The sequence below is a fragment of the Ictidomys tridecemlineatus genome, unplaced genomic scaffold, assembly GCF_052094955.1.
Source record: "Ictidomys tridecemlineatus isolate mIctTri1 unplaced genomic scaffold, mIctTri1.hap1 Scaffold_1445, whole genome shotgun sequence".
NCBI lineage: Eukaryota > Metazoa > Chordata > Mammalia > Rodentia > Sciuridae > Ictidomys > Ictidomys tridecemlineatus.
Genome location: NW_027521279.1, coordinates 4,204 through 76,292, shown reverse-complemented (window position 1 = coordinate 76,292; position 72,089 = coordinate 4,204). Strand labels below are relative to the sequence as shown.

General features: G+C 36.4%; 1 long non-coding RNA gene and 1 pseudogene across 1 annotated transcript; both read right to left on the bottom strand.

Moving 5' to 3' along the window:
• Positions 1 to 29,236: 29,236 nt before the first annotated feature.
• Positions 29,237 to 52,978, bottom strand: LOC144372673 (uncharacterized). The gene is made up of 4 exons (XR_013432605.1): positions 52,698 to 52,978; positions 36,040 to 36,126; positions 34,196 to 34,312; positions 29,237 to 29,735 (listed from the first exon to the last, which is right to left on the bottom strand). It is a non-coding gene; the product is annotated as an uncharacterized LOC144372673 (long non-coding RNA).
• A 6-nt stretch (positions 52,979 to 52,984) lies between these two features.
• On the bottom strand, positions 52,985 to 66,616 carry LOC144372674 (single-minded homolog 1-like; annotated as a pseudogene).
• Positions 66,617 to 72,089: the final 5,473 nt, after the last annotated feature.

The window sequence follows — 72,089 nt, the reverse complement described above, 5'->3', positions numbered from 1 at the left end:
ATGAGTCTTCCTTTGTGCCCCACAGTGGGACACACTTATCTTCCTCCAAACAAAAGGGATCATTGAGATAATTAAACTTGCAAGAGTAGCTTCATAATCCTTTATTTTTTAGAAAATAGCTGCAAAAAAATGTAGAAAATTTGTATTTTATGCATTTTGAAAAAGGCAAATTTGACAAATATTATACCTGGTATACACTAGGAGTATTTTAAAAATATTTTAAATATTCAAAATAAAATCATAAAGTAGAGGACATACCACAAACTATGTCCTTACTGGGTGATATATACTGTGAATAGGCCTGTACATGTGGTTGCCAATTTTAGTTTCAGACATAAATAAACTAGGCCCAGGAAATTTTGAAACTTTCCCATGACCTCATTGTGTGTTTATGACTTGGAGATTCCACTTACGTTTGTCTGAGGAAATAAATACAAACTTAATTAAAAAAGGCAAATGGCTAGATGTAAAATAAACCTAAAATAAAATGCAATCCAATCAATAGTGAGAAACAGACCATGTAATATTAAATAGCTTAATAGTGCTTTACTGAACATGTTATTTTGAATGTACTGTTTCTTACTCTTCACTTTTATTAGATATTAAATTATTATTATCAGATAAGTTGTGTTTTATTAACAAAAATATAGCAACTGAACAAAAATTTCTTCTCTACATGATTTATTGAGTCAACTCTCAGGAGATTAGTTGCAGGACTCCCTGTGGATACCAAAATCTCCAGATATATATATATATCTGTAAACTTTAAAATATCTCCAGATTACATATAATACCTAATTCAATGCAAATAACTGTAATGCTGCATTGTTTACGGTATAGTGACAAGAAAAATGTTTCTACATGTTCAGACAGACATAATTTGTTTTTCAAATATTTTCGATGTATGGTTGGTTGAATACCTGGGTGTGGAACCCATGGATATAAATATGAAGGGTGCACTGTAACCTCATTCACTTTTGTTTGGAGAAAGCATTTTTAAGTGTTAAACAAAGTATAGTTTTTCATAATTATATTATGAAATTGCTTGATCATTTTATATTAGATATCTGATAGTACTTTAAAAAGGAATAATAATTAATATATACCTGTTAAATATGTCAATGAACATATTCATATTGTAACTTGAATTTATAAAATATTCATCATCATCTCCAAATAAATGACCCATGATTGTAAGGGCAATATTGCACATGTAAGATGAAAAACACTAAGCAACTCAGTCTTTCATTTTAACAGTTATGGTAGGGCTATGTGGAAAAAGAAAAATAAGCTCTCTGGACACAATTTTATTCTCCAAAGACAATGTATGTGAAATAAGAAAAACAAAAAGCACTATCTTTTAAGAATTTCTAACTATAAACACCTTAATAACCCTTCCCAATATCAGTTTCTGGAAAAATGAAATGCTTTGTAATACAGAAATATTACAAACAAACTTTAACTAGTAAGCACTAAACACGCCAATCATTTTTAATCCCTTTTGACCTTGACCAGATGCCATGAATAAACTCCAGGTAAAGAACTCTGATTCTGAAGTGTCCTCTGGTGTACAAAAATAGAGGCAATATTAGCAGGCTTATATATGTTTTCTTAATGTGTTTAGAATGCAATGTTTTCATTAAAACATAAAGAATATCTTATAAAATTGTTGGTAAATTTAAAATCTATTTTTATTGAACTTTTCTTACTTGTTTCTTTTTCTTTTTCTTTTCTTTTTTGTAGTGTGATGGTTAATAACTCAGTGGCAAGAATCAAATTTCTTAAGTTAAAACCTGGCCACATCACTTGGATAAACATTCCATTTGAATTCTTAGTACCTCAATTTTCTGTTATTTGGGAAGCATAATAATAGAATGTGTTCCAGATGATTTATGTAATGATAAAATGAAGTAATACATGATGAACATCACAAAAGTACTTGACACACAGTAACACCTCAATATCTTTCTGAAGGCAAGAGAATCGATTTTTTCTTCTAAATAATGTCAGGGGTCATATTTTGTTTCTTTGTACACTAATTAAACAATATATTCTGCCTTCATTGGTAAGCATTGCAACTATTATTGTGGTAATTACAGTTAATCCTAACGTTTTATATGAAACTACATTATTATCTAATGAGGTATGTGGAAAAGTTCTGCTGGTATGTAAAAAGCTCTCAAGAATTTAATAAATTTTAATTCAATATTTGAGTTACATTTTGACAGAATTAGCCTATTATATTCTAATACAACATTTTGTCCTAAGAAATAATTTTACTTTTGGTAAGATTAAATTCCACCATAGCTTAAAATTCCTGATTTAAAGTATATTTTAAAGTTCATTACAAGTCACACTTGGCTAAGTAATGATAGTTTTTCCATAAAATAATCTTTCTACTTTTTCCATAATGCATACTAATATGCTTTTTTAAAAGACATTCATTTACAAAATTAGGACCCAGAACAAAACAACAGCAAGCATAACAACAGCAAATACACAGTTGCCATGAGAATAACTCCTATATACTGGAAAATATTTTTTTCCATAAGTTCTTATCTTGTCCTAATACAGAGGCAAGATGGATTAGGAAGTCTTTCTACAGATGCTCTATTACTTGAGGTTACCTGTCTCCTCAAAAATCATAAGTTAAAAATACTTTACGTAAATAAAAAGAAGTAAATCTAAATGGCATTCAATAATCTAGCCTACAATACATTGTAACTCATCAAAATATTTTACTGCAGAGTAATGGCTATTTATTATTTTGATTGTGTGGTTGGTCTGGTGCTACCCTCAGCTGCTGCTCACTGTTATCCCTCAGCACCTCCAAAGAATATGTGATAGACATCATTATCCAAAGTACATGTATGAAGACATGAATTGGTGTGAACATACTTTATATACAAACAGAGATATGAAAAATTGTGCTCTGTATGTGTAATAAGAATTGTAATGCATTCCACTGTCATGTTTTTGCAAAATAAAATCAATTAAATATTTTTAAAAAGAATATTGTGTACCACAGATCACTAGTCAAAGAAAAGATCAAAATTTAAAATTTGAAGTATGAACTGTATGGAATATTTAGTACTTTTACCGTATCACAAAGTCACTTTCAGCCAGATAATCATGCTTCCCTAAAAATACTTTTTAAAGTTACCTAATGATTAGCTTTATAATAAAAAGCACTTTGACTAATCAATCAATGTTTTTATCCCTTCTTTTCAAGTAAAGAACTATCACCCTCTGCTTAACAAAAGATTAGAGATATCACTTATTATTAGTTTCCAATACATAGTTTGTAATATGAATACAAATGACAATTAAAGACATATAATGCACACAGTTATAACATTGTTATATTTAGTACTAAATAAGAGAAATAGTAAAACAACAATAAGAATTAAAGAAAGTGGGAATAGAAAGTAAACAGATACAAGTTAAAATGCCCTTTCAACATCCCACAAGTGAAGCTTTACTGGATGTGTTCTGTTTGCATAGTCTCTTTTATCTCTGCAATCCTGAAGAAAACTGTATGTTCATTTAAAAATTTTTCACTTAATGTGTTATATTGCCACTTAAAATGATCCCCTTACAGTTAAAAGCACCCTAATTTCAGATACTTATTTTCATATCTTCCATGACATATAGATCTCAATTATTTAAAGAAGAAAATCTAAAATAGCAGGTTATATCATTCCAAGGCTTGCTATATTTCTACTCATTCAAATTATTTTATAACTCTTATGATATTAAAAAAACTGCTTAAGCCTGGTCAGTAAATTAGAACTATCATAAAATATTTTACCATCATCTCTCTCAATACAGGAGCTCTTTACCACCTAAGTTCTCTATTAATTATCTCAAATATTGGCTATGCCAATTTCCTCTCATTTATTTGTTCATTGTTTCCCCATCTTGTGCTCTGCTTTTGTGGTGCTCACTGGAGTGCAGAACCTTGCAAATTGGTATAGCATCAGATTGCTTACTGAGCTATGCCAAATTGCATTTTGATCCCAGTGGATGGATTTATTCAAACTTTTTTGTAAGTTTTTTTTTTTACATTTAGAGAAGGCTTGCTCAGAGAGGGAATTGTAGAAATGGAGAAAACTCATTGATGTTCATTCCATATTATTCATAACACAGAGGTAAAAATATTTCAAACCTGAATATGTGACCTTGTTTATCTTAGGTTAGTGACAGAGCTGAGAACAGAATTTAGCTTTCCTAGTTCCCTCTCCAATTTTCTGTGACAGTTTTTTCTTTTCCCAATGGACACAGTGTAGGAGATAGCCAGCTGATTTAAACAAAATTATTGTTAAATGAGTTGTCTTCTATAAAATTCATTTTAGGCCCCATAGGTTGCTACTCTAATAGTTGTCAAATCAAACTATTGAAAACTACTTAAATAATAAACCAACAAAACACATTGAACAACACTTATTGAAAATTATTCTAGCTACTTGTTATATGTTGTTACATTAAGAGAAATGATTAATTTTTAAAAATCCTGTCATTTTGAAGTTTATATTCCAATCAGGGTAAAAAGAAAATATACAATCAACATTGAGAGAAAAAAGAACAATGAAATAATTTGATAAAGGTATTCAAGTTTAGATACATGCTATTCCCTATAAACTCCTGTGAAAATGCAGAAATATTCAGAAGTAAGATGACTAGATTCTGACAGCTGTGACCTAATCAGTCTTACTTTGAATGGTGAACCGGATAGTAATAGTAGGTATGTTCTGTCAGACTGGAAGAGGAGGGCCTCTGGGAGTATGTCTTGGAAAGGTTCATCTTCTCTGTGGGCCCCTTCCACCTCATTCTCTCTCCTTCCTAACTGCCATGAGAAAATCAGTGCTCATCTGCTATGCCCTTCTGCCATGACACTTGCCTCATCTCAGGCCCAGAGCAATGGAATCAACAGCCCATGAACTGAACCTCCAAAACTGGGTGCCAAAATAAAAATGTCATTCTCTAGGTGGTTCTTGTCAAGTCTTTTGATCACAACAATGAAAAGCTGGATAATGCAGCTTTGGTACTGAGAAGTGGGATTGTCACTGTGATTAATCTAACTATAACTTCAGACACTTTCAAAAGTGGTTTGTGGGAGCACTTTGCAAAAGTTTGGAGATGCAGACTGGAGAAACATGAGAATATATTGTAAGTGGAGATAAATAGGTAATTCTGTGGGAACTCAGAAGAGCAGGATACTGATAGGATTACAGACATCGAAGACTGTGCTCATGAGATTATATCAGAAAATGAGAATTCTTTTGGGAATTGGACTAAAGGGCATTTGTGTTATATATTCTGGAAAAAATGTGTATATATATTTACCCACCTCTTGAGACTTTACAGGAAAACAGGTGATGGAATAATTAATCTGGAAGAGGAAATTTCAAGATAACAGCATTCAGGCTGTAGCATGGATATTGCTATTAGGGTTTTAGCCATATTTACTGTGATAATTGGGAGCATAAAACAAAGCTGAAGGATTTTAAAAATTTGCAGTTTGGCTAGAAAAGTGCATATAAAAGTATAGCCAAGGAAGGTGTGGTTGTTGAAAAGATTACATCTGCTAAAGAATTCATCTCAGGTTCAAAGATGTAACAGTAACTGTTCCTTTTAGAAGAAACCACAGGGGAATCCTTTTTATACAGCATGATCTAGAAGTTGTTTGCCCAGAATTTGGTTCACCATATGCAGTCACCCAGGCAGATCAGAGGTCACTGCAGCTCTGGTACCAGGGTAACTAGTTACTGCTTAAGCTGGCAGAAGACCCTGACATTGTGCACAAGGTGCTTGTTCTTTAGTAATGCAAGATGCTGGTAATAGAGGGTCATGGAGGCTTCCACCAAGATTTAAAGGAAGGCCTGGAGGGCTAGGTGAAGAGTAGCAAGGTCAGAATCCCTGTGGGCTTTCCCTGAATTGGTGATGTGTGAAGATGTGAAGGTGGAATCAAACCTAAAGTGTAGACTCCAGGAATTAAGAAATGCCACTAATGTGTACCATCTGCCCAGGTAATCTGCTGGCTGTGGCGAGAGGTATGCTAATAAGAAAGAGGCCATGAATAATCTCTCCAGTAGATCCAAAGAATGGGACTGCCAATCCCTTTGAAGAGAACTTCTCATTACCATGTGCCCAGATGCTGGGAGTGGAGGTACAGGAAATTTTTGCCTGGTTAGATTTATATCTTTCTTTGGTCCTATCCCTTCTTTCTTTGTTTCTATCTCTCCATTTTGAAAAGGAAAATTTTATCCTGTGCTACTACATATTGAATATATGTAGCCTGCTATTGATTTTAGTAAGGAGTCACAGTAAAGAGTTTGCTTTAATTCTCAAAGGAGATGGTGGACTTGGATTTGGGGGCAATACTGTTTTAAGACTATGGGTACTCTTGGAGTAGTCTGAATGCATTTCTCATTATGAGAAGGCAATGAGGTTTTGGGGACCAGGGATAGAATATTATAAATTGCATATGAGGTGTTCCCCCAAAGCTCCCGAGTTAAAGCTGGAGGTGAAATGATTAGAGGTATAACCTAAGAAGGTTATAATCTAATAATGTTATAAGAGATATAACCTAGAAGTCCATCCTACTTTGATGAACCAACTGGATGGTAGCTGTAGTCATGTGGGGCTGGGTTTGAGGCATATGCATTTATCTCGCAAAAACTAATGCCTCCAAAATCCTGATGGAATCCAAACCTGGAAGCCCCCAAAAGAAAAGAATTTCTCCACATCATAGAGTTTAGCAAGAAATAATATAATTCTCTCTAGTATTAGTTGTTATTTTTTTAAAATTTCACTGGTATTCTTTTGTGTTGATTTGATACATTCCCACTATTATTTGATAATGTATACTTTCATCCAATTTTATGTATTTTTTTATTTTGAATGGGTTAACAGAATTTGTATTTTCTAACCTTTTTATTCATGCCCCTTTTTATACTTTCTACACTTTTGTCTTTTTTCCCCTCTTTTCTTGTATTCCCTACCTGTGTCTTTTCCCCTTCTTTGATTTATTGGTTTATTGGTTGGTTATTTTTTAGTTGTTTCTTTCTATGTCCTATTAACTTTCAATATAAATTGACACTCTTTAATATCTTGTTTTTCAGACTATTTCAGAATATTGCTATCCTTTTCCACTTTTAGACTAGTGGATTCATGAACAATATTTTATATAAAATTTTATGGCTTGTATAGCTGTATAGTTTTATAATTTTTTCTGACGTGGTAAATTACTATCTCCTATCTAAGCAGGGTTACAGACAGATCATAGCACTGTTATTATGTTGAGCAGGTGTTATGAGGCTGAGATGCACTCCTAGCTCATGACACATAATAAAGAGAAAGTAGTTCACCAAAAAGGCATTCACTTAACTGTGGTAGAGATATCCTTCACAATAGAAGGGCAAATTTCAACACAGAAACACAATAGGAAAAGAGCAACACAATAAAATGCCTCCAAAGGTTTAAAACTCTCACAACAAATAAATTGAGTGAAGTGGAGGAAACACTGGATAAGAATTCAAAAAATCAATTGTTAAAGAAATTTTAATTTTTAAACAGAACACTTTTGTCGTATTTGGATACAGGTACTAGAGGGCATTATTTTAGTAGTAAATTCAGTTATTCAAAAAATTTTAAAACTAAAGTTTGTGATATATTGGACAAGTGAAACTTTTTCAAGTATGAATTTTATGAAATTTAAATATGTATCAAGTATCTCTTGTACAATTTAGCGTCTACATTGAGAGGGGCTGTCAAGATATTAAGGTAACACTATTTATACAAATAGGATTTGTATGAATGTTCTATGATGATTCATTAAGCAACATGTAAATTTGATTCTAAATAATGACATTCAGAAAAGAAATACATTTCTGAGTTTGTAAGACAATCACACTTAGAAGATTTTAAGTGCTAAAGATATCTCTCTAAAGTAAATCTATCAATAATTCAAACGTCCTTATTGTACAATTTTCAAATTTTTTATTTCAATCCAAAATTGTACATAGGTCTGGAGAGTAAAGGGAGTAGATAGTTAACAGATTAAAAAGGACACTATTTCTTTTAAAGATATTTCTGCTTTATGTGTAAAGGTACCATTAGCGTTAATGGGAGTTAAACACATAAATGCACAGTGCATCAATAGAAGAGTGGAAACTATAATCTATTAAATGAATGAATTAAATCATTATGAGTAATTCTTTGGCACATGACCTCCTCTAAGTTTTATCAAGTACATAGTCTGACATTTTGAAATGGTACTTAAAAAGATTTTACACCCTAATTGAACAGCCATTCACTGAGCTTATTTTTCACTTAGATATCTCCTAATAACTGTGAAGTAGGGCTTTTAAAATAGGAGATGGGATGGTAAAAGCAGTAATTTTGCATAAGGGAATATTTAATAAGTGAAAGCTATTAGCTCACTAAAGGACAAAAAATAGATTAATCTTTCAAAGATACGTCATTTTGGAGTTATAAATTGTTCATTGCTTTAGGGAAAATCTTATAGTTGTATAAAGGTAGATTTACATTTACACCATTTTCTTCATAATTTTTAAGAACATATATTTTCCATAATCATTAATTTGACTATTCAAAAATCATCACCAAATATTAAAAGATTATCAAATTTGGGTGAAGTTTACTTCTTATAAATTCTGATATATTTTCCTTTGAAGATGATGCTAAGAATTTAACTTTATTACTATCATATCACTTTATTTTATTTATATGCATGCTATTATATAAAAGAAAATATAATTCCATGTCCTTTGATATAATGATTTAAAAAAACCAAAAACAAATAGTAATCTTACTGACAGATCAATGGTTTCTAATTAAAAATGTCGTAGCCCACAAAAATTATTAGATATTAACAGCTTTCACAACAATCATACACAAGTTCAATTCTATTGCTTTTATTTTCAGTTAAATTATGATACTCTAAGTGCAATTCACACTGAGCTTTAAAATTTCTGTTATTTGTTTTGGCAAAATTAATCACGCTTCCTTCTTATAATACATAACACCATTATTCAAAGATCTCAAAATCTCATGAGTCCATGATTTTAGATTTACCACAAAAAATAAACTCAGAACTATCTATATGGTAATTCATGGAAAATATTCTGATGGATCCTTGAGGTCATAGTTATTAAGACAAAAGAATGGAGCACAGATTTTACAATATTGAAGAATAAAGATTGGGGGCACTACTGGTAGGTAATTTATTATTAGAGTTTTCTATCCTTTTATCATATATAAAATTAATTTTAAAAGAAATTTTTTGACCCAAAATCACATGCCTATAACTACATTTTATAAGAACTTGTCCTGATACAAATATCTTTTCTGAATTTTTCACTTTCCAATTTTATTTCTCTTATTTCTTACCTCCATCCCTTACTTTCCTCCTTCTTTTCTCATTCTGATATAATATTTTATTTTTTTAAAATTATAATAATACATAATGAATAACTTTCATCACCAAAAGCTTTTAAAAAGTATTTTGTAAGTGTTAATTATATAAGATTTCTTTTAGGGAGTTTATGCTACTGACTCTATAATACATTTTAAGTGCCTTAAATATATTTTTAAGTAAAAACTTTATGAGGATGATACTAATATTTTCTCTATTTTACACTCATTACTGAGACACAGAGATCTTAAGTAACTTGTTTAGCCGAAGGGTGAAGATTAGACCCCAATATACTATGGCTCTAATCCAAGTAATCATCATGCTATGATGCTATCACAAATTGTAGCAGGCATCCAAAAACAAAAAAGTTTTTCTCCTGAAAACTGAAAATGAAAAAACTATGAAAGTGTTAATTAGTAAGTAAGATTTTTATATTAAGTCAGGTGCATGCTCATTCCATCTAGGAATCTGAGAACAATCTAATACAATCTGTTTTTAAAACCATATCTCATGCTGTGATTTATAAACCTATTTAAAACTTTATGAATTAAATTATATTTTCTTTATAAACCACACCTTGGGACTATTTATCTTGGGCATTTAGTATCAATTAGAGGGAACAGTATACTTCCTGTATTTTCCCCTTAACTTTGCTTCATTTTATAGGTCAAAATAGAGTGAGAAAAAAATAAAGATTTTTTTTTTTTTGGTGGCATAGAAGTAATGTTTATTTGAAAACTGACTCTATTAAAATAGTAAAGTAAACTTTGCTTCTTTTAGAGAGAGAGAGAGAGAGAGAGAGAGAGAGAGAGAGAATTTGTTTTCAATATTTATTTTTTAATTCTCGGCAGACACAACATCTTTGTTTGTATGTGGTGCTGAGGATTGAACCTGGGCCACATGCATGCCAGGCGAGTACGCTACCGCTTGAGCCACATCCCCAGCCCTTTGCTTTTTCTTATGGTAAGGTGTTTAGAAGATAAGAAATAAAACTAATTTTTGCATTCAATGATATTTTAAGGAAAGGTCCTAGACAACCTAGAGGAATTGAATTTAATATTTCCATGAGAACAATTTGATTTGAAGTATAGCCATGCTACACATTTTGGAAGTTGTGTTGAATGAATCCAAGAGAATTTCACACTGATTTTCTCTAGTTTGTTCACATTTCACATTCAAGCTTTTAGGCTTATGTTGAAAAATCAATGATTTTAGATCACATAATCACCACATTTCTAAATAAATGATATTGTTTAGTAGGGAGAGGAGGGAAAAGAGTACCAGGTGATGAAATAATATAGGATGCATAATTTAAAAGATAGTTAATATGTTACTATTTAATATTTTGTGAGCATTTATGTCTGTAAAATACTTTTAGAAAAAATGCTTATTGCAAAAATGGAAATACAATAATTTTGAGAAGTTTAAAGGAAAAACACTGGAATGTGAAGGTATGAGAATACTGTTATCAACAAGTATGAAACTGTTAAATTTGGGAGAAAATACAGATAAAAAAAAATTTCTGGGAAGAAATAGCAACCCGCAGCTGAGGTTACAGCAGCTGTCATCAGGTTCAGGAGAACCACATCAACTGATTCCTGGCTTTTAGAGAGGAGGATTTTGTGAGAAGTATCATTGATATCTATTTCCTTAGTATAGCTCCTATCTGTAGATAAAACATACAGAGTGAAAATTGTAAATAGCTATGACAATTAAATATTTTAATTCAGGATTTATTTTTTAGTTCTTTCATTAAAAAATTATTACCAAAGGAAACATTTTATGTTTAATAGAAAGCTTAAAACAGCAAAAAGAGAAAACACCTCATATTTAACTCATGCTTGCACAAAAATTTCATGTTGATTATTGTTATTTAATGTATTGTTTTTTATAATTACATGATGTATATTCTGCAAAAGTATGTGAGATTTTTAACAAAAAAATTACGTTTTTATCAGAAACAAATTTTTTGATGCACAAAAAAAATACATTGTCCTAAATTGTAGGTAAGTCACAAATAAATAATACAATGATTCCACATATGTAGTCAAGGGAATAAGGATTAAAACTAAAATACTGAACTCTAAATCTAGAGTAGCAAATCTCTTTTTCTTCCTCTTCCATTATTCTCCCCCCCCCCAGGGAATATTCAAGTTTTGCCCACAGTAATTTAGAAGCACTGGTCCTGAAATAGAGGGGAAAGACATCACCGACCATAATTGAACCATTCACTCAGCTTTCCTTTGAGAGCATGTTTGATTGACATAATATCAAAATAGAATACACATCTAGAAATAGACTTAAAACTGCTTTTGGAATTAGGACTAAATGGTTCATGAGATTGATGAGACAAAGTTACTATTACTCCAAATCACTGGCTTGAGTCCAGCTTACATGAAAGTGACTAATTCATTACCAGCAAACAATCTTCAGAAAATTATATGGTATTCTAAGTTAATATCTGTCTCCAAATGAAGAGATCTTTCAACAAATGCTGGTTACAAAAAAATAAGTCCAGCTAACCAAAGAAACTAAAAAAAAAAAAAAGACACCACTTACTTGAAGTATGTATCCTGTATCTTATAGGTGTTGGACAAACATTTTAAATACCTGTAATTATAAAATGAGATTATTGAACAAATGGTTCCTGAACCATTATATCAGGATGTGTGTACAAGAGATTATAAATATGATGAAGAGATCATTCAGTTCATTAGAAACTTTTGAGGAATATCATTTTTAATGTGTTTTTTGACTAAATGTTCCACTGGAATTATATTGTATTTCCTTAGATTTCTGAATTCTTACTTTTCTTTCCCTGTTAAAATTTAGCCTCCAGGTCTAACCCAACATATGGAACACTCCAAATGACATGGACAGTTTCTATACCTTATAAAGTTCCAGGATTGTGTTCTGGAGGATACCATTTTTGTGGTCCTCTCCTAGTTCCTCCAACTTCAGTAGTGTGCATTTCCTGAGCCTTGAGGGGAGACAGGATAAATAGATGAAAGTTGGGATTAGTGGACAGGTTAATAAATATTAACCTATTTTTAGTTTAGAGAGGTAGTCAGTGTATAAGTAGACTTATTTCAGTCAATGTATAAGTAGATATTTTACTAAGATTTCACTAGTTAAACTGAAATTAAAAACAATATTATAATTGAGTCAGGAACAGTGGCACGAGCCTGTAATCCCTTTTTGGGAAGCTGAGGCAGGAAGATAGGGAGTTCAAAGCCAGCCTCAGCAACAGTGGGGCACAAAGCAATTAAGTGAGAAACTGTTTCTAAATAAAATTCAAAATAGGAAAGGGATGTGGCTCAGTGGTTAAGTGCCCCAGGTTCAAACCACAACACACACACACACACACTCACACACACATACACTCAATATATATCCATAAAAATAATTCTTTAAAATCTAATTAAAAATTTATCTATAAAAGCAAATAAAATATCTTTTTTTCTTGAGCTTCAGTGATTTACTTTGAGAATAAACCAATCTGAATTAACTCTCCCACTTCCAATTCCACTCCTCAGAAAAAGAAGAAAAAGGAAAGAAAAATTAAAAATAAAAAAAAGAATATACATAATCCTCAAGAAAAAATTTAGTGGTAAACATGACTAAATAAATAGTCCCTGACGATGAAAATTACATTGCCTTATGCTCAGAGATGGCCCACGTGTACCTTATTTACTTCTAACTTTAATGAAAATTATAGTAACTAAAATTTTTTGAGAAAGAAATCATGTAAATAAGTACTTCAAAAATAAAAGGCAATGGAGAATAATGCAGTCTACAAGGCAGAAGATGGTTTGCCTAGATAAAAAATAATCTATTGATACAAACACCTAAAAGTGATAGAAAATTCAAAAGGAGATTGATTGACATATTTGCACAAGGAAAACAAAAGAAAGATTCTCTGGTGATTGGGTAGTAATGTTGCTTCTGTAGAGGTAACAATAGCTTCCTAAAATAAATTAAAATGACCCCTCCTGCTGCAAAATGTCACACTATTCCCATTTCTCTGAGAAAAATCATTCAGGGACTCCTTCTCTTTACATGTTCTTCATGAAAGCAGAGACTTATGAATGTATTCTAGAAACTTCCAAGAAGACATGAAATAAAAGTTTCTATCAAAGCTAGCATAATAAAACTGAAGTAGGATTCTAATAATTCACATTAAAAATCAAAGTCAATGCTTGGAAAGTGTGACTTTAGAACACATCTCTCTCAGAACATTAACAAATACATACACATTAACACATTAAATTAGATATACATTAATTCTAAATAGTTTCAGTTAACACCAATAAAACTTCCCACTTTCCTAAAAGCTGTGGCATTTTAAAAAATTATTTATTACAGTGGGCTGGGGTTGTGACTCAGTTGTAGAGTGCTTGCCTAGCATGCATGAGGCATGGGTTTGATCCCTGGCACCACATAAAAATAAAACAAAATAAAGGTATTGTGTTCATCTACAACTAAAAAAATTATTTTAAAAAAATTACTACAGTAAAATTCAGGTATACACTGCTCTTAGGAGAAAATTCAACCACATAAATGCCATCAGAGAAAAAATTTAAGAATATATGTAACCTCGCATTCTAATTAAAAGATGTAAACAGCATCTAAAAAAATGGTTCTTGAGCTTTCTTACATACTAATTATATCAAATGATAAATACTTCATCTTAAATATGCAAATAGTACTAATGAAAACTTATGAGAAAGAAATAATATTTTCCTATAGCACTGCAATATCTCAAGGAAATGAGAGAAAACATGACACAGAAAAGACAAGTATTTGATGTCATAGGATGAATGACATATTATGCAAAAATATATCACTAGGTCAAACTAATTAAGGAAATTTCCAGAGTATTTGCTTACTTACCTTAAAAACAGTATCAATAGCTTTAATAATCAATAACCAATATAGGCAATTCAGCTTAACTGGGTTGTGATAAAAACCTAGCTGTAACATTAAACTTTTTGAGAGGTTGGTTTTCTGAAGGCACTGCAACAACTTTATGATGAACTATTGCAGCAAAATTCTAGTGGTAGGATTGTGTAAATTATAGGCCTGTTACCTTGAAGATAAATAATAGAAAGTAGCTACTTTTATACTAGAGAACAATATTCTGCAATTTAATGTAGGGTGAATAAGTGACTTTAGGGATCCCATGAAGCTTCTTAGGAGACACTCTGTTCAATTAATAAAAAAGATGATATGAAAAAGTGAATTAAAACAAATCAACAAATACATCATATTTATATTCACCATTTTCCTTTTTAAACATTTAGTAGTAATGCTATTGTTGTTTACTCAGGGCCAATAATAAAACTGATGGGTGAAAACAATTTAGAAAAAATAAATGTAGTTATGACTGAGGTCTAACATAAGTTTAAGTGAGTATAATAAATAATCGTGTTGTTCTAGAACTTTTTCAATTATTTTCAATCTTTGAGTTTGGTATTCTAACTGAATACCCAGAGAAAATATCTGTGATCCACTTCTATGTTCTCTAATTTTATTAACTTGACTGTTTAATTAGAGTTACTAAATCTTATTTTAAACAAAGGCTAGAATTAAAATAATAGAAGAGAAATATTGCAATTAAAACATACCAATAATGCTACAGGAGCATAAAGGAATTTGAACTCCTGTGCCACTATTAAAGACATGACAAGAGGATTAAAGTTATCTGGACTTGGGACAGACAATGAGATTCAACCAGGGTAATATTGAGGTAGTAGAAGGGAGAGCAAACAACAGGGGAAGAAAAGAAAAATGAGGAGAATATTTTTGCTGAGAAGACAGACAATCAAAAGAACATTCATTCTACTGCCTGGTGGAGATATGTGGGTAGTACCTGTTGACATCATTAGTGTGTGTTTTGGTGCAGAGGACATGTAGGATTACTGTACACAGCAGATTAGGATGACAGGTAGTGTCATGTTATAAAGTCAAATATCATTCAACACTGATGGGATGTCCAAATATGATTGCCTATCAATTCATTTTCTGAAAATTTTAAAAGTACATAGTCCATGGTTCTATCCTCACTACCTGTGGTTCTGACGCACTATAATTTCTAATGGTTAGTCAGATTGGGAAGGAACTTCTGCAACTCATCAGCAATAGAAAGCCAAGATGTTTTTGACATGGTCTTTTCTTGATAACTGTACCATCTGTGTTTCAGGAGCTGTGACATTTCCAGTTTCGATAAGTATGATCAAGACCACATTTTCAGAGTTTACTACACAGACTACCAGATGCAAAGTACTCTGACAATTACCCTGTCTCTTAAGTTGTTCACCCCCCCTTCATTGTTGCATTTTCCCTGCTTAGTTGCTCAATTACTTATTGTCTAGTCCCACTCCCACCCTCATCCACGTATGCATACTTCCAAAGAATCTCAAAGAGAGTAAAATGTGGCTGACCTTTCAATGCTTATTTTCCTACCCCCAGAACACTGCATGGTACTGGAATGGGTACTGAAAAAGTGTTGTTATAGTTTACATAAAAGGATGATATGTAAATTATGGGGGGATGTTTATGTGTGTGTGTGTGTGTGTGTGTGTGTGTGTGTGTGTGTGTGTGTGTGTAAATCTAGGCCAAAGTTCTGGGTCCCATTCTATAGAACACACAACTAAAGTTGATTTCTCTGCAAAAAATTCCTCTATGAAGATGGCCAGAAGTTATTATACATATCTGCTCTATGAAGGGATGAACAGCTTCAAAATCAACTTTTAGGGTTGGGAATGTTGCTCATTGGTAAAGCATTTGCCTGGTATATGTGAGGCACTGGATTCAATTCTCAGCACTGAATATATATAAATTATTAAAAGGGTCTCTCAACAACTAATATTAGTGTGTGATTTTATATATACAAAATTAGTTTTTAAGTCAATCAGCATTTAGTAATTTTGGATTCTGCAGGGACTTGAAAAGAAACAGTCTTGTATAAGTCTTCAAAATCTTTGAAATAATCTTTGAGAGAGCAAAGAAAAAAATGTTAATTATGAGCTTAGTACAGTTTATAATCTCATTTATAAATCAAAGTTTATAGTATGAAAGTGCATTTAAGATATTCTATTTAATATATTTATTTTAAAATGAGAAATATAGGCACCAGAAAGAAAAATGATTACAAAAGAGAGAAACAATTAATAGGACTTAGACCTTGATTATCAAGATCTAATTAAAGTAATTTTAAGTTGAAAATAAAATATTAACTAACTAAATTTTAAAATGAAACAGAATAACTCATTGTAGGCTAGAATTATAGTATTTTCTGAAATTTTAACATGGAGTCAACTTGATTGTTTTCAATAGATCTTTATCAAATAAATTTAAAATATATAAATTAGTCACTAATCATACAAAGAAAATATCAGAGAAAGTTACTTGAAATTAGAACTTGCATTGTCCTATTTATTCTTATGATAAATAAAAGTTTACTAATTCATAAAGCAATGAAAAATTTAGCATTGTGTATAAAAAAGGAATTTGGTAACCTGTGTTGTGGGATGATATTTAATTTTAAAGCTTGTTTTCTGTAGTGATAAGGATAATTTCCAAATCTTCTTTGTAATGTGCTCCATATGTCTTGTGATAAAATACTGTGCACAGAAGAGAACACTGCTGAAAATGCATTTGGTTAGTAATGTGCAACATGGGAGGCACACTGGCAACAAGAAAATGTTCTGTACACAGCCTGTTAAACTTTTAAAAGACAATCTTTTTTTAAAAATACTTTTTTAGATATTGATGGACCTTTATTTTATTAATTTATTTATATGTTGTGCTGAGAATCAAACCCAGTGCCTCACACATGCTATGTAAGTGCTCTAACACTGAGCCATAACTGCAGCCCCAAAAGATCATCTTAATTAAATAAGCGGAACTTGTATTCCATCTTGCTAGGAAAGCAGCAATCTGTTATTCAATCATCCAGCAGAGAGAAATGATACAGCTGTTTCAATGTGGTCTAGTAAAAGCAACAAGTAATTGAATATATCACAGTCATTGTCTAAATATTCCATAAAATTATTATTTCTCCAAAGTTTTTGAAATGGAAAGAAAGGCATTCTCAAAAAAAAAACAGATATTTTTCTCTTTATTAAAAAAAGAGGGCATGATATTAAGAAAAAAGGGCATGATCACCAACTGAAATAAATAAGTCTCTTTAGCCCCTACAAATTATAGTTTAGGATAAAACATCTAAAAGCCTACTTTGTTATTTTGTATACATAAGTTTCTATTTTGTCTTCATTAAGCATAAGAAATCCTATCAAGGAAAAGCTTACATAACCTCAGAGGGGAAAATAGAACCCTGGAACATTATTGACCAAAATTGTAAACAAGAAAGTCTATGTAAAAGTCATGTAATTCACACATTTGAAAAAAGTTTTTTTTTTCCAATATTGATCATTAAAAACATTTTAGAAATATAATTCTTATTTGTATGAAATAAGTACTCTTTAGAACATGAGTGACAACAGCAATATTAGTCCTAGTGCATTTCACACTGGAAACAGAATACATAAAATTTCATACAAATTTGCTTTCTAGAGCAAGGTTAAAAAAGACAAGAAACTCTCTGAAAAATTCCTTGGGGAAAAGAAGCAACTGTACCAAAAACAATTGAACAGATTATGTCTACTATCCAAAGGAATCAGTTTTCCTTCAATATCTTCTCAGTTCTCTACACAGCATGAGATGTAGAAAAAGAGCAATATCTTGAAGAATGAAGCATGGAATCTACTGGGGAGGGGACCTAAAACATACTAAATATATTTGTGGCAGAATTAATTCCAACACCCAGGAGGAAGCTGATAATGTTAGAGTGAGCTGTCAAGTGAAACGGGAAATTTTTTTCCATGCATTTTCTAATGAGTTTTACTACACCCCCAGTATTTATTTTAAGACATTCTGCTTGTCAAGGTGGAACTCCTGTACTCATTTTCAGATTAGTGACTATTTTAAAAAAAAATCTTTACTCCATTATAAAATATTAATAAAATAGTCCACTTCAGTATAATTCCCTTTATCCTGAAGGCACCTCATTGATTTCTTTAAAAAGCCAACTAAAATAAAAGAGCCCACTGAAGGGTTCCACTGTTATTCATTCTTTGCTTTTGTCCTAACTTATGACTTACATGTATAAATTTATCTTGTTCTATGATCTAAATTCTTGGATGTTTCAAGTTATACAAGTTTGATGGTAAGTCTTATGGCATCTAATATGTGACTTTGACTATGACATTTAGTACATAATATTAGCTATTTCTAAAATCTGCTCTGTTTTCTATCACACTTAAGACTTTTTAAAAACCATTTTTTTCTTGCTTTAAATCATTGGAGATTAAATTCAGAAAGCATGTATCCCAATTTAGAGTAAATTAGTTTAAATCAAGGCAACTAAAATAATTTTTTAGATAAAAAGATTTAATATAATTAAATTTCCATCAAAAGCTTATTGAAGTTTGATAGGAATATTATATGTATTCTCCATTATCCAGAGTTAAATTAGCTTTACTTTGGAAGGTAAAAAACAAACATTTTAAAGTTTCTTTTCTTCAATTAACGTTGCAGATATATAAGAAATTTGGAAGGCCTTATTTAATAGTACAAGATTAAAGTAAACCATAGTATGTACTTCTAAATACATATGAAATTTAAATCAGACAATAAAAGAATACTAAATATTTTGTTAGTAGTAAGTTCTCAAATATTCTGTACAACTTTTTCTTACTTTTCAGAAAATTTAAAATGTTAAATATTTATACTGTTCAATTCCTAAGTGATGCCTCAATTTAAATGAATAGGCCATATCTCATAATCAATTTATAGCAACTAAAAATGAATATTAAACTTAAATACTACCTGTGCATTTCTCATGTTGTTCATCCGTTTGAGATTTAATTTTAAATAATTTCATAATCAAGTTATTTATAGAATTATATAACTCATTAGGAGATTTTAAATAATTAGATTTTTAATAAACCCAATTATTTAAAAGGCTGTGTCTTTAAAGTATTTCCAGTTTGTCTTAAATGGAATATTTCCACCTTAATTGAAAATTAGAATAAAATATGCAAAATGATTTTAGGAATCACATATGTGTATGCTTAGTTATTGGTGCTATTAATAATGGCAAAAAAAGAATGATGGAAAATGTTAGACTGTTTTTCATTTAGTTTTCTTTCTTTTTCAAGTCTATCATACTCTAGCAAAAAAAGCATTTATGAGTGAACTTTTTCCCCAAAAATGTGAAGTCAGGATGCTGCAGTCTGACTGGGCACAAATCACTAAGCTGCCACAAAGCACTTGTATATCAAACAGAAAGCTTTATTGCCCAAACTCCACCAGCACTCCAGGCACACTCCTCGCTTACTCTTCCAGCACTCCACAGGGCTCCCGCCCCAACTCTCTGGGAACCCCATGACAACTCAACTCCAAAGTAGTGGGTGCTCGAGGCAGCAAGAGCTGCCCTATTGCCGGAAAGGTCTAATATACAACTGAATACACAGCTTAACTAACCATCATCATCTCAATGGCTTGCTGATGGCACCTTTCAACCATTCCCTCTGGCAAAATGCCAGGTGTCATTCTGACTAGGCTGTGGCCCTCAACATCAGGATATTAAATGATGATCTTAATTGTCCAAGATTTATTTTGGTTTAAAAAATTAGAAATTATTTACCATTGCAATAGACTAGAAATATGGAAACAAGTTTTGCAATGGGAACAGCTATCCAGATACATAGTGTGTGTGTTTGTGTGTGTGTGTGTGTGTGTGTGTGTGTGTGTGTGTGTGTGAGAGAGAGAGAGAGAGAGAGAGAGAGAGAGAGAGAGAGAGAGATCCACCTGTCTGATATCCTGTTTCTTTTTTTTAACCTTTAAATTGTGTTCTAAAAACTCCAAATGTCCTACAAGAAGATTTTTATTTCTGTCATTTGTACTGTATGATTCTGAAGGGACAAAAGTTTACACTTAAGCAAATCAACAAAGAAGCAATATAAATACAACAAAAAGTCTTATTAAATTTCAATACCACATGCAAATAAACTGCAGTTTTTCAGTTTTACATTAGGCTGTATTACTCACAACTTCATCAATCCACCAAAATATGGAAGGTAATACTTACATTTAAATTGGATAAATAAAGTAGTGAATAAAAGCCTTCATAGTTACATTCAGATAGACCATGACTGTCAACTGTGACTTATTCAGAAGCTATATATTACCTCTATTCAAATGCATCCTCAGAAAGATCCAAAAGAAACTGGCCAGTTAGGAATGCTCTAAAGGTGGTACGATATCTTTCCTGCTTGGCCTTCAATGTCAAAGTTATCATTTTTGACCAAATGTTGTACTGATCAAATATTCACTATGTATTGAATGCCTAGCTCCTATTTAAATTAAGTAAATATTGGTGACACATCTGATATAATGAGTTAATATTGATACTAGTTTTCTCTCTTTGGTTGAAATACATACAGGATTGTGATATGCACACATACATATATAGACACAAACAGGTCATTTGTTTGCATACCTAACATACATAGATTGTGCTGTAATCACTCCTTATAAATAAACCTTGGGATGGTCCAAGACTAACAAGGAACATTGCAATTTTTATTGTCAGGGTTCTTTTTTTAATTGGGAGAAATATTTTAATAGCAACTATGCTGGAAAAGAATATTTTAATACAGAAACATCATCACATATTTCACCTAAATCAAAGGGAAAATATGATTTAATTTTAAAATTTGCATTTTAAAGCAATATTTTTGGAACAATTATCCATCACTTTTTTGGCAGTTAGTCTATGTTGTTATTACAGATAAATAATAGTTTTCCAGTACTATTCTTGGTTTAATAACTGTTTTTTTGTGCATTTCTCATTAGATGTGTTTGGGGTTTTAAAATTTTTTTTAGTTGTAGTTGAACACAATACCTTTATTTATTTATTTTTATGTGGTGCTGAGGATTGGACGCAGTGCCTCACACATGCTAGGTGAGAACTCTACTGCTGAGCCACAACCCCAGCCGCTAGAAGTGTTTTAATATTGTTATTTTAGGCGAGATAATTTTTCTATTATTTTTAGCTGGCTATTGTTGGTATGAAGTAAGAATATTTATGAGTATATTGAGCTTGAATCTATGTACTTTGATAAATTCTTCTATTAATTTTGATCCTTTGTTCATTGACTTTCTTGGAATTTTGAGGTCATCATATCACTTGCAAATAATTAATATTTTTCCTCTCTTTCCCAATAGTTAACTCTCATGTTTTCTGCTGTATTATACATTAGCTAAAGTCACTCCAAATAGTTGAATTATAGCTTGCATGCATGTTTTATTGTTTGGGATATAATAGAATTTCCATTGCGTCTCACATGTATTTAACTTTTTTATATTATCATAAACAGGGTTTATCATGATAAATATTTTTCTACATAAGAGATATTGTAGTAAATATTTACCAAATATGTACAATAGTCTTTTGATTAGCCTATAATTTTTTAAATTTATTTTTTAGATGTTGATGAAACTTTATTTATTTATTTATATGTGGTACAATGCCCTACTACTGAGCCACAAATCCAGTCCCTGATTAGCCTATAATTTTAAAATTAATACTTGTAAAAATATTTTAATATCATAAAACAAAATTTCCAATAGGAAGTAACAATGAGCGTTTTTTACTATCATGAAAATTGAAAAAAATGAGACTTATGTCTGTGGCTTGAAGTTTCAGGAAAATAGGAACTACAGAAATGATAATTTTTAATTAATGATTTGAATAAAACATGAGTTTTAAAATAAATGTTTATAAATACACACTTGCATTTATTAAAATAACTTCAAAGTAAATGTGTGCTTGATTTTTATGAGTAGGACATATTTCAGGATGTTTTAAGCAGGAACAAAACCAATATTTATTTTTGGCACCAAAATGAATTGGGATCTTTGGGATTATGACACAAGAGATTCAAAAGACTGAAGTACAGAATTATTAAAATTGAAGTAGTACATGAGATATGAAGGCAAAGAACTGACTTTATCCCTGGTTATGTTTTTAACTATCTATATGTTTGTGGATTCATAATTTATTTTTCATGAACTATAATCAGTCTATATGAAATAAGAGGTAAATGACATGTTTCTAGTTTTTCATCAAGAATGTTTCTGTTTTATTTACTTTGTCCATACCCCCATGGCTATTGTCAATATTCTATCATTGAATTAAAGTATTAATAGGGGAAAAACAATAATTGTTCTCTGATATCCTTGACTAATTTGTTTTCTGGAGTGTCTACATAAGCCTTTATAGAAATGAACAGTTGGTTTATTTATATCAAATTGTGATGATTAACTGGACTATTGATTATGTAAAATATATTGGTTAAAATATAAGCAAAAATAATGGAATAAATTTCTAATACAGATCTACACATAATCAGATCAAAATGATGCTCGCTCTTAAAAATAATTTTTCAAAACATTACAAATCTCTTGACATATCATATTTCATACATTAGATTCAAGTGGGTTATGAACTCCCATTTTTACCCCAAATACAGATTGCAGAATTACATTGGTTATGCATCCACATTTTTACATAATGCCATATTAGTAACTGTTGTATAATTTTAACAAAAGAAGTCAATAAATTTATATACGTCAAGAATATCTCTAATCTGGTTGAGTATTTGAAGTTATAAGTAGATTCACACAGAAATTTCTATACACAAATTTACATACTAAAATTTCTATACATACATATATCTACATGGATACACAATATTCATGCCTGATCCTTTACTTAAAAATATCTTAGACTAGGAAGATTATCTTTCAAGTTACTAGTTTTTTTTGTTATCTTTATTCATAATAAATTTTAGTTTGGTTACTTAAGCTAATTTTTCCCTTAATAAAATTTACATCCAAGTACACACATGGACACTGGTACACTAACATATACAGGAAACAGAGAAAAAAATAATAGGATAATCCCAAGGAATCTCTAATAAATTTTTGCTATACCAATTTCAGACCCACCAATACACCTAAATTTTGAGAAATATTTTGGTAATTTTTCTAATATCTACTTTTCTGGTTGTAATTGTGCAGTTTTCTAAGGAATTGCCATACTGCTTTCCATATTGGCTGCACCAATTTGCAGTCTCACCAGCAATGTATGAATGTGCCTTTCCCCACACATCCTCTCCAATACTTATTTGTTGTTTGTATTTTTAATAGCTGCCATTCTTACTGGAGTAAGATGAAATATTAGAGTAATTTTGATATGTATTTCTCTAATTGCTAGAGATATTGAATATTTTTTCATATATTTGTTGATTGACTGTATATCATCTTTGGAGATCTGTAAAACTAAGAGAACCATAATAGCTAAAGCCATCCTTTACAAGAAGAGTGAAGCAGGTGGCATCACCATACCAGACCTTAAACTATACTACAGAGAAATAGTAACAAAAATGACATGGTATTGGAACCAAAATAGATTTGTAGACCAGTGGTACAGAATATAGGACACAGAGACAAACCTACATAATTACAGTTATCTTATGTTAGACAAAGGCACCAAAAATATTGAATAAAAGTTAGCCACTTCAACAAATGGTGCTGGGAAAACTGGAAATTCATATGCAACAAAATAAAATCAAGCCCCTATCTCTCACCATGCACAAAACTAAGCTCAAAGTACATCAAGGACCTAGAAATTAAATCAGAGACCCTGCACCTAACAGAAGGAAAAGTAGGCCCAAATATCCATCATGTTGGATTAGGCCCCAACTTTCTTAGTAAGACTCCTATAGACCAAAATTAAAATCAAGAATTAATAAATGGGATGGATTCAAACAAAAAAGCTTCTTCTCAGCAAAAGAAATAATCAGGGAAGTGAATATAGAGCCTATAGAATGGGAGATTTTTACCACTTGTGCATCAGATAGAGCACTAATCTCTAGGATATATAAAAAAGTAAAAAATCTTAACAATAATATAATGAAATAACACAATCAATAAATGGGCCAAGGAGCTGAACAAACACTTCTCAGTGTAGTTTTAATTTGCATTTTTAAACTTCTAGAGATGTTGAACTTTTTAAAACATATTTGTTTACTGATCATATTTCTTTTGTGAAATACCTGTTCAGTTCCTTAGCCCATTTATTGATTGGGTTATTTAAGTTATATTTTGTTTTCTTTTGGTACAGATGGAAAAAATTTTTCTCCCATTCTGTAGGCTCTCTGTTCATGTTCTTGACTGTCTCCTTTGCTATGAAGAATCTTTTTACTTTAATACTATCTCATTTGTTGATTCTTCATTTTGCTTCTTGTGCTTTAGGAGTCCTGTTGAGGAATTTGGTTCATACACAGATAGGATGGAGATTTGGGCCTAATTTTTCTTCTAGTAGGTGTAGGGTCTCTGGTCTAATGCCTTCATTATTGATGTACTTTGAGTTGTTCAGCTCCTAATATTATCACCTTGTTGGCTAGATTTCAACCTATGAATATTGAAAGGAGATTAATATTTGGATAATGTTAGACTCAGTTATTTCCTCCATATAGGTATACAGATGGCCAACAAGCACACTAATAGATGTTCAACATCACTAGTCATTCAGTAAATACAAAACAATACTATAGTGAGATATTTTTATAGCAATCAGGATGCTAATATAAGAAAAATTTATATCAAACTTCGCAAGTATCGAAATAGGGAACATTTTGTGCACTACTGTTAGGAAACTGCAATGTTACAGCTACTGTGAGAAAAGTATGCCATTTCCTTCCTAAAAAAGTAGGATTCTTATGAATTATGTTCTGAGTATATATAACCAAAATATTTGAAAGCAATTCTCAAGTCAATAGTAGTACATCTATGTTCATAGCAGCATTATTCACAGCAGCTAAAATATACAGATAAGCTAAATATCAATTGATGAATTTTAATAAAAATATGATATATAGTATATATACATACATATCTAAAATATGTTGCATTATATATATATATATATATATACACACACAAATTCATATGTACAAAGGATAATAATCAATCTCAAAATAAGGCAGTTCTCACATATGACACAATATATGTAAATCTTGACATTATGCCAAGAGAAATGAGTCACAAAAAAGACATTTACTGTATGATTTCACTTATAAAAGTAGACAAAATAATAGACACAGAAAGCAAAATGTTTGATGCTAGGTCTGAAGTCGGGGGAAAAAGAAAAGTATTGCATAATTGAGAAAAATTTTAGTTTTTAAAATTGAAAGCAGTATAGAGGTGGATGACACTAATCGTTATATTACATTATGATTGTGTCTAATAATATTAAACTGTATACTTAGAATTGTTTAAATTGGTAGATTCTTTCATGTATTTTACAACATCAAAAAATGGGAAAAAATGTATTGCCACTCTTTTTATTAATAAATTTGACAACAATGATACACAAGTTGAGAATAGGACTACTATTGCCTACACCTACTTTAAAAAAGTATTGTTATATGCCAATTTAAAAATAACTTTTTTTTTTGGTCAGAAGAGATGGCTATCATTTGTGTGGAGCAAGTCAAGTACTAAATAACTTTGGAATGCTTTATGCCAAAAATGTGTTTAAAGATTAGAGGTGGTGAAATAAACAGATTGCCAATCATCAAATTAAAGACTATTGGAATGTTAATAGTGATTATTGGGTTACTTGATTTCAAACACTGGATAAATAAAAATCCAAGAAGCCAAATTGCTACTAAAGAACAATTTGGAATTATATTTGTCACTGGTATATAATACATATCAACTAGTTAATCTAAAACTTGATTCAATTTTCTGGTCCAATGGGGACTTAATGATTTCAATAGCATTTAGCAATATGGAAGTAATATTCCAGGTATGCCCATTCACATGATATATATATATATATATACAGTACTAATGCAGCTCTGCAAATGACTGGTTATATAATGGCCCTAGGGAAAAAAATTAAGAATGCTCTAATATAGAACTTTGGATAAAAATATATAGTTTTCCCTCAATACCTGCTGGGGACTGGTGCTTGGAACCTCAGTAGATACTGAATTCCATGAATCTTCAACTCTCTTATATAAATTGATAGTATTTGTGTATAACCTAAACAAATCCTCATTTATACTTTAAATAATCTCTAACTTACCTGTAACATCTAATATAATGGAAATGCTACATATTTACTTGTTATGCTGTATTTTTCAGGGAATATTGACAAGCAAAATTTTTACATCTTAATTACAGACACACCATTTTCTCTAACTCTTTTCAATTCTGGAGTTATGTAGGATCAACTGTATAAGTACATGCTATTCAAAATTGCTCTTTACATTGTGTTATCAGGCAAGATAGTATTTAAGAAACATGAGACATGTAGAAATGATTGGTGCAACAGCCTTAAAGAGCATTTTTCCCTATTTAGTTGAATATTTATTTACGCTACAGGAATATTATAAATGTTATTTGCTTACCTTGTTTTGCTTTGTGTTAGAAAAGGCAGGCAAGGAGTTTTTTGTTTAGATATGGGGTCTCTCTCAAAAGCTCATGTGAGATAGATAATCCAATAAAGTTCAGAGGTGATTAGATGATGAGAGTTGTAACTAAAAAACTGGCTTTACCCACTGATATAGATTAACTGGGAGGAAAGTGTTGGCAGGTAGGATGTGACTGCAGAAAGAGGTCCCAGAAGGTGTTTGTTTTGAGGTATATATTTTATCTCTGGTGAGCTGAATGCTTGTGCTTGCACTCTCTCTCTCTCTCTCTCTCTCTCTCTCTCTCTCTCTCTCTCTCTCTCTCTCCCTCTCTCTCTCCTGTTTCCATGTTCTGAGTTACTTTGTTACTTTCATCTGTTTTGTCCTTCTGCTGCCTCACTTGGGTCCAGAGCAATGGAATTGGCTCTCTATGAATTGAGACCTCTGAAACGTTTTTGTTCTACATTTCCTTTATCAGGTCTTTTGGTCACAGCACCAAAAATGCTAACTAAAACACAAGTTAGGGGAAAAAAGAACATAAAATTACTTGAAATGTGTTAATGAAGAAAATATATGCTATTTGTATACAAGATTGAGTACTGTTATTAGAGAAAAAGGTATAAAGATCCTTTTCATCATTTTATGTTTGTTAAATTACAACTGATGAAGAAAAGTCTATTTTTATAGAGGAATCCCAAATAATAAATGAGGAGAAGAGATAAAATTAACATATAAATTGTTTGTAACTTTAAGCAAGTACATATTCTGAAAAAAGTCACCAATAACCACTAAATATTAGATATGCTATGGTGATAAACAGTGTATTCCCATAGTGTGATATTATTACATAATAGATAAATTGCAAATTGCATATGTAATCAAGCTTGGGATCAATAATTGTAAGTCTTCTGATGTGATTCAAAATGAATTGCTTAACATTATTTACTGGTATTGAAATATTACTTTAGCTAAATTTAATTCTTTTGGTATAGGTTCTGATCTGTATGAAATTTATGAAATGAAATATTTTATAAGATATATATATATATATATATATATATATATATATATATATATATATATATATATAATCAAAAAGTTAATGGGTAAAAAGTGTCATACTTCTAAATTTAAAAAAAATTAAAAAGTATATAATATCAAGTAACAAGACACATAACTGGATATTTGATTAAAATATATAACATTTTGAGAAATGTTTAGAGGGTTTAAGAAACATTAAATATTAAGAAACATAGATTTATTACTTTAAGTTTAATAAAAATGAATTCTTGTAGGAGAAATCCCATGTGCTTATGAAATGCATAGTAATGTATTTAGGAATGAAAAGTAATTTTGTGAGAAGCATTTCTCCACAAATACTTTAAACAGCTTCACACTCACACACACACACACACACACACACACACACACACATACACACACACACACACAAACCCAGAAACACACAAATACATGATAATACAAATGTGTTATGATTACTTTGGAATATCAACTTTATTTAATTAAGAGATGTCTAGAATTAAGAGATTCCTGGTTATGTCAATGAGGGCATTTCCAGAGATAATTGTTTTTTGGGACATCAAAATAAAGAGGGAGATCAGTGCTGGTATGGGCAACAGTGTCCAATAAACTGGGATACAAGATGGAGCAAAGGGTCAAAAAAGGAAGGAGCCCAGACAGAGGCAAGCATGATTCTTGAATAGGTGCATAGATTGCTGCAGCCATCATCAAAGGACAGCAGACTTAAACTCCAACTCCTTCACTTTTCTAACATGAACTCTGACCAGTTATTCTCCAGGTAGTTTCTAGGCTTCAGTCACATACTTGGACCACATTGTTGGTTCAAGGCTCCATCTCCTTAGACCGAGCAGCTGCTGGTTCCCCTAGCTCTCCAGTGTGCAGATTGCCATTATGTTTTACCTTCCGAACATGTAAACAAATCTACGAAATCCCCTTTTATAATCTTACATGGAGATATCCTATTGGGACTAGAAGTGGTTCTAGAGAAATAAAATTGTACGTTGATATTTTCTTAGTTGATTTTGTGGTTTCTGGAGTTAATTGTCTACATTGAATAGACCTAATGTCCCTAAAGCTGGTAGTTCATGTCATGAACGCTTTAAAGCCATATACATAGTGAATGAATTTGACACTCATTATATGCCACTTGTGAGAGTCAAAATATTTAGTGACTCTATAAACGATATTTTTAACAGTTTTGGAAAACTAAGGAATATAATAATGTTCCCTGGATACTTCTTCACTGAACAACTAAGAAATATAATAATGTTCCCTGGATACTTCAAAACTGAACAAAAAAAGGAAGTAGCTCAGGAACTCATTTTTTAATTTTTCATCCCTAGGTGTGCGTATGCAATCTAAAGTCTTCTTAGTGTGTACTGAAGGATAAACTTCTCTCTTTCAGTCAATGAAAATTGACCATAAACCTCCAACCTCTCATAGATCGAATTACAATGCAATTTTAGCTCTTATCCATAAACAGTGTCTGCAATGAAAGTAAAGTTACTGCTAGGAAAAAAAGGACATTCTGTAATTTTGAGAACAGTTGAGAGGACACTGAATAGGCTGGGGAAATTCCTACATTCTGTTGGGTTTTAGAGGAAGCGACTTTCCAATCCTTAGTGCCAGTGACATCTCCACCCCCAAGTACATACTCTGGTTTTGATCTCTTTATCTCTCTGAAAGAATGGATTCTTCATTGCCTGTGGAAAAAAAGGATCCTTCTTGATGATATTGCCCAGCCAGACAATGCTGGTACTCCTCAGGGCCCACATTCACCACCTACTTCTACTTCTAGACCTATAACTAGACCCAAATCTAAGTAGCCTCATGAAGGAGAGTTACAAAGTGTGAACCATGAGGAAGTGCATTACACCAAAGGAACTTCCTGAGTTTTACAATGTATACAGAGGTCTGAGGAACATGTGTGTGAATGGATTTTAAGCATGTGGGATAATGGTAGAAGAAACATAAAATTAGACTAGGCTGAACCTATTAATATTGGCTGGTTAAGCAGATATTCTGAATTTAATGTAGCAGTTTAAATTGCTAAAAAATTTACTAATAATTTATTCAGTGGGTTGTCTGAATAAGGATCAAATTGTAATTGTGAATGAGCTGAAAATGCCTTATATTCCTTGGTTTACTGTTGATTATGGGACTCAAATTTTCAGAGAAACTGGAATGCTGGATTTTGCAAATAAGACCTTCTTCTCCACAATATAAAGGTCTAGAAGATGTGCATTCATTACTACTTTAAGAAAGATTTATGAGAGGAGAATCAGTATCCTTGATGAGCTCTTTCATTGCTCTTCTTTATATGTCATTTTTTACTATGAGAGCTGAAATTACCCAATTAGAAAACTGAAATGCAATGAGTATTATTGGATTTTAAAGTATCAGAGACCAAGTGACAGCACTCAACAACTACAGGCAACTTGGTTCATACCATAATGCATAGCAAAGTAGAAGCAATAACTAGAATCTTCTGACTTATGTACATCTAAGACCTTGGATAATCAGTCATGGTATTTTCAGAAGTCATTATGATGGAAAATTAAAGTGCATACTCCATTTATATAAGCATAAAAATTTCAGAGCAAATGTGCAATAACAGAAAATCATAGTTTCTCAGCCAATGCCAAGACTTCAGTCAGTTTAAGTCTCAAGGGAATAAGTTAAGGGAAGGCAAGTTACTTTTGAAGAAGGACGTTGTTACAGTACCAAAAAGTTAAAATGTTAATCTTTCTCCCATTCTTCCCCTAAGGGGCCTATGGACTTTAACCAGGGTAAATGTAAATTAGGGAAAAGGCTATGATCTAGTCTTTGGGGGACTATTCAATACCATCTCTGAATTGACATTGATCCTGGGAGATTCAAAATGTCACTGTTACCCTCTGTTCAAAATAGGGACTTAGAGAGGTCAGTGATTTATGGAACATTAGCCAAGACTTGAATAGGAGTGTTTACTGGGTCCCGTAATGCATCTTGTGGTTGTTTCCCCACTCCCAGCATGCACATTCAGGATAGAAATACTTAGAATACTGGTTTTCTAACATGTGGATTGATGGTTATAAAGGTGCCAGAAAGGCTAAATCAAAGCTGGTAGAACTTCCTTTGCTTAGGAGAATAGTAAATCAAACACAATATTGCATCACTGGTGGGATTACATAGATTAGTGTGACCACCAACAACGTGAAGGATGCAGGTGTGGTAGTTCCTACTACAGTCCCATTTAACTCCCCTATTTGACCTGTGCCAAAGGTAGATGGATCTTGGAGAATAACAGTTAATTTTCACTAGCATAATAAGGTAATGACTCCAATAACAGCTGTTGTAGCAGATGTAGTTTATTTTCTTGAGCAGATTAATACATCTCCTACTACCTGGTAAGTAGCTATTGATCTGGCAAATGCCTATATTTCCACACCTATTCACAGGGCTTATTAGTAGTAATTTCCTTTCATCTGTCAAAGCCAGTAATACAATTTTAATGTCTTTTTCAGAGGCATCAATTCTCCAACCTTGTTTTATAACTTAATTCACAGAAATTTTTTACAAAGTGTCACACTGCTCCATTGCATTGATGACATTAAGTGACCTGTCTTTGAGTCTCCTAATATTTTCTTCCATATCATCTAATCATTTTAACTCCTCTATGAGATTTTTAATTTCAGTTATAAGATTCTTCAGCTCGATTATGTGATACATCTGGTACTTTGTATCTTTTCACTTAAATTCTCATCATTTTTCTTGCATTGTTTTCCGGACCTCAGTGAGTATCTTTGTGTTTCTTCTAATTCTTCATGAATCAAATATCTCTGCTTAGTTCCTAGGATTTATTTTAATACTTTACTTGGTATATATTCCCCCATATTTTCATTTTATTTCACTCTCTCTGTTGTATTCTATGCATTAGATCAGAAAACTACTTCTCAATCTTGTCAGAATGGCCTCATATACATGTATTTCACTAATTTATCCACCCAAAGATTTTAAGCTATCTATCATATCTATATTCTTTTCCAGAGTGCTGTCTCTTTTGTGGTTGCCCACTGGAGCTTCAGATATACCACATCCTGTTAATTTCCTAAGACTGAAAAAGTAGAAATGAGACATTCTAGATGTAACTAGAGAGGTTGGAGTGTTGGATATGCATTGTGGTTTCTTCTTTTTTCACAATGAAACTAAGCAGAGGCATTTGTTTCTCACTATCTCTGCAGCAAGTCACAAAAGGATCCATAGGTAATTCTGAGGTAACATTCAGGCTGAGTTTGTTAGTCCTGGGAAGGTAGATACTTAAAGTTAGCTCTTTGCTTCTCATGCTCCTTGTTTTCTGTGGTCTATTATTACTAAAGAGTACAAAGTATCATTAATTCCTAGTTTTATTCTTTAAGAGAACTCTTTGAATGAGAGGTATGGAAATTGTGACATCCATTGAAGAACCAAATGTATAACAGAAAAATTGATAGACTCAGCTTTGTCACTGGGGTGAGCTGAGAGAAAATACAAAGAAGTCATGCCAAGGTCTGACCCAATTTTCCAGAGGGCAACTATTAGTTATTTCTGTTTGCTTCCAAATACATGCTTGTTAAAAGTTAGTAGCCACTGGAAATATGTTCTATAAGTTCCCTTTAAAGATTAAATAGGAACTCTACATTTTTGCCCCCTTTCTCTGGTACTCCAATAGGTTATAGCCCAGGGAAGTGTTCACATACCTGATTAAAAACATGTCTTTTTTCTGTGATCTAGGGATATTAAATCATACACCTTTCCCTTTATGATGCCAAGCTAAGTGGTTCATGATGAAGTACTTGGAAAGGTGGTTATAAAAGGTGGAGCACTCAAGTCATGAAATAAGCCAATTTCAGGCAAAAATGGGGAGCTAAATATTTTAAAACCCTTCTGGAGCTATGAAACCACTGGAAGTGCACACAAGCCCATAAAAACTTTTTTTGGGATTTGGATACAGTTATGTATAATCAGTTTCTTGTGCTTCCAGCATTAGGAAGTTTAGAATACAATCCTGTTAAAAACTGTAAGATTGGAGTGATCAGTGCCTTGACAAACTCCTTCAGGGGATATTAATAGACCTGTAGTTATCACTGGGGTGAGCTGAGGCAGAAAGTTTGGAAGTGCATGTCATCCTACCCCAAGCTGGGCACAGGATACTAGTTGTCTACCTCTTTAATTGCTAGATACAAGTTAGTCAGAACCATACCACCAAGTAAAGACTGAGAGATGATGACTGTCTTCCAGAAAGAAACAAGGGGCTGCATTTTAAAATTGCATCTCTAAAGTACTCCTGGGAGATGAACTGCCTCAGTGTGCTCTGATTCTTGCATAACATTGCCACATTTATCTGTGGTCTAGTGTGTTTCTAATCTCTTTCCAGCCTAGAGTTAACAACGTAAGATTTAAATTGTGGGACACTTTAGCATTAGGTACATAATTGAGGTCAAACTTTTCTCTCCATGTGGTGAAGTTGAACGTTGGGTATTCTCATCATGGCACAGTGACAAGAATACAGTCTGAGTCCAAGGATGCCTTAGCTTTTATTATTTACTTGACAAGGATTTTCTCAATTGATTGGTGGTTCAGAGTTTCTCAGCTGGCCTCTGACAATCTCTGAGTGACTTGATCTATGGTTAGATGTATACTTGGTATGTCTCTTGGAGGTAGTCTACCATGTGTCTTGTGTCCCCTCTGCTGATTCCATCTATATTTATCCATATAACTCAAAAACCCATGTGATTTCCTTTTCAGACCTTTTACTTTTTCTTTATTAGGCAAGAATAATGTTTATTTAATTTACAATCTTACAACATCTTTCTTTTGTATTTATATATAATCATTCTTCAGTATGCATAGGGGCTTATTTCCATGACTACCCCCTCCCAGATAGCAAAGTCTATGGAATCAAAGTTCTTAATATGAAAAAATACATGGTATCAGCATACAACTTACACACATTTTTTTCATATACTTGGAATTATGTCTAGTTTACTTATATTAATAAAATCTTAATATTATGAAAATATGGATATTCTGTATCATTTAGTGCATAATGACATAATATACATATTCAGAATAAATGCAGTTTCCTTAAAATGATTTTGATCTATGCTTAGTCAATGCAGAACTTACAGCTTCACATACTGACCTATATTTATGTTTTGTTGCTCCATTGCTCCATTTGCTTACTATGCAGTGTGATCAACAAAAAAAAGCATTGTTATCACAATAGATATGAAGATTTTTGTGCCTCAGCTCAGGACCTCTGAAAAAGAATTTGCATTTCACATTATTTTTAAATGGCTCTGGTAATTTTTAAGAAGTGCTAGTTTAAAGGAAAATTACCAATTGAGATAAATTTCACTACTTACTCCTGACAAAGACCTAGGAATACATTACAGAAAAATAAAAGGTTAGTTTACTTTTTGTGTCTATAGAACAGATTCCATTCTGCAATATTTGCACATAATTTTTATTGATTGTTACAATCTTTGGCATAAAAACAATCATGCCCACATTGAAATACAGTTTCTTTTCTTGTTTCTAGTTTTTAACATTATAGCGAATACTTACAAAGATGTTTTATTTTGGTTTTGTGTTTATTTTTCTTACCAGATACTTATCTTCTTTTCTTAGCAGTCAAAAGGATTTTAATTTTCTGGGTTTTGCTAGAATTATTGTGAACATTATCAATCTATATGTTTAGATATTTTAAAATGATATAAATATATATATTTTCTATTGGCTACAGTCTATGTTTGTTATAAATATGTCATGTAGGAACTAAAATAATTTTTGTTCTCTTATGTATCTTGTAATTTAAATTATACAACAATTGCAGCAGGTGCAAATACTTTATAAAATTTTTGGAAGCTAATCAAATAATCAAATCTCTCAATGGATATGTAGATTATCTAAAGAAGTGTATCTTACAGCAAATTTGTCTTTGGGAGAAAACCATATTATATGATGATGTAGAATGCTTTGCTTTTTCCAACTATATATGAGTATAGAGATTCTAGATTGCAGCAGACATGATATAACTCTATGTGAAAGTATGAAATAAAAAACTGCCCTGAAGTGACAAACTGCAGTAAGTTACAGTGCTGTTACGATGTAGTGGAACTTGAACTTCCTTCATTTATTCATGCCTTTATTTCTCAAATATTTATTTAACATCTGATATAGACTGGACACTGTCAAATCTGTTGTAGATAAAGCATTGAACAAAATACTAAATGATATCTATAGTCACAAACTTACTTTTAGTGACAGGAAATGCAAGCTAAACAATTAAGGAACCAACATATATACTAAAAAGGGGAGGGTAAGTGATATGAAGAAAAAATATTCCTCAAAGAGTAATAAAGGGAACTATTATAAGTAAAAGTGACCAAAGAAGTCATCACTGTTAGAAAATGACATTTAGATGATTAGCAAAATGCAAGGGAGTGAGAAACTCAGATATGGAGAGCGAAAAAAAGGAGAAGGTTCCATGCACAAAGGATTTCAAGGCAAAGATATTAAAGGATGATAATCTTACCATTGTAGAAATAATAAGTAATAAATATCTGGGTGTGGAATAAAAATGCCAAATGACAGTGTATATACCAGTTTAAAGATATTAGTTTTGACTATAATAGGCAGACATTGGAATTTTTGGAGCAAAATAACATGATGTTACATTTGAGAAATATTTAATTTTGTTTGACTTGTTGAGAATAGAGCATAGATGAACAAGGATAGTAACACAGAGGCTATTTGGGGGTCTACTGTGAAAGTAGTATTCTGTGAAAGGGGTGATCATGTTTTGAACAGAGTAATGATGCAGGATATACTAATTCTGGAGACTTCTGTTAATCTCTATCTATATACATGTTTTTATATATACATAGACACATTTTTAAGAAGTTATAGTAGACAGAATAATAATCTCCTAAATATGCTTATGTCCTATCCTAAACACAAGAACTCATGAATATACAACTTTACCTGAGACAGGGATTTTGAATTTAAGGAACTTGAGACAGGGGTATCACACTGGATTATCTGCACATGCCCAATGCAATCATCATGGTCCTGAAAAGTTGGAAAGGGAGACAAAACTAGAGAGTTAGAAGGATATACAGAGATAAGCAGCATTATTTTTCTGTGAAGATGTTGAAAGAGAACCAATTAATTTGGAAGAGGCTAGGAAAATTGCCTCTTTACACTCCTGAAAGGGATAAAGCTCTACTAATAACTTGATTTCAGATTAGTGAGACCTGCCTAAGATGTCTGACCTATGGAACTTCATGATGATACACTTGTGCTATTTTAAGCCATTGTTTTTGGTCACTTACATGCCATTAGTACACAGATTTTGTCACCTGAATGTGAAGTATTTTGATAACAAACACCTTAAAAAGTGGGTATAGCATTGGAATTGGGTGGTAGACAGAGACAAGGCAGTATTGAAAAGCAAGATAGAAAAGACTCAGATTGTTTCAAAAGACCATGAATAGAGACAAGGATGTTAGCAATTCTGCTAGAGACTCTTCAGTAGGAAATGAGGATCATGGTTCAGAACATACTTCACTAAACACAATACTCAAATCATCTGCTGATAGGAATATGTTTGTTAAAGACACTGCTGATGAGGACTGAATAGGAAATGAGGAATTCCTTATCGGAAATAGTAGGAAATAGAATCCTAATTATATAGTGATGGACAGTTTAGCAGATTGTGCCCTGCAGTTAAGTGAAAATCAGAACCTAAAAACATTTTATAAGACATTTAGCTGATGAGATTTTTAAAGCAAAAATGTTGAAAGTGTGCACTGATGTTTTCCTGATGTGAAGAATAAAAATGTAATAGTCTCATACTCAATAAGTGGATTTGAGGTTGCCCCCCCCAAAAAAAAATCTTTGCTTTTACATAAATAGTGTCTATGCCTTTCTCCATTTTGAAGTTTCCTCCAACACACTCTGCAGTGGATGGCACCAAAAGGTAAGGAATGCCTTAGACACAAGGTTTAGTACCACACTGTGATTTCGAGAAGGAATGACATGACTGTAATTAATTGGCAAACAATAACAACCAAAAATTAAAGGGAAAATCAGTAATATGTTGACAAGACATGGCCAAGCTCTCTATGCTCATAAGGGGAATCAAGTTATTCCTTCCTACTAGTTTATGAAACAAGCTGGGATGCAGCTATATACAGAGCTGCCACCAAACTGCCCCTGAATTTGTGTCCCTACCCTTCCAGTGATTTCTCCCTGCTCCTTCTTCTGAGTTCCTCCACCACTCCCTGTCTCTACTACTCATTTGGTTCAACATTCCATCTTACAGTGTGGTCAAAGTTGTACCCTGCCAAACTCCTCTTGAATTCCTTCTTGTGTAACATCCTTTATTTACTGCCCAACACAATATCTCATATAGAACAGATGCTCACTTTGCGAGTGATTAACAAAATGATTCTAATTTCAATAAACTTTGACTCATCTCAAACCAAAAACTCAAAAAACTTTCAAACCTTTCCATACAAATGACAGATGTCTACTAGGTAAGCAAGTTCATGTGAGTTTTTTCAAATTTTCAGATTATGATTCATAATCATCCTGAAATTCTGTAAGAACCTAAATCAAAGAAGCCAATCCTATCTTACTATTTCAGTGTTATGCACATTGATTAAATGCATATATTTTGGCAAATTGCAATTCAGGCACAGCATATGTGATACTTGGGCATAATAAAATACTAAATTAATTTCATCCTAAACCATTTGGAACTATTGCAATTATACCGAAGGAATTAGAAGGAATAGTGTTGTTTGTTTGTTTGCTTGTTTGTTTAGTACTAAGGATTTAACCCAGGAGAACTCTACCACTGAACCACTTCCCCAGCCCCTGTAATTTTTTTTTTAAATTTTGGGACAGGGTCTTGATAAATTGCTTAGGGCCTTGCTAAGTTGCTGAAGCTAGCTTTGAACTTGAGATCCTCCCACCTCAGCCCCCTAGCAGCTTGGATTACAGGCATGCACTGCGATGCCCCACTAGGAACAGTGCTTTAACCCCCAGAGAAATAACTTTTAGAAATCAATAATGAATATAATATCTCCACTTACAAAAAATTAAAAAGAATGTGAACAATGAACAAATTGCTGAGAAATGTTTTTAAAAGCATTAGCCTCATGTATGATAACCTATAGGAATTAAAGCAGCTAACAGAAGCAATTTTCCTTTTAAAATTGGCAAAGTTTTCTGAGTGACAATAAATCTCAATGAAAGAAGTTTAAATAAATGAGCATTTGTCTATGCTACTGGTAAGAGAGGATTGTTTACAAAGCAGCTTAAAACAGGCATACTTTAAATCCAGGAATATCAACTAGGAGGATTAAAACATTCCTAGAAAATAATCAAATATAAGCATCAAAAATATATATGACAGTGCTTATCAGATAATTTCTATTTTTAATTGGAAACAATGAAATAAGAACTAAAAATAAAGGAATTACTAAGTTACAATGTATCCATGTGAGGAAATGTTATATACTCATTAAATATTTCAATTACAGTGATAGAAAAAAAAACATAATGAAGTGACATTGTTTTCTATTTAAATTAGCATGTATTACATATGGACAGTGACAGGCAATGAACAAAAGTGTTATATGCAGACATATCTGGCAAATAGTTGAAGACATGTTTCATCTTTTTATGTGTCTCTATTATCTTAATTCTTTATAATAGGCATGTATGTATAATCAGAAATAATGTTTCTTTAGAAAAACACTAATTGAGGCAAATTTCAGGCATCCCCACCTCATATTGAAATGGTTCCCCCAATTTTTTTTTATTTTTAGGGTTTTATCTTTGCACATACTAAATACAAAAGAGAAAACACTACAAAATCTTCTTTCCCACAGGCTACCTCCTGAGGCATAATAATTACAACTTAAATATCCAAATGTTCAAATGCTCTCTCAGTACCTGTATGTTTCCCCTAGTTTCTGATTTATTTTTCATCTTTAAAAGTTTACAGAATTATCTGTCTCTGAAGACTTACATATGAACTGTATGCTTTTTATGTCTCCTTCTTTGGAGAATAGAACTTAAATTATTACTACAACTGAGGGGAAAAAGACTCGTTTTATGTGGTTTCCTAAAGTAATTTAGATTTGTGTGAATTAAAAATGGCATATTTATCATTGTTCAAATGAAGTCCCAATTTGGGGGGGTGGGCATAGCTTTTGCTTTAAGGAACTTAATTTTTATGATCAGAAAACCACTCTTTAGCTACTAAAGTTTTCAACATATTGCAAATCTTTCAGATCTAAGTTCCAAATGAAGTTGCTCTTATAGTTTTTCTATTTCTTATATTTGGGAGAGGTAAGGAGGATTTGGGTCTTTAAAAGTCAGATCAAAATAAAGCACAAAATGTCTTAATAATATCAATCAAAAGAAAAAGTAATACAATGTCAATCAGGTTTGTCTTTTTAAAAATTCTCAAACAAAAAGTAAACAAAATGCACACCTTATTCTGCCCCCTCTTTGCTATCTTCTTCCACTCCTTCCAACCTACCCAACCCTCTGTGTGCATTTCCCACACCCCACATGCACTTCACTCTCACTTATTAACCGAATGTTTTTCAAGTTCCCTTTAGAACTCTTCTAGTCCCTAGGAAAGAAAAGTAATGGGGATCTCATCACCTAACACCTTATATTTGTTTGAGGCTCAACCTCACAGGAACAGCTTTCTCACCTAGTTATTCTGATCCTGAGCAAAGCTAATTTCTAAACTCTAAAAATACCTTCCACTCTGGCAGGAACTCCACACAGTCTCAGGAACAGAAAAAAAACTCTAGGTAACATTAAATCATCAAAAACTGAGAAATTTGGACCCCCAATTCAAGGGCACAGTGTCTCTGAATTCCCCCACAGGGCCTCGGGTCTCAGGTAAGGAGATCCCACAAAGTAAACCCTCAGGACATGATTAGAAGCTCTGCCTTGCTCTGCATAATACCAATGCACTGGAATTTCTGTGAATCACAGCAGAGTAGAATCTCAGACTTTGAACTCCACAGGAAAACACACAGCAAAAATAATAGCATAATGCAATGTTTTCAAATGCATAAATCTTCATTTGTTTACTTTAAATATTTTAAAATATGTCCTATTACATTTATTCTTGATTAAACCTCTTCTAGATAGTAATTCATTAATGGTTTCTTTACAGTTGCTGTGCAAACAGTTCATTCATATCTATGACATATCAAATCTCAGAGACATGTTCTTTAATTGCATTTATTTATTTCTAATCTTCTTAAGCTCTTACTACTGTAATGCCTGACTAAATATACACTAAGCTCTATTATTTAAAAGGTAAAATATATTTAAGATATATTTTATCAATAAAATTCACAACTCAACAATGTTCTATTATAATAATAATAATAATAATTATTATTATTATTATTATTATTATTATTATTATTATTATTATTATTATTATTTTTAGCCTCAGACATTATTTAAAACTTCCTGGTAGAATAGTTGTGGTTAAACAAAATAAGTTCTGAATGGTTGCTTGAGATTTTGGATTGCCCACTAAAATGCCAAAATTTTCATTGTGACTGTAGTTGGGATCAGAGAACTTTTATAATACGATTTAGAAGAGATATCAGAAGAACCCATCTAAAAAACAGGATATATATCTTCCTATTGTTATGATTTTTAGGCCTTGAGCAGCTTCCATGGCCACCATGAAGATGTCTCAATAGTTGTCTACTACTGGCTGAGACATAAAAATGTACTCATTTCTTTGGCTTCAGAAAGTTGGGCCAGAAAGAAATAAGAGTGTATTTTCATCTGTTATTTTTTCTTTTTCTTAAGAGTGAGTGAGAGAGAGAATTTTTAGTATTCATTTTTTAGTTTTCCACGGACACAACACCTTTTTTTGTATGTGGTGCAGACACAACACCTTTTTTTTGTATGTGGTGCTGAGGATCAAACCCGGGACCGCACGCATGCCAGGCAAGCGCGCTATTGCCTGAGCCACATCCCCAGCCCCTGTAATTTTTTCTTGATTCAGTTTTTCTGCTTCTCTTAAAGCTGTGATTCCCTAATTTCAGCATCATCATAAGCTTGTTAAAAGACAACTCGCTGGAATTGTGGCTGGGTAGAACACTTGCTTGGCATATGTGAGTCACTGGGTTCAATTCTCAGCACCACTAAAAATTAAAAAATAAAAAGGTGCATTGACAACTTAAAAAAAACAAACAAACAAACAACAACAACAAAAAAAAACCCCACTCGTTGCTTCCGCCCCTCAGAGCACCTCATTGGCAGGTTTAGGGTGGAGCCCAACAATTTGCATTTTTAACAAGGTTCCCAGTAGTGCTGAGGCTGCCAGTCAGGACACCATACTTTGAGAATTACAACAGTTGATATCTGGGATGAGAAAAACCAATGGTCTCAGGTGAAGGGGACTGCAATAGTCTCAGGTGAAAGGGATCACAGAGAAGATTAAAAAAAAACACACACTGAAAAGAGAGGGAACATTCCAAAGACAAAATCCAACCTTCACACTTTCTTCAGAACTTAACCTGACTGCAGAGACCACTGAAACACTTCTTGCCCACTCCTGGACCCTGCAACTGCCTGGAATGTCTGCTCCCTCCCAACCTTCTATTCCTGCAGATCCCAAACATTGGAAAGCTGCAAGACATGGTCTTCAGGCTGCTTCTCTTCTATTACTCCGTTTACTCCATTAGCTTTACATTCCATACACTGATGACTCCCAATCACTATCCCAGACCTTCCCACCCTAAAAACATCCAAGTGCCACTGACTATGTGACATTTACCAGCTGATGGATGAAGAGCATCTTAAAGTAGATACAACCACACAACCTTGATTGCAGTCACTGCCTGCAAAACTGCTTTTTCCCACTATTCATACAGGTCCCTCTGGCTCTCTTTTACTGACCACGCATATCCAATCCTTTCCCTGAATCTGACCCTTCCCCTCCCTCCCTTGCAAACCGTCATCTTCTCTCACCTAGTTAATTATAATAATGACCTAACTGCTCTCCCTACCTCCACTGTCTACCCTCCACAAAGCCTGATCCACACTGGCCAGAGGATATTTCATATCAAACATTAGATTATGCCATGCCTTTGTTCAAAGTGTTCATTGGCTTCCCAAATTTTTCCAGACCCAACATGATCTGACTCTGCCCATTCTTGTTGCATCACCTCCTTCCACTCTCCTCCTCCCTTACCCTGTGGCAGCCACAGTGACCATTCTTCAGCATGCCCAGATGGTATCCACCTCAGGACCTTTACATGTGTTTTTGGAATGTTCTCCCTGTGGGTGTGACCATGGCTGGGTCCCATTCAAGAGTTTCTAAGGAAGCATTCCCAGAACACTCCCATCTCTTTGACCTACTTAATTTATTTTTCTATCACTTCTTGATATTTTATGACAGTTTATTTGTTTGTAAGTACCATATTTCCCACTAAAGTGGATGCTCCATGAGGCCAGGGACTTCTGTCTCCCTTGGGCACACTGTAGCCCTATCACAAAGTCCAGCACACAGAAGGCACGGGGGAAATAATTGCTGAATGAATGAACAAATCTTCCCCCAATCGCCATAGAGAGGACTCCACTCTAAAACATTTCTTACCATCTCTTTAATTATAGCAACAGAAATTAAGCTGATTCTAATGATAAAAATTTGTTTATAAAGTAAGTCCTATTGAGTGGACAGAAAAGACAGAAATTATATTGTAAAATATGTAATGTCTCTAAATAGTTCCTCTTGGTGTTCCAACACCCTTCACAAAAAAGTGCTACCCTGCACTTTGCTATGATCTTTAATTGTTCTAACTGGAGGGATGAAGTTGACACCCACCCTGCCCTGCCCTTTGTGGGCTGCATTCCTCTAGCATTTCTGAGCTGTAACACTGAAGGGATTCACTACCCAATAACAGCACAACAAATGCTTCACCTTGCCAGGATGGTAGCATTGACAGAAAGTATAAATGCTGTGAGTTCTAACCTAATAGTCTCTTAATGACTTGTAAAAATAAAATGAAGAACCTTGTGTTGAATTTTGTTAGATCTGGAAAAAAAGCAGCTCTTTCCCAGCCACCTATTTGGACAATATCAATTAATGCAAGTGTTGAAGGAAGTGAATCTCATGGGTTCTTCCCTCCAGTCACCAGAACTTACTATAGTTATCATAACCTCTGAGAATAGAATTAATGTCTGGAGAGCAGCAAAAATGCACAGACCCCCAAAATGCTCAAAACCCAGGATTCTACTTTTGTGATGGTTACAGTTGGAAGAGACAGCACACTCAAAGGTTGCATTACCAGAAAATGTTGCTATTCTCAGCGAGATGCAAAAAGTGGCAAGGGACTTGAGTTTAAAAGTACAAACACAAGAGAATCCCACCTTAATGGGTACTATTATGACATCCAGTTCAATATAATGAGGCTATTTCCAAGATCTGGCCAGCAGCCCAAATTAGCACAGCTTTACTGATGTGGATACAGCAAATTCTGTTTGAACAAGAAATCTCTGGGAAAAAAGATCCTTTCACAGGCTCTATTCATTTAGCAATAAATCAAAGGGAAAATATCCTTCTGGTAAAGACAGTAGCTCCCATCCTAGTAAAATATTAGATGTTCTAAATAAAATAATACTCTATGGGACATACTTATTGATGGCTACTTTGTGAAAACATCATTACTGTTGATATTAAATTGGTAAAGAGGAAATGGAATTGGGCCTAGGAGTGAGGATATTATTGCATGCAGTTGAGTAGGTACCAAGTCCACCCAAAGAGTGAAGAAAATGAGTCACTTTGTGGAGACCCCATAGAAAACAAAAGAGTCAACTCTCCATGGACTTTTGCAACACATCTTCAAGGAGTTAAAAATTACTTCATAAATATTAAGAATCATATGAAATTGTCAATATTGGCAATTTCAAAATATTCTGTTTTAATACACAGAAATGGCAATTTCACATAGTTCACCCTAAAACAATATCACCATGGTAAAGACAGCATATCAAAGAGGACATTGGTGAGCACTGGAGTCCAGGCTCTGGGTTCATATGCCTGCTGGACCACTCACTAGCTGTGTTATATCAGCTAAGTCACTCAACCCCACTGACTGAGCCTCTTGCACAAAGTAGCAGGACCTCAGATGTGAATCCTTACTCCTTAAGTTTCCTAAGCAAGAAAATTAATAAAGCAACTTGCCACCCTCCTTCAGCTTAGAGCTACTGATCATCTTCCAGCTTCTCACAGACAGAGCAGCAATGCCTGCAAATTATCCCGTACAAAGAAAAATAAATAAATAAAAATTTTGCAAAACCTAAAACAATTAACAACAATTTTTAAATGTAATACATCTGCAAAGACTATTTTGAATCTATAATGATTAAAATTCACCAGGACTCATAATAGTATTCAGTCCCCCAAATATTGAAAATTCCTTTTCAAAGCAAAACAAAAAATGAGCCCAACATCACTCTAACAGAACAAAAATCAACTCAAATACAGCTACTCTTTCTTCTTGAGGTAATGAGATCACAGAGACTGCCTTGGTCCACATCCTTGTGAGAGTTACTGTTGGGCTCCTTAGCTTGCAGCCAGATACTTTGCTGCCAATTATGAACTCTCTTACTACACACACACACACACACAAAAAAAAACCCCACCCCACCCAATGAGCCCAACTCTTCCTACAGCTTTCAGTACCCACTCCCATATCTAGTCAGCAGTCTCATAGCTCATATACCTGTGAGTTTCACACCTGTGAGCTCATTCCCCCAGGGTGTCCTGTGTTGTGCCTTGGCACTTTGGGCTCTCCTTATTTTTTTTTAACTGTGGATGGCAGCACTTCCCTCAATGAAAGCATCTCAGTCATCTGCAAGCCTATGAGCAATCAAGTAGGACACCATTTGTACTTATGCTTGTTTCCTTTTTCTGCAGGCACTGTCATTCATTTGGATAGTCCTCAAACTTGTCTCAGCACCTATCATATATAGTGCTCAATAAATCTTTTATGAATGCTTAAAGACACACTCATACTAAAAAAGTGAAGGAGGGGGATGGGGTTGTGGCTCAAAGGTAGAGTGCTCACCTAGCATGGGCAAGGCTCTGGGTTCAATCCTCAGCACCACATAAAAATAAAATAAAATAAAATAAAGGTATTGTGTCCAACTACAACTAAAAAATAAATATTTTTTAAAAAAAAGTGAAGGAGGATCTACCAGTCCCTTCCAGACACATCAGAATGACTTCTTTTTTTTTTATTCTTGGATAAATACCTCTCTCCCTAAGGCTCATGCTTTCCTTCCTTCAGCCCAATACCAACACATATCTATCGTGTGCTTACTGCAGACTAAAAATTATTTGATTTAATGTCACTAAAATAACCAATAACAATCAACATTTACTCAATGCTACTTTGTGGGAATCACAGTGCCATTATCTCATTTAAAGTTCACAATGACTCTCTGAAGTAGACTCTATTCTACCTGAATTTGCAGATTAAAAAAGAATAAGGAAATTAAGCCAATTACCCACAGGCATAGAGCTAGTGAGCGGTAGTACTGGGAGTAGTCAGCAGAGTCTAATATGCTATGTTACATAATAAAAATATGCACTAATATATTATTTCATAACACATTTTTAAAATATCTTCTAATACAACCCTATGTGTTTTAGGACTTGAAACACCCAACTTAGAAGCCTAGGGGGTAGATGGGCATCATGGAGCACACCTGTAATCCCCACTAGTCTGAAGCCTAAAGCAGGAGGACTGCAAGATGAAGGCCAGCCTAGAACTCAAGTTTTTGAGACCCTGTCTCAAAACACTTTTTAAAAAGAGGTGGGTATTCAGGGGGTAGGGTGATTACCTAGCATGTCGGAGACCCTGGATACAATCCTCAGGATCTCTACCACCCCCCCCAAAAAAAAATAAATTAAAAGAAACCTAGAAGTTAGACTGCATCATGTTCTAACAGCAGCAGAATTATAATGTCAAAGAAGGCCCTTTGGCCCTGCAAATCTTAAACAAATCATAGAGAGACTTTGCACCTCCCTGGCCTCCAATCTGCTATTTGATGACCTACTCTGTATCTTACACTTTCTTTCTAAAGATAATTTTTAAAATACAAGAATCCTACATGTAGAAGTACTGTTCAATGTGTTTAATATTCAATTTAGAATACTGGTATCCATAAAATCTTTAAAAACTGTGTTTTATGCATAGGTGCTAAAAATATTTTATTACTAAAGCCAGGTCAACATGTTGAAGATATATCAGTAATAATTTGAGAAAGACAAAGGTTTGGGGGAAAGCAGTTTCCAGTTATGATGAAACATGCTCAGTTCCAACAAAACAGTTCAGAGTAAAGAAGGTAATGAAGGAAAGAAAACCTCAGTTAGACAAGAATAGCAAGACAATCGCTATTTGCATGTGATTTTCAGAGTGACACTGTTACAAGAGTGACTACTGGGAAAAGAATATGTGACAATGATCACAGGTAACTTGCTTATGTCAAAAATCCAATCCTCAAAATCCCATCCTTTTCCTGACAGCTCCACTCTCACTTTTAGCTCCTTTGAATTATGTGCCTTCAGCAAATAGTGTAAACTAACCATATCATTTCTGACTTGTTTCTTTTCCCCTGTATTCTTAGGTATTTCAAGGACTCTCTTCTATTTTGCCCACTAAAGTGTAACTGGTCTTGAGTTGTCCAGATTTCTGCTTCACATATCTATGCAATTAATCATTGCAACCTGCCACATTCTGCCAAATAGTGGTGATACAGCCATGTGCTGGCAATGCAGAACAATGAGGAACACACAAAAGGCCTCAGCATACACCATAAGAAAGGCCAGTGTTTCATGTTTTATGCACTTTGCATTATACTTAGTAACATTAACAAGATCAACAAAACACTGGTTCCAACTAAATTAGAGATTTGGTAGAAGCTGTTTCTTAGAAACTTCTTTTTCCCTAGGAAAGTAGCCTGTGTAAAGCAGTTTCAACATCCCTGGAACAAAGAAGGCACTTGGGAAATTCTGGTTGACCCTCCCTCCAAGCAGAAATCTCTGCTTCCTTTAGAGCACATGATGATAAGAGCAAAGCACAGGGTGAGCCCATCCAACTGCAGAAGTCACCACACACACAGAGCACAATGCTCAGAGGGCTGGGAGTCAAGAGACTGCAGAAAAGAGAGGAAATAAAACCTACATTTTTTGGATGTGAGGATTTAAAATTCACATTCATGAGGGAACTACTCTTTTTTTTCCAAAAGCATTTTAATTGACATCACAAAATTCAAAAAAGCTAATAATAGCTCTTGGAGCCAAATACTTTTCTAGCTACTCCTCTATTATCTCTTGTAGTCCTCTGTAAATCTCTAAAAGGTGGGAACAAGTGTCTACTTTCACAAAAGGAAAAACAAGGGTTAAAGGGGTAGCATGACCTACTTAAGATCTCACAGTTATTATGGAACAGTTTTGATTCCCATCCAGACCCACCTGATGCCAAGACCCATGGCTACCCTGCCTGGTTGCTTAGAATGATATAGGGACTTTACAACCAACAAAATCACAAGCTCACTGCAATATCATCTCCTTGAGCAAAATTCATAGATGGCAAACAGATGGGCTAGGCTCAGAAAGACGCAAAAACATGAATCCTCTACAAATAGGAAGTCACCACACATCCTTCTCAGCTCTGTCATCACCATGGACAATCACTCTCCATGGCCTGAGATAGGAGAAAGGGAACTGAGGTTGGGGCAGTCTCTCCTTAAAGCAAGGTGCAACATTAATGCTCCATTGATAGGGATTCAGGTATTCCAATTTGTCTAAACTCCAGACAATCTTTATTTGTATGGCACTTATGCATAGATACGAGCACTTTAACTCAGAGAATTTTTAATCACCATTTAATCATCTGGAAAGACATCACAAACCAATTAGAACAGAGAGGTAAGCACCAGATAAAGGGAAAGCAATAGCAGTAAATATAATTTACTAAAATTATAAAGATAGACATATCCTCCCCCATTAAACACGCACATACCGTGAACCAAACATAACAGCATTCCTCAAATGAGTAGACTAAGTAGGAAACAAAGACATGCTTTTGGGGGTTCAAGTAAAGCCTTCCTTGAATTTCTCCACCTATATACAATACTTGCATGAGTCCCTGCCTTCAAATAAGGCAATGATCCATGTCTTCCCATGATGTGACTCAAAGAAGACAACACTTTTCTCCCAAAAGCTAGACTCCAAGAAAACCAGAAGAGGGTGGGAAGGCAGGTCATTGAGCACATACCAAGCAGCCAACACCTAGGAACTAACAGGATGGTTCTGTGAGTCACTAGGTTAAGGCAACAACAAAGGAAAGACTGGAGGTCAGAATGGCCTGGGGAAAAGGAAGCAGCCAGGAAGTGGCCATGCCAAGGGGCCAGAGGATGGCACAGCAGCCCAGAGAATGCTGGAGAGTTCTCCATTCCAGTTCTTCAATAGAACCCCTAGAGGAGAATGGCAGCTATCATCAAATCTTCCCCATTTCCCCCAAAGGCAGAAAAGAGTCAACACACACACACACACACACACACACACACACACCATCTAGGAAATACCCCACTGCCACAACAGGTAAATCATGTCAAATCTGACAAAAAAGGATGACTTCTCTTACTAATCCACGTGTGTGTGTATGTGTGTGTGTGTGTGTGTGTGTGTGTGTGTGTGTGTGTGTTTGGCTTCTGGGGATTTAACTAAAAGGAGCTTTACAACTGATATAAAACTAGAGAGTTCTTTTTTATTTATAATTTTAAGACAGGGTCTTGCTAAGTTGCTGAAAGTCTAACAAATTTCTAAGGCTGACCTTGAACATGTAATCCTCCTGCCTCACCTCCTGAGTCACTGAAATTATCAGCTTATACCATGCCACTCAACTGAAAATGATATATTCTTAATTGAATATAATGGAGAAGACATCACTGCTACATCTTAGCTAGTGAAATGTATACACTAAGCAGCAACACAGAGGTAGCTTTTCAAATCTTGAATTCAGGTCAAAGCTTATCTTGAAGCTGGATAAGCTGAACACTACAGGCTTTATTCATTTAAATCCATTCCTCTCTCCCTGACTTGTTCCTCTCCGAAACCACAAACCTCTCATTCTCATACACAGAGAAGGACAGGATGCCACAGTTGACACAAAATCCTTTAATTCTGGCTTTAGGAGGATGAGAGATTTGAAGGTAGGTGAGTCAATGGGCATAAAGCGATAATTAGGGAAAAGAAATGAGTTCAATGTTCTATTACACAGTAGGGTAGAATAATGTAACCTATTTCAAAACAGGATTTTGGGGCTGGGGTTGTGATTTAGTGGTAGAGTGCTTGCCTAGCATGTGTGAAGCACTGGGTTTGAGCCTCAGCACCACATAAAAAATAAATGAAATGAAAATATTGTGTCCATGTATAACTAAAAATATTTTAAAACAAAAAAATAAAAGAATTCAAGTGGTCTTAGCAAAAAGAAATCATGACTGAGGTAAAAAATATGCTAATTACCCCAATTCAATTATTTCATAACATGTACTAAAGCAACACACTATAGCCATAAATACAACAGTACAATTATATGCTAATAAACATTTTTATAATGTTCTGGTTTCATCACTTACTCATCATCTCTGAGCCTCAGTTTCCTCACCTAGAAAATAAGAAGTGTGATTTCTCTAAACCAAACATCACGCAGAGTGTTCAAGAAACAAATTAGGCAATAGTACTTTGAAAGAAATACGCAGTCAGCGAATGCTTTTTAAAATATTCAAAGTTTATAAGCTTATAAAAGATGAATTCTAAACCAAATAAATATACATTATTTTGCTAATAAATTATAATAAAGACTATATGAAGGATAAGATTAAATTGAGTAATGGTAGTGTGAATATCAAAAGGGATTAAATATCCCAACTCTTCAGTTTAATAAAATGTTTGGTATTTAAAAAATTACTATTAATACCAATGTGTCTCCAATTTGTTTTGGTAATCATAAAGGTACATAAAAGACCATCTGAAAATGACAACTAGAACTTGGCTATTCAATATTATCATAGTAAAGATTAAACACAATTGTGAATCAAATCTAATTTGTTGGTATACATTAGGGTACAATATTTTTGTAGTTCTAGAAATTAATGTTATTTTGAATTGCCAAAAAGATTATTAAACTTATGCAATGAGTTCTCCTTGGATCTGAGGAATGAAAGTAAATTATTTTATATTTGCTGTAACTTGGGAAGTCAAAATGTGCTTCATCTGATATCACTTATAATATAAAAGAGTGGTTTTGCTAACAGCAAAATAAAATCTATTTTGATAATTATATATAATTATTAACCAAGTCTTAAGAAGCATGTCCTAAAATTTACTACTAATGACAATATCATTGCCCTTTAAATAAATTCTAACAAATTTGAATTTGAGCACCTCAATGAATTTAACACCAGTTATGTATTTAAAGAACAAACCAGTACGAGCATATTTTATGTTTGCTTCTTTAAAGAGGTTTATAAAGTTTTATAACCACAGAATATGCTAACATTTAAAAATTCTAATTGTGAAAAACACGTTTTTCATAATGGTTAACTGTGAGAACATGTAATAGTATTAAAACAAGAATAAAAAAATATGGGGCCATTATCATGTGGGCCCTTTCTCCCTTTGATATAAGGAAGGATGTTTCTCTGGCATTTGCCCTAACTGTTTGAGAGAGAGAATTTTTTAAATATTTATTTTTTAGTTTTTGGCATACACAACATCTTTGTTTGTATGTGGTGCGAGGATTGAACTCGGGGTGCACACATACCAGGCAAGTGCGCTACTGCTTGAGCCACATCCCCAGCCCTGTTCTACAAATTTAAAGGAGGTATTTAGAAAACAACAAGCATGGTATATAACACTAATAAGTATTTTTTTCTATCTGTTCTACTTTTAGTAGCACAGTAATAGAAATTTTAACATGGAAAACTTTTTTTTTCCTCCTACATGCTCTGTAAATCACTTTAAATGTAAAACATCATGTGAGATTTTCCACTAAAGCAGTGTTTCATCTAAACAGATTAAATAAGCAGAAAAGCTCTCCTTACCAACAAAAAGTGGTTTAAAATATTTAATCTGTCTGATTACACAATTACAAATTACTCACTAAATCTACTTTCTTACTTTCCAAGTACAATATCAAAATAGTACTTACTTATAATTCTCATTAGAATTCTAGTTTAAAATATATTAATATTTAGGACTACCTTCTACAGAAGTCCCCTCACAGAATATCATATATCAATCAAACTTATTGAGGTCATACACCAATGAGTACTTGATGGATATTAGTGGCAGATTGTTTTTAATGTCATCAGTAAACTAGCTCTCATCTGTATTTTTTGCAAGCTTCTACACACAGTAATTTTGAATGCTATAAATATGTCATCATAAATGATACAGTGACTAGACAGGAGAATGCTATGTAAGTAGAAAGTACCATGATGTCTCTGGCTTACTTTAGAATTATTTAGCAGGGAAAAATAAACATAAAATAGATATACATATAGGTAGAGACAAAATAAATACAGCCAACATTAACATTTGTTGAAACTAGATGATATGTACATGGATATTCATTGTACTAGACTAACCACAGGCACCCACCAGAGGACTGAGTGTGTGTGTAATGCTTGTGATGTCTCAGACATACAAAGCACTTTGTTAAAGAATGTCCATTTCCTTTCCATGGTAAGTAGACATAATTTTTCACCCTCTAATACTTCTATTGCTCAGAGTGGCTTATGTTATGAGTTATGCATTGCCATTTTCTCTTGTTTATTTTAATAATATGAAAAATTACATTCATAAAATAAATGGTTTTGTTTCATGATACCCCAAATAGTGGTAAATTTTTCACTCTATATTGAAGTACAGTTTTCTTGCTATTGCAAAAATCTAATAACATTTAACACTATTTACTAAAATGAGAGTCTTCTTAATAACAAGCTATTATTCTTGAATACTGAAACATCACCTACACCAAATTCATTTTGTAAGTCTATTGAATTGACTTTTCTTATTAAACTGGGCACCGAGCAAATAGTTTTAATGCAAGCATAATATTTCCAACTACTACATTTTTAATTTGGCAATCTAAAACAATGTGGAATGAATCCAATTCTCATTGATTGGATTCCAAAAAGCACCCTTAACCCACCACAAAGACAAAACAGCATTTTTACTATCTGGTGTCAACGCTCTCAAGTAGAGAAATTCTGAGGTCCCCTAAAAATCACAAGAATTTCAATGTCTAAAAAACCAAACTGCATACACAAAAGGCTCTTTATAAAGGCTTCAACCCTAAGCAATTCCACTTTCACAAACATTATACAGAACATAACATACTTTCCTCAGGAAGTGCACACCCCACCATGTGATCAGACTGAAGGGCCACACCAGCAACCAGAAAGAATTATGGTTTCTAATAAGAATAGATTGAAAAGATGCTGCTGCAGCTTCCCAATGGGTTGCACCCACAGATGGCACCCAGAGCTTAGCTCCTCACCTGTGAAGTTGTCAGGACCAGGAGGGGTGCCCCACTAAGAGTTACAGCTTATGATTGGCTCTCTTGTCAGTCTCGGTTTTTGTTCACAACTTCAGTGATGTTTGCAGGTGGTGAAGCATAACAATGGAAGATATTTCGACTAGAAGCGCCCCTTTCACCAGTGCTAGGATGGGTGTAAGGTAGAGAAACAAGATGAGGCCCAGTGTGCCAGCTGGCCATCCCTGGGGCTCACACACCACCAGGGCCATTACCAGGATGAGGGTTTCCGTCAGTCGGTTTGCATGTGCTTAGGTTCCCACTCCCCACCACCCTGGGGAGCCACCAAGGTTGTTTGGGTGCAGAGCACAGTGTTCCTTACACAGGTGGTAAGCGCAGCGCAGATGGAAAGTTTCGCAGCCATGCACCTGGTGGCACAAGGTCTTCTCCATCAGGTCCTGAGATTCATACCCCATAAGCTCCGCCACCCTGTGGAGAGGATTTCGGGTGGGCTGGGTGCCCCAGTGCCCTCAACTCCCGACCAAACACAGTTCCAGACCTGGGTGCCCGCCCTCAGTTGCAGAACCTGGTTTGTTGCCTCATCTGCAGAATGGGTCATTCAGATCAAGGGGAATCTGTCCCTGACTAAGAAGGGTTGCATTACACTAGAAACAGCCATTTTTGGTCCTGCCCACCCACCCGGAGTCCAGAAAGATGAGCTTCATGTCCAGGCTGGCTCAAAACATGAACATGTTACTGTGCAGCTTGATCTCCGTGACAGCGCTAGGAGGCAGCGAGTGACCCACAGCCACCAGGCCCACATTCTGGTAACAGCCGTCAAAGGGGGACATGTCCAAGCTGTATTGGCCGATCTTCAGGGAGCCACTGCAGTGACTGACCTGTGGCAGAGTGGGAGGGCGAAGGACTCAGCCCCACTCAGGAAGAGCCCCAGAAAGATGAGGAGGGGTTTGAAACATGTGGAAACTACTCAGCCAGAAATATTGTCTGGGCCATGCCCTTCTGGGAAGGGGCCCAAAGTGAGAGGACTCTAAAGTATCTCAAGAGAGTGACTGCAGGTACAACTGAACTCACTTGGGAGCTTGTAAAAATGAAGATGCCTAGACCTCCACCAACCCTAACGGTCTTAGGATGTTCAATCGCATTCAACCTGAGAACCACAGCTTTGAGCTGAAGCTTTGATTCTTAACTTCTTTGGAGGTCCAAATCTGGCGCTCGGCTTAAACTCCTAGGAATCCACCAAGGGTTCCTCACCACTTCAGAGGTTTTCAGGATTCTTCAGACCCATCTCTGAGAGGCCCATGGCTGTGGAGTACTAGGCCAGTCAGACCCAGTCTTTAAGCTTCATTTCCAGTAGTTCATACAGTTCGGGGACCGATAGAGCATCTGGACCCGCTGCTCTTTGAAACAAAGGTACTACATATGGCTCACACAGGACTGTCCCTGATGTGAAAATGACCCTCAGACGCTGCAGATGCCTTGGGTCCCCGCCCCGTCCAAAACACCCAACCACTGCTGGGTGTCAATCTTTCACCTCAGCCACTTACCTTGTAGTCCCGCAGGTGAGGCCAGCCTTCCGCTTGGCTAAGACACACTTCATCCTCAGGAAGAAGGAGCGCTCGATCTCGTGCTCTGAGAGAGAGAGAGAGAGAGGAGCAGAGGGAAGATCAGGACATGAGACGTGCGACTGAGCGGCTCCAGCCACGATAAACTTGGGGAAAACCACAAACTGAGCGCCATGTGCTTAAGCATCGCAGACAAGTGTCTGCCTTACACTGTACAAAGTGACGGTGGTAGGGTGGGTGGGCGGTGGGCACTGCGGTCATCTTGTCGTGGTCAGAAGGGTGGATGTATTCAAAAATGCTGTTTCTGGTCAGCTCTATTTGTAAAGACAAGAGTATCATCACCTGTGCAGTAATAGAATGTCCCATGGAGAAGCTGAAAACTTGGTGTGTGGGGGGGTCTGTTGGGCCATGAAAACAGGAGCCAGCAATTGGCCCTGAGTTCTGATTTCATTTCTCCCCTTGCTACCTATTGCATCCTATGTACACCTCAGCTCCCTTATCTGTGAGATAATAACTAGTAGTCCTTATAGTAGTAGTAGTAGTAGTAGTAGCAGCAGCTCTGGTAAAGAGTATCTTACCAGAAAAAAATAAGTATCTGGCTTATTGTAAAGCCTCAAAAAAGTAGCAATTGCCTGGGCTTTGGGTGGAAGCTAATGGATAAGGGAAGTCTAGGAATGAGAAGATCCAGATCTGTTTAATGAATCCCTCCATCAGCTGAGAAGTCTCTAGCCCAGAAATGCAGACATCAAAGGATTGGGGAAGCCCCACCCTCCTGCTTCCAACTCTGGCTGTAAACACTGCAGGATGGAAGTGTAGACCATTCACTACCTGAGAAAGACCCAGGTGAACTGAGGCTGTCTCTGATATGTACATGATCTTCCCATCTGGGGCCCCCACAAAGATGAAGCCGTCCAGGGTCTGGGAGGCAGAAATAGAGTGAATGGAGAGGCTTCTGGGCCATCTGTTGAAATGCAGGGGTGGGGAAAGGCAAAAGTTAGAAACATTCAGACACAAATGCAGAGAGATAGAAAAGAGAGAGACTGTTGGGAAACAGGACATAGAACCAGTCACAAGAGGCCCTCCTTTTTTTTTCATTCATTCCAATTTTGTAAGCATCTGAAGCATTTAACACACTAGAAGATATCCAGAGGAAGTTGTGGACAATGCTCATGTTGCATAGGCTCAGGATTTACCAAAGGGGACAAAGAAAACATGTTTGTAATAGACATGAGCACAAATTCTGGAGATAAATCACAGAAGTAGATTAGGTTCTACTGAAAGAACCAGAGGTTTTCTGTGTCAGGCTTGAAGGGCTCTGTAGGGATGTTGTTAGATCATGAAAAGAATAATAGCAGTGTTTGGGAAAGATCCGATCCCTACTGCACTGGTCAACATGGACGAACCTAGAGTCTGAAATCTATAGAGACAATTAAGCTGGTCAATGGCACTAGAAAGTGTACAGGAAAGGGGGATTTAGGAGATGAGAGAAGGGGAGTCAAAGATGCCTTACAGGAGCTGATGTTTGAGCAGAACTTTGGAAAGGGAGGTTGGGCTAGAGAAGGGAAGAAGAGCATCCTAGGCAGAAGGGATAATGTGGCAAAGGCAGGGACTTTGCGGGAGGATGAATCTGATGTATTCTGAAGTGATGTGCTTGGTGTACTACAGGTGGAGCTGAAAAAGTACACCCACAATGAATTTTTGAAATGTGGAATGTCAATTTGAGGAATCTGAAGTTGTTCTTATAGATATATAGGATTCCAACAGAGGTTTTCTAAGCAGGAAAATAACATACTTAGATATATTATTTTAATCTTGGAAATGACCTACAGAAGGAAGGAAGGAATGGGGGTGAAGAGGTCGGAACAGATAGCTGCAGCGGAGATGGGTCAAGTCTGAAACTGAGTGATCAAAAAAGAGATGAAGAAAGATGAGAATCTTTGCCTCTGAGCTGTAGCCCCAGCCCTGAGCCCCCTATTTTGTAGGATGAACAAGTTGAGGGAGGATAAAAAAATGGGCATCTAATTCTTAATGTCAAAATGTGGTGGGGCCTTTGTAGAGCCTAATGGGTAGAAGAGCTGACAGACTGCAGGGATGTTGGAGCAAATGGGGAAGGGAGTGAGCCACTGAAATAAGGAATGGAAGTCAATCCTACCAGAAGTTTGGGGTAAAAAAAGAAGAGATATTGGGTAAGAGCTAGGAGGGGTGAGGGATTGTCTAGGGGTTTCATTTTCTTGTTTATATTGCCAGAAGAGATTGGCTGGGATTATGGTAAAATGGGGGGACAGCTGAGAGACATCTGATGAAAGGTGTTGAAATGAAGGGAATTACAGCACCTTTTCTAGATAAATTCAAAAGTATGGAAGCCAGGCCAGCAAAAAAAAGCTCATACCCTTTTTTCTTTGTTCAGTGCAACTAAAATCTCTTGTTTCTTGAGGGAAAAGAGTATGGGTACTAGTAGAACATGAAGGCTGTGGGACCCTGCGGAGAGATTATGTTCATTCGGGTCCTGGAGGAAGAATTGAGGGCTTCCCTTAAACTTCTTAGGTTCCAAGCTACCACTTCCAGTGGACTTGAATAATAATAAAGAGGGTGTGTGGTAGGGGACAAGTGTCAAACCTAAAAATGCCATCGGGAGTTTTATTATTTAAAATATTTGTTCTGTGACTTAGGCCGGCAACAGACAATTTTAAACCGTGTGCACTGCAAACAACAATGTAATCAGCACCTCACATGGGTTCAACTCATTACCTGGGGGTGTGTATGTGTGGAATCCAGAGCCTGGCCTGGCCTGGGGCCAGGGGGAGTCTGGGAACTATGAGGAAGAGATGAAATGAGTTGCAGACCCAGCTGGAACCCCAAAATGTAGGTTAAAGCACAGATGGGCACTTCTACCAGATTCCTGTTATTTCCTTGGGAAATCCTTTATTTCAGATGGTTCTGCGGCTCTATCTTGGCAGCTTGGCCCTGGGCTTCCAGTGCCAGTGGACGGAGAGATGACAAAAGATGCCCCCTGCCTTGGTCTCAGCACCCTGATGGAGCCTTGCTGGGCTGTTTTCCACACCCCAAGCCTTGGTTGCCACTTGCCTCCCTCTCAGCCTGGAGAGTCGCCCTCCGCCCATCCTCGCCTAGGTAAAAGCTTTAGTTCTAATTTTGAGATGCTGTTAGGCTGAGAGAGCCATGTCCAGAATAGATCTTTACATTTTACTTTTTAGTTAGTTAGTTTTTAAGAAAGCAGAGGCCCATCCAGGAAACCAGGACCTGGAAGGATGTGAGCCACTGGGAGACGTGTGTCCTACCTGGAGGATATGGGAGCCCAGTTCGTGGCCAACGTGGTCCAGGGGGCTGGTCCGACTTGAGTTGCCCCCTGCCTCACCAAGCCCTGGGAAGAAATAGAAACAAACTTTAGTATCAGAATCCCAGCCCGAGTGTCAGTTGGGGACCAATTTGCATTTTTTGTGATTTGTTACCCATTAATGCAAGAAGCCCCTGATAATATTTCCCATACCCTCCACCCAACCTGCACAGTGGGAAAAGGTTATTCCAGAGAATAAATTTTGTCCCCTCCCTGGGTTCCGAACAGAGGCCAACCTCTGGCTCTGAGGGAACCAGGTGTCTCAGCTAGGAAGGCTCTCCTGGAGTGCTTTCCTGGCTGTACCTCAAGGGGCCTCTGCGCTAGAGAAGCCCCCAACATTACACAACAGCGATCACTTTTGCGTAGGTTCACTAGGTTGTTTAAGGAAAGGAGAGACACTCATTTATTGCCCAAAGTTTTCATCATCTTCCTTACCAAGAGGCAGAGGATGTCCCCCCACATAGTGAACCTCTGCCCGCAAAGTGGCCCCAAAAAACTGGCCAGGTTCATCTGGTCCCTGGCGTCCTCTGTGATTGGCTGCGTGACTTTCTAGACATTCTCCTCTCCTGGATCTGACTTTAATCACCTTCGAAAAAATCCTTGAGCTTGCGGTTGACTTTCAGTCTGACGCTTACCAGCATCCCTTCCTAATCCTTCATCTTCCTTTTCCTTGTGAGCCCCAGCATTTCACACCCTAGTCCTGTCCCCTCCACCTCCAAAAAGGGGCAGGGGGACTTTCCTGAAGTCGGTTACCCTGAGGTGCTAACAATTTCTTAGCAATATTTTCATTGCATTCTTGACATAGAAAGTAATTCCATTCTCTACTTGTCAGGTACCATCTCCTATTAACAAGGACAGTCCATTTATCTCCTCTGTTACCAGGTTAAGATCTTTTGAGGCTTTGCCAGTTTTTATGGTGATGCCTAAAACAGCAAACCTTCAAGACTCTCATGGTTGATTTTTTAAAAATTAATAGTCTACTCTATTACCTGTGTACATAAAGAAATAAAAAGGCAGAAGAAACTTGGACAGAGCTATGTTGAATTTGTTATAGATAATATCTCTAACGGGGCTTGTGGAATGATATCATCTAGAGAGTGAAGTCCTTCCATTCTTACATCATTGTACAAGGTTTAACATGACATCTTTTTATTTTTTTAGATGACCTTCTTCATTAGGGGAACATTCTTAAAATGTACGATGACAAAAACACTCTAAATGTGGCGCTGGGAAGAACCTTTCACAATAAAGCAAGGAGTTAGGTTTTTTTCAAGGTGTTGGCCAGGAGCTGCTTCCTAAGCAAGCAATCAAAATCCTGGCAAAGAGTAACACTGAATGCCCCTTAAGCTCAAATAGGGTCTTTCTGGGCGTTTGAACATCTAACTAAATCTAAAGATTTCCCCACCGCTTGGTAAACACTGAGGTCCCTGCCTGCAAAGGGACTCCTGACAATCCCCCGTGCAGACTGACCCCTCCTGTCTTTTTAGCCCACCCCAACTTCCCTCCCCAGAGTGACTCCACTGCCCTGGTTTCTTTCCTTCTCTGGACCATTCCAGGAGGTCCTTGTCACAGTCACCTGTAAACACCCCTTTCGTGTTGTCTCCTTCCACTTTGCTCCTCATGATTAAACCAATCTATTCTCCTTGATATCTGGCACCACATTTTCTTTTCTTTTAAGTCTCTGTTCAGACATTGCTACCCAGAAGAAGAGTCAGAAAGAGCTGACTGTGGAGGCTAACAGGGTAAAGGAAAAGGACCCTGCAGAGAGTGCCGAACTACATGGTTTGCCAACATATTATCAACCACCATAAACTACTGGAAGGGTCATCTGGCATCCCAGGTATTTCCCTGTTTCATGCTGATTGGTGGCTGCTAGGGTTGCTATGGATCCCCACCTAGCCTGACTGAGTCAGGGACACCTGGCACAGCAGATCTCTCCGGTTATTTGTAGATAAACAACTTAGCAGGGTGGGAATGTGCCTAGGAGAGCTCTGTGGATTTTTCCAAGGACAAAGATGATGTCCCTTCCTTGGACAGGTTTTTCACTAAGTCTTCCTTGTGTGGGGAGACCGACTGAAGCCCCCAGAAGTGTTGGAAACCTGTGCATGGCCAACAAACGTCTTCAATGTGAAATTCTGTTGGTCTCCAGGAGCGCCTACCCTACCAAATGATCTGAAGATCTCCCGGGCTGGGCTGTTAGGGGTGGGGGTGGGACACTGGTCTAGGACTTGCAGCCACCCTCCACTGTTTCTGGTATCGGGTAACGGCCTTATTATTATGTCCTGTGAGGGAAAATAAGACCTTTTAAAGGTCAATAAACAGCCCATCAGGGACGGGTTAACAGAGACCTCCCTCCCCCTCACTTATCCACTCTCCACCCACCCCCACCACCTTTTTAAGGAACCTTTTTGCTTTCACAAAGCATTGCCTTCTCTTTTGGTTTCCCTTGGAAATCTCCGTCACTCGGTTGAGTCTGGCTTAAGGTTTTATAAGGAACAGGCTACCCTCACCTGTCCGTCTTCCCTGACATAATACCAGGATGAACTCGCCCTTTGGGGTGCAGAGGACACTCCCCCAAGCCTGCATCAAGGGTCCTCCTTTCCAAAAGTCTCCAAGTGGGCCAGAGACCCCTCTCCATGTACCCCCTCCCTCTTGCGTTCAGTGTCGTGCTCTGGCACCCAATTTCAGTTGCGAGGGGGGAAGCTGAGATTTCCTTTCTGCACTTGACCTACTGCAGAAAATTTGCAAATCCTTTTGATTGTATGTTTAAAATGAGGAGGAAACCAGCTCCCTTGGCGGTGGGATTACAGTGGGAACAAGATCTAAAGATTCTCTTGTAATTCGGTGAGGCCGAGGGAACAGGGTTTTGCAAAGGAGAAAAGGAGCTCTGTGAGGGAGGTGATCACTAAATCGTTTTTTTAGACAAAAAGATTTTCCCCAGCTAAAGTGGCTGAAGACAAAAAAAAAAATTATCTATTTTGGAAGATTTCCAAGATATGCCACATTAACCTTAGAAGACAAATTTTGCTTCTCCCAGGCCCCCCTCTTTCCTTCAAGTCTGGTTTATCATATTTACATAAGTAGCATTAGAAGGGATGTATCTATTATGGATCTAAAGGGCTAGCTCACATTTCACGTGAAAACCCCTGTAAGTTTCAAGGTTGCTTTACCCTTGGTTCAAGGTGCCATTTCCATTTAAATACCCCCTGACCCAAGGATTACCTCGATGGACTGACTGCATGGGTTTTGTAATTTTCTGAAAATGAGATTTTGATTTATAAAACAAGAAACCAATTAGTAACCAAATGAGGCTAAGTAGGTCCACTAAAATTGACCTAATCCCACAGGCACCATTTAGGCCCATTCTTGCCGAATGAATAATCTGCCTCAGTCTAGCTGTGCCCAAAGCATCATCCAGCTGTGTTATTGCAAGCAGCAAAAATAAATGGATTGAAGTTTTCCTTCCAAATGAATTTCATACCCTTGACAAAATACAGATTACAGACCCTGCATCATTGCTGCGTTCACTCTGACAGGAAGAGGTGGAAGGAAAGAGCGTGTTCTTTCTTGTATTCTGTACACCCTCTACTGCCTCAGAAATGCATGCTCCCTGTAGTTGTTCCTGGGACCACTATCTACTCGATGGATCAAGGTATGCCTTTCAGGCAAGAAGGGGATAAATGCATAAACTACAGAAGCTGTCCCTCCTTTGGACGACCACCTAGAGACTGGGGCTGGGAAGACCCTGGAAGGCACAACTCCTAATGTTTAGTCCGAAGTCATTTGTCCAAGCTACCTGGGGTCAACTGCGACCAAGGGTGAGGGGGAGAAGGCTGGACCAGGAAGGAAATCCCAAAGCCTATGTACCCTGCAGAGCCTGGGCATCATCACTGAACACAAATGCTAGAATTCCTCCGCCACCTTGATACCACGCCACCTTGGTGTTGGGGTTTCCTGCGCCTCTGCAGCTGGACTCTCTGGGGAAGAGAGATGGAGATGGACACTTCCCATTGAGATAGACTCCTGGATCAGTCCTTGGGCAAAAGGTCGACTGGGGAATGGACATGCACCCTCTCCCTCCTCTAGTGCAGGGGCACTTCTAAGCCACCCGGCCTGTGTGACAGTGCTCCCTAGGGCATCCATGACCCTGCCCTGCCAGGCCTTGTCCTGCACCAGCTCCTCGGGGCCCCACAATGTATGACTCTCCTCTGTCTGCAATGCGTGTGCCCTGCCTTCCTTTGCCTGCCGCTCAGGGGCCAGAGACGCTCTGTGGCTGTGCCTGAGAAGCCACTAATGTTACTGCAAATGTGGGAATGGGGTGACTGGGCCACTGCAGAGAGAATGGGACTCACTGTGCCAACTTAATTGGCCTTGGACCTTCAGACCTTGATACAGGTGAAATGAACTTGAGACTGTGATATGGTAGCTGTCCCTAGCCTAGGCTGAGCCACAAAGGCACAGTAGTCGCCCACTGTGTGGGGAGACCTGAGGAGGAAAATTTGTTTCATTGTGGACATTCTTTTAGCATCCTCAGAATAGCAGGACCATTCCTAAATAATTGGGATTCCTCTTCCTAGCATAAAATTTAAATTTTTGTGGATCAAAGACTGGGAATGAATAACCCACTAAAATCATTAATATTATAAGAGTCTGAAACTTTTTTAAAAAACAAAAATTCCTGGATCTATAGAGAAATGCAGCATCAATCCGTGGCTTTGTATTCTGTGTCACCATTTGTCAGGAAAAGTTTCAAGCTACTGGGATTCCCTAGAACTGAAAAACAACTCTTGTAGAAATCAGGTTTTTTACTCTGTAAGCTTAGTATTGTTTTAGCTTCAAGTACATGATCATACCTTATTTGAAATCATCACCATAGCTTTTTATACCTGTTTTTTTAATATTTTTTCAGGTTATTATTTTTTGGTAGTTATCTGTCTCCTTAAGAAAAAAAGTGTTCCTCCCACCCCAGTGGCTAGACCTACAATTTCTAGCAAATAAATCTGCCTTGCAAATAATCTGCACAAAATTTAGTTCTTCACTCCACATTTTAAATCAACATCAAAACTAGAATCAAACGGAGAAAATCAGTGTAGAGCATAAACTGTGCTTAAAGGCTTTTAAATGAGAAAAACTTCTGTAAGAAAATAAACATGGAAACTTAATGGTCAATCATTTCCTTGAGCAGAAAGAAAAACAGTCTTGAATCACCGATGCACGTGGGAAATGGGCGCCGCTTTCTTTTCTTAAGTTCTCTGCTTCAAAAAATATAATACAATTAGGGATTTCAATCTAGAGATGAATATTATAGAAAGGGTCTGTGGAGGTTTGCTTATTCATACTCTCTTTCCTGAACACTCACTCATTTCAATTGTGATTATTTTTATTTTCTAAAGAGGTTTTGACAATGAAATGGCAGATATTACCAAGACGGAACAGCTATAGACTTGAAAACATATTTGATTCCTTCAAAGTTCATTCCACATGCCACTATGCCCAGTAAAATTGTATTATAGATGGATAATTAATATGTATTTCTTTTTAGTTGAATTTGTCCTATTTAGCACACAAACAAGGTCAAGACATCTCTTTTTTATCCTGTCTTTCCAGCTTTGATAGCACGTAAGATTTATATATTTCTACATGCCTCAATCTTTCCTTTTCTAGACTATTTAGAAAAGACTATTATCAGTCAGAAGATATGTGCTTTTAATGATGTCACAATAATGTTATCAGAATTTCTTTTTTACTTTACTTTTTTTACTATTAAATCTCAAATTCAACATAGAAATCTAATGTTTTATTCTTAATTATTTGGAATATCCATATCCCATCCTCTTTTCTCTATCATCCCCCCTTTATTAGTTTATTATTCTCTACTCAGGTAAAATAAGTTTAAAAGCTGAAACAGGCCACCAAATAAAAGCTAATAGACTCTTGAGTGAAAAACCACACTTAGCAAGGAAGATTGGAAAGGAAATGATCTATATTTTAATTACTTTTCTCCTTTAAAAATAAGTATGGGGAATTTTATTTGTTCATTTAATTTATAGCTTTTTGCATTGTACGGTTATATAGTTGAATTTGATATGAACAAAAAAAAACAAATTTTACAATCTCATTATGCCTATAGCTATGTCACCAGATTTATAATTATTTGAGAGTGTCTTACAAGAATCTTTGTTTAATGGAATATTTACCATAATAATCCCCGACGTTTGCTCTTCAGTCCTATTGCATCTGAGATGACTCTGAGTCCCTTTATGCAAAACATGAATCCCAGGTAACTCTTTCCGACCACCCACTGTGAAGACAACAGCATCAGAGCCTAAGAGATCTGTGGCTCCGCCATCACACCCTTGCCCCGACTCCGAGAAACTGCTGTGAAGGGGCCTCGGCGCCCTCGGCTTTCCTAGCAAGGATCAGTCATTTTTGTTTGTTTTTTAAGATACAAAGAAAGGAGCAGCGGGACTGAGCACCCTGCAAATAACGCTCGCCTTCCCTCACCCATGTCAGCCACGTTCTCCAGCCTACTGGGAACCTGCCCAAAAAACAAAATACATATTTTGGAAGACCCTCAGAAGATCTTCAGCCTTGGGTCTCTGCACTGGCGCCCAGGCCAGGCACACGTCCCAGGAAAGTAAGTTTCAGCCAATCAGAATCCTCCACAGCTCTGCGGACAATGCCTTTCAGGCCCGACCTTGGCAGATCTGGAGCTGGGTCTCTGTAACGTGGGTCTCAAGTCTGAGGGTTTCCCAACAAGTGGCACTGACTCATCAAGCCCCTCGGGGCTCCAGAAGGGAAGAGACCCAGCAGGGGAGGTAACCCTCGGGGTACCCAGCGCCAGGTTAACAGGTGGCACACTCACCGGCAGCCGCTTCGCAGGCGCCAGGGGAGGGAAGCTTCCCAGCCTAGCACCCCCAGCCTCAGAGCTGGGACGACGCTGGGCGGGCCTAGGGTGTCTTCTGCTTTACCTACCTTAAGTCCTGAAGGGCTGCAAAGGGTGCGAAGACGCCCACCTCTTAATTGTACTCATGTCTATGGTCCAACTGAACAACTATGCCGGCCTCTCCGATTCCCGCTAGCAGAGTGGTGCAGAGCATTCCCTGGCTCCTGTCCCTTGATCATTAATTGGGGGAGGGGTACGTGAAGGAACTAGGAGGATGCCGGCTTTGGGACGAAAGAGGTGGTTTAAGAATCCTCCTCCTCGGTTGTTGCCAGTATTATTCCTAATTGGAAGCCCAAAGCGCCCCTCAGTAACTTCTTTACAGCTCAAGGCGCTTAGCTTCCACTTCACTCCCGGGCTCCCTTTCTCCCACCCTTTCTCAATGCCACTCACCAGTCTTCCCACCTCCTATTGGCCGGATGCGCCTGTGGGGCAGCGTTCATTGGCTAATGGAGCTGAGTGATGACAGGACGCCCCCACTGCCCCCAAGTGCCCCCGTCTGGGCTCCCAGTCCTACCACCCGCGGGGCCACCGCAAACCTAATGAGACCAGGGTGCAGGGGTCCAGTTGCCAAGCTGCCACCGTCTTTCCGGGCCTCTGGGGCCTGCTGGGTGTTGTGCACGCCCCGTGCTATCCCTGCTCCCCTGGTTGGGTGTCTGAGCACTCAGCTTGACGCACCAGCGTAATGGTGCTGAGAGCACTTAGAGGTTGTGTGCTGCAACCCCCAGGGTGCAGAGGGCGGGCTTGGAGGCTGGGGCTGCTGGCAGGCAATACCGTTGCTTCCCGGAATGAGCAGTCTGCCCAAACGCTATTTTCTCTCCCATTTCTCTGAAACCAGAAGGACACCGAATTCATCACCAGAGGAAATAAATACAATGCCTGTCTTTACTCCCAAAGAAGAGCGTCTTTTTTGAAAGGCGTCGGATTTGTGGCTCATTTGCTCACTGTGGAAATCTCTGTTGGGGGAGTTTCTTCCTATGGCAAGCAGCAAATGGACACTAGGAGAAAAGAGGCTATATTTCAGGTCCAAATAGAAGTGATTGACAGATATCTCACAACAACCCATTATCTTAAATATCAGCCGACTCTTTAGTTGGGTTTTGTTTCAAAAAATAAAAGCCCAACGTGAATATTCTTTACAGAAAGGATACAGTCTGCAAAATTGAACTTAAAATGTCTACAATTCCCCCACTAGGAGCTTTTTAAACGAACGCTCCCAAGTGTTGTTGCTGACAAATGATGGTTTAGAGATCCTTTAATTTGGATTGCCCTTTCTTTCTGTCATCTGAGAAAAGACAACAGATAGCAAGTCCCAGAATTGGTTTCCTAATTTGAGAATATCTTGAAAATGCAGAATAAATTTCCTATAGGAAGCCAAGAGACTGGGTCAATTCAGGATGTATTTGTATGAATATACCTCCTCACTTGCAGAACCATAGACATATAGAGGAATTATTATCTGATTTAGTTAGATGTACGTAGATCTATCCATATCTAACAAAAATGCAGAATCTAGCAGTGTTCCTGCTTTCTACTGGATACAATTCAAACAAGTGGAATAAAAAAGAAAGTCATGTTTGTATTAGTAGTACTTTCAATTGAGCCCAGTATCTGATGTGTTGACAAAAGCACTGTTGGGCTGCTTCCCAACCAGACACATCAGAGGGACTGAACAGAAAGTATTAACAGGGCAGTAGAGGGAGCTAGGAAAAGGAAAAGCAACCTTGAGTTTATCGAGGACTGAATCAAGTAGGTAGGCTAAAATTCCCTTTGTATAGAATACAAATGTAGTAAATATGGGTGCATCTTCCTCATTGGGGTAGGCTCATTGTCTGGCAAGTTCCTACCCCCTTTGCTTTGAAATTCCTTCCAGTAAAGTCACTTACCTTGTGTGAACACCCCTCTCATTTTGAGATAGCTGGTCATGAGTGAGTCTGATTATGGAAGCTTTGTCCAGCTGAGAGGTGATAGCTGAGGGCAAAGGCAGTAATTCAGCAAGTTCATAAAACTCACTGTTTTCCTTCTCCCTCCTAGTCTGGGCAGCATTTTTGGACTTCTCTTTCATTGTGTCTCGTTCCCCCCTTCTTCTTACAACGTGAGCTCCACAGATTCATCCAAAACCAAAAATCAATTTTCAATTAGATATCATACTTGGCAAAAACATAAGACATACTTTAAATGAAGAGGCTGAAGTCTGCACCAGGGAATGCAGTGCTGGTAGTAAAAGGACAGCACAGAGAACAGAAAATATCTTCTTTGAAAAAGTGTACAATAGGAAAGTTGCTGATCCACGGCAATTTGGGCAATCCTGAGGTTTCTAGTCTCATATGCTGTCAGGGCAACCGAGGAACCAACCTTTTCTTGTATTCAGTGCTGTGAACCCCATTCCTTGGACAATCTTTATCCTCCCATTTATGGCGCTGATTGCTGCTGAAAAAAAAAATACTCTAGAGAGGGGTGTGTGCCATTCTACTGATGTTCAGAACACCTTTAAGAGTGTTTGTTTAAAAATACAGACATCTGCTATCTCCTTGCTGCTCAATGGCATAAGCTCTAAGTTGATGTCAGCTTTCTGGTGTTATTTTCACATCTGGGCAACACCTGGCAAGAAGGGGTCAAAGGTTGGGATAGTCAGAAAAGGGGGAAAGAACCAAACAGATTTTGTGGGTGTTTCAAAACTGGAACCAGCTAGTGGGCTGTAATCTAGAAGGAGGAGTCATTTCTCCAGTGGGTGTAGCCACTTGGAGACCTACTCTGGGCAGTACGCATCACCAAATGGTGTACAGTAGCAAGAGATGGTTAGGAAGATTGAGATGTTATGTTGTCTGGTCGCTTTTACACAAAATTCCAGAAAGATCAGATAAGGTCAAGTCAGCTACTACAGTAGCGGTAGCAATTGGAACCAGTGGGAGAGATTCGGAGGGCGTGAAAGAACCTTTCCTAGCTCTCCTCTTTCTGCCAGTGTGGACAGATATCAGGATAAGATGGAGCCACCGGGCGCAAAGCCACTTTAGGGTTAAGAAGCAGTTTTCTATTGTTCTAGACAGGATTCCAGTGAAGTCTGCAGCTGCTCTAAACCCTATCTCTTTTGCAAATAGCGTGCAGGTGTGGAAGTGCTTTTCTGGAGTCTGAAACCTGTACTCTGTAGGGACTCTGGTGGGCGGGGGCGTGTGGAGAGCCTGCATTTCCCCCCTTTTCATGCAGGGTGAGTTTTAAACGGAAGAAATGTAGTATTTTTTCCTCAGAAGCAAAAGGGGAAAAATCAGTTTTGAAGTTTTTACACCAAAGGCGGATGTTGTGGGCTGCCTAGCGGGTTACTCCAAGGCCCCAAGGTATTTCTTTTGTTGATGAACCCAGTAAAGGTCATTTAATAAACAAAGTGAACATAGGGCCCTGAGGTAACAGCCCCTCACTAAATCCTTGGCATACAACTGTGTGAGCCGTGTTTACCCAGAGAGTGAATCAGCACAGCGACATAACACCTGCTTTTCTAATCTCTGAACTCAGTTTGGAGCAAGGACTCTTTCACTTCCCCACCCGACCCAAGGACCCAACTTGGCACCCTCTTGGCAATCCCTCCCACCAGCCCCGCACGCATCTGCGCCTTGCCAGCCTGGGACGTGAACCCTGAACCAGAACTTCAGGTGCCTCCCACGTGTTCTGTGAGTTTGCCTTTGCCTCCAGCATGGGAAATTTTAAATAAGTTTCTTGAGACTAAGAGGCTAATCCTACCAATCTCTTTTCCAATATAAGACGAAAGCAAAGAGATGGGCACAGCGAGCCACCCACACCCAACAGGGATCATACAGAATCTAGGCTGTAGCCTCCTTTGTATTAAAACTTAGCCCTGTGGTCCAGAGGTGGTCTACACTGCCCCTGGAGGAGACCCAATTAAGTGAGGAAACTGATCCTGATCTATACAGACATCTCCCCCAACCAAGAAGGGCAAACAGATGAAAGGCAGCACATTGTTTCCTGAGCCCCTTCCACCTTTGGGACTCCCTAGAATGCTGCCTTCATGGAACCTGCTAGCAGCTGTGGCCCAGACACCTGGACATGCATAAGCCCAGGGCTCTGGTGGGGTGAGCTGTGAGCTCGCTGTGGCGGATTGGGAATCATGCCTGTGCCTGCGAAGTCTCCTGCACTGCATGTGTTCAGAAAGAAAAAGAGGGGGGCCCCCAAGAGCCGCCTGACCTTTTCGACATCAGGCCAACTCTGACTAGAGATGCTGTAGCTTGTATTATAAAACAAAAGGTCAATGCCAAGAGGAATTCCCAAAACAAACTGCCAAACTGGATTGTAGCACTGCAGCACAGACCTGGGCCCATTGCCATTCCGATCCTGCTCCAGTATAGACCTCCGTCCTGTCTTCCTGTAATTACTCTCTGTTCCCAGCTATCTGAACATTTTAATCAAAATAAGAGTGATTTCTGATGCTTTTCTTTTTAAAACTGCCAGAAAGACACACAGTGTCATCTTCTCATATCACATGTGCACAGATGCACAAAAAACACAGACATGGATTTTACTCAATGAGCAAGGTCAGAATGAGGGATATATTTATAATCAAGATGAAAAATTCAAAGGTGTCCACTTAAACATCTCCGTATGATATATCCAAATGTTCACTCTTTACCATGGAAAAAGGAAATTTTATCCAGAAAACGTTAAGGTCTTTAGAAATAAATACTCACATGTTTCTTCCATGTATACAAGGTGGGTTTTTTGGTTTGCTTTGGTTTGGTTTGTTTTTGTGGTACTGGGGATGGGACTAAACAAGTTAATGTTAATCTCATCCTTGACCCATTTTATTACCATATTTAGATGTTGACAACTCTGTGAAGTTGTGATATTGAAGCAGAAAGAAGGGATAAGCCTACCAGAAAAGAAAGGAAAAGAGGAAACAAAATAAAGGGGAAGTAGCCATTCTTAATGCCTTAAAATTACAGGAAATATTACTTCTTTGATCAGGAAGTTTTGAAAAGTATATTTTCTGCCAAAGAAAGAAAGAAACCACACACACACACAAATATACACACACACACACACCCACACACAGAGAAAATAAAGCAACTTGAAAGATAAGAGTGGTGAATATAAGAAAGGATTCTGCACAGTTTCTCTAAATATTCTGAATAATGTTATCCATCCAGATTTTCAAACCACATTCTAAAATATAACCTTTAATTGGTTACTGAAAAAATGAGTGCTTTAAAACATTTATTAGAAGTTGCAATAGCTACAAAGGAAAGTCTGAAACTGTTTATTCTGAAGAGAGAGTCAGGTGGGTTGCCTTCTGTTCCCAGAGAGGGCCATTTTTACAGTTTTTTCCCCTTCCAGAAACCAACTAAGAATGATGCGTGCACATAAGCCAGCAATTGTGGACCTAGGAACACAACAGAGATATTCAAACCTGATGATGAACATGGACTAACAACTTCAGGTTGAAAGATACTTTGATTCCTAAATTGTTTCTGTATTTCAGAGGAAACTACAATCTTGGTAAAACTGCCTATGGGGGGGGACCCTGCTAATAGCCAAGAGGGACTGGGTAATGTCATTGGCCTGGGAAAGGCTGAAATCCCTGAGAATGGGCTGGATTCAGAGGGCAGGTGCCTATGTAACTTCAGGTCTTTAACACAAACTCTTCACAACCTTTGAGACCTTTTGGACTAGGTTTCTAGAGAATTTCTACCTCTGAGTCCCCTTCTCAGGACCCAGGTGGCAGTGCACCCCAAATTATGTTACAAACACCTAGCCCTGCACTCTTGAGGCAGGGTGAGTAAGGGATTCTGGTGAGGTGAATTCTTTAAATCCATAAACAGATTATATACTTCCAGACCTGGCTGATCCTCAGGGTTACCTAGTACAGAGGTGAGAAAGGAAGGCATCTTTTAAATATGGGCTGTGGGGGGCCTATCTGATTTAGGAATCAGAAATTCCTTTTGAACTCCCAAATTGGCATTCTGTAAGATGAGAGGCAAGGCGAATCTGATCACCAGGCAGCCACAAACGTGGGTGGGAGCGGGAGTAAGGGTCCACTGATCCAGAGGCATGAGTGCATCTCCTGCAGCTCAGTAAGGGGGCAGGGATCTGCAGCAATTTAGCAAGACTACCACACTGCAGGACTAAGGGGTTTGAATCTCCTGGCACAGAGCCAAAAGTAGCTGCTGCCTGCAATTGCTTTTGTGGTGTTGCCTCAGGACCCTGGGCCAGAGATCAAGTGCTTCAAGTCTAGGTAGCACATCCCTATGTCCATCTTTATCTCTGGGCCAAGGATACCCATTATCTGCCCTTGAAATGCTGGGTGCTTAGCGTGGTGTATTTGAAACTTGAGTATGCACAGAAATCTCCTGTTGTGTTGGTTAAAATATAGATTTCTGGGTCCCATTATAGAGTTCAAGATCAGTAGAACTAGAGTGGGACCCAGTGATTGACTTTTCAGGTGCTGCTGCTGCACACTTAGAGAACTATTGCTTTAGTCTGCTTTTTCTAAGTCTATTTATTTTATTTTATTTTTTCTTTTTTTTCTTTTTAGATATACATAACAGTAGAGTGTATTTTGACATATTATATATGCATGGAGTGTAACTTATTCTAATTAGGATCCTATTCTTGTACATGATTTCAGTCTTGCTTTGATTAGGAGGGAAAAATATTGTAGTGTCTAGGGCATGTGACATGGGATGATATGGCTGACAGATTGAGGCCCAGGAGTGAAAATCTCCTCTAGAAAAGTGACGGGATCTCTGAAGGTGGCTCCTTTCTGTTTTCTAAGGAAAGAGCATGGCCTCAAGATCAGGGAGAGTAGGCCATGACTCCAGCCAGACCACACTTCTATGGGGAGTTTGGCCTCAGAATGATAGAGAAGTGCTTTCCACCATTAGAATGTTCCAGGGTTTGGGGGTTTTGGCTTTTGCAAGAAAGAAGTCCAGAGAATTCAGGACAAAACTAGGCACTGGTTCTTCTGTTGGTCCCAATTTGTTTTCCTAATTTTAAAAGAATATGTATGGATAAAGGGTCCAAGGTATGTGTGGTATTGTGGCAGGGGAATAGTCCATAGAGAAAGAGGCCCTGACATTGGGCTGGGGAGGTCTAGGCCTGCTCCCTCCTCTTCAGATCACATCTTAACATTATAATTTTGTTGGCAATTAGGAATTTCTGTCATGTTTTTATGTGCTCCTTCCTCCATAAGAAGATATTTTAAATTATATTTTATAACTATTGGTATAAAGATGGATGCAATTCATGCTGGATTTATTATCATATACTTATTATTATGTTTATTTTTATTCTGATTATAAAAGAAATTAGAGTTAAAACATTCTCATAACCCATAAAATTATATGGGATCAGGGAATATGGCTAAGTGCAAAATGGTTAAGTCAGCACTACTCCTGAAAGGGTATGGAAGCTGCTCATGCCTCTTTTAAGCTGTGATATTTATCTCTGAGTCAAGTTCCACATCTGGTGTGAAACTGGTTGGCCCCTTAGTACATCTACTAAAAAGTCTGTCCACCCAAAAACCGGGTAGAAAA